This window comes from Rhinolophus sinicus, chromosome 18 (genome assembly GCF_057876585.1).
Source record: "Rhinolophus sinicus isolate RSI-liver-muscle chromosome 18, RSI-T2T, whole genome shotgun sequence".
NCBI classification, from domain to species: Eukaryota; Metazoa; Chordata; class Mammalia; order Chiroptera; family Rhinolophidae; genus Rhinolophus; species Rhinolophus sinicus.
In genome coordinates, this window is record NC_142518.1 from 250,739 (window position 1) to 321,090 (window position 70,352).

The window sequence follows — 70,352 nt, forward strand, 5'->3', positions numbered from 1 at the left end:
CCCCCTCGGCACAAAGTGAGCTCCTCCAGGGCACAGATCTGGGTCTTTTTGCTCAGGAGCCTGCTCCTGATGCCCAGAGCGGACCCTGCCGCATAGTAGGTGTTCAACAAAATGCCTATGGGGTGTCACAGTGCCTAGGGGAGCCCTCTCAAGGGGGGCTGGGGGCCAGGCCGGCCCAGCGTGAGTCACCGTGACGTAAGACAGAGTCCCCATGGCCACCCAGGGGAACGGGCACAGAACACAGCTGCACGACCCGGGGAACAACTCGGGGACACGTCTCTGCCATGGGTCGTTTCCCAAAGCTACGAAAGCCCAAATCTTAACTCTGGAGAAGGGCACGTGAGGGTCCCATGGTGACTTCCTTGTAAAAGGGACATGGATGACATTCACAGGGTCTGCCGACATCCGCTTGTGTGCATTTTGTTTGTTTGTCTCATGCAGGTGGCCATGTGGGTCCAGACTTAAGTGTCTCTGTCCCCAACCTCGAGTAGCACGAGGTTGTTTCCTGGGACCCCGGGTCACGGCTGCCATGTGTCCACTTTTACTCAGAGGGCAGGTGGCCTTTCTCGGGCATTTCCAAAGGAGACTGAAGGCAGCTCTGGGCCTAGGTCGTTGGTACAGAGCTCTTACCACTGCGTGACTCTCCTGGGCTGTCCCCACAAATGACCACAGACCACACCTCGTCTCAGTCTCCCGACCTCCAACACTGCGACACACAAATTTCTGTTGTTTAAGCCCCATGGGCAATGCTATGGGGGGGCCATTTGGGGGCTCAGGGGCAGGCAGGGAGCTGAGGACAAAGAGGGGGACCCTCTCTTTCTTTCCGGTTGCCCCATTCTCTGAGGGGAAATGTGGGGGTTCGTTTTACCCCGGGACGGCTCCTGTGTGTTCACCGTTAGTTTGGGCAACAGGATGAGAGAGGTGGGGAGGGGGTGTTAGAAGGAAGAGGACCCTTCAGTTCTCAGGAAGTGATTGGAAACGAGCTGTGTTACTATCTGCGGGGTGTTGTTTGCAGTGTCTGACGATGGACAGAGCGGCTCATACCTGTTATTGTAACAGCCGTTTGTGTTCTAGGGGGGTGGCCACGTTTTCTTTCCAGCCTCTCTCTCTTCCTTCCTTCCTTCCTTCCTTCCTTCCTTCCTTCCTTCCTTCCTTCCTTCCTTCCTTCCTTCCTTCCTTTCTTTCCATTTTCTCTCTCTCCCCCCCTTCTGAGTAGAAGCTAACGATGCAAATAAAACTGGCCTTGTAATGTTGAAATCCCCACCTGGAGGAGAAAGTCCCTTTAACCCCAGGCGGTTACCTCCACGTGTGTCCTCTGTGTCCCTTGGGAGAGGCCGTGTCCTGCGAGCAGCGAGCCGGGCGAGTCCTGTGAGACGCGTGGGTGCAGGTAACACACTGATGTCTCCTGTGCATCCAAATGGTAACAGAGGAGGGAAAGGAGGGGGCCATACTGCTGTGTCTTCGTCAACACTTGAGGACGGAAAGAAACCAGGCCTCCCTCCATCCCCACCCCCGTGTCACGGTAATTGGGACAGCATGACTTTTTAGGCTGAGAACATGTGAAAGTATGTCTGTCTTTCCCCAAAGACGCTCCCCAGCCACGCTGACGGACTGCAGCCCACATGCAGCCAGATGTGTCCGGGCCCAGCCCTCCGGCCCACACCCCACCTGGCCAGGCCCCGGCCCCGGGGGACCGCAGGCTGCCGACCCCATGAGCTCCAGTCCCACCCACCCGAGACCTTTGCACATCTCCCTCCCCCCCCTCCCTGCAGTGGGGGGACCCCGCCTGCTCCTGCAGCCCCCACCCGCTCCGTGGTCCATTCATTTGCCGCAGAATCCCCCTCTCCACGTGGGTAATTGCTGGGCACACACCTGGCCCGGCCCCCAGGACCCCTGTCTCCTGCCATTAGCGCTTCCTGGACTGAGGCGCCGGCCCTCGGGGCCTCTAATTGGGGAGGGCGCCCGCGCTGCAGAGGTGGACACTGTCCATTTAGATTTCGCTCCCACTCCCAGCTCAGGACGTGACCCTCTTCTGGGATGCAGATCTTTGCATTGTGCAGATGACTCTGCCCCAGATACAATTTTCTGTGACATTACGAATACACTGTGAACCAAATCCTTCCCCCCCACCCCCGCCGCCCCCCAAACTGTACTTAATGAGATCCATGCCTCTTAGAAGAGGGAACCGCTCTTCTGGAGACACGGAAACCGGGTAGAAAGCGGCTTTGGCTGCTGCTCGTGAGAGCACCAGGCAAACACGGGCGGGCGTTTGCGGGATGTCCCTGCCCTTCTTGGCGCCGGCGCGTATTGTAGCCTCAGTTTGGGCCCTTAGGGGGCAGATGGTGTACGAAGGACGCAACCCGGAGTGGCCGGCCCGGTCCTAGGGGTCTCCTGGGCTGAGGCGCTTTCAGGCCCCAAAGTGGGGGTCCCAGGTTACCCCAAGTGTCGGGATGGCAGCTGCCAGGTGCTTGTGCCGTGGGAAACCCTGGCCACTCCTGCATTTCCCAAAGTGGCTTGGTTTTGCTTCTGTTTGTTACAAACTTAGACTTCTCCCCTCCCCAGCAGTTTTAGATTTATGAAAACTAATAACTAGTGAGCATGAAGCACAAGCAGTGGGGTGGGGGGGGGGCCCTCGGCTCCCTGCCCAGCACCCCCGCCCTCAGCTCCCCTGCCCTCAGCTCCCCTGCCCTCAGCTCCCCTGCGTTCCCATCCTGCTCTGGGTGCCGGGCTGGTTACAAGCTGGACACATTGTTACTAAGCAAACCTGCGGTTTGCACTGCGGTTGGACATTCTGTGCATCTGGACAAATGGATGATGACATGTGTCCACCATCCCCCGTGCCACCACGCGGCTGCTCTGGCCTAAATCTCTGTGCGCCCCCTCTTCACCCCTCCCTCTGTCCTAACCTCTGGTAGCCTCGTGTCTTTTCCCCCCCCCCGTCTCCCCCAATCTTGGGTTTCTGGAAAATCACTTATTTTTAGTTTTCGTAATCGAGGTGCGATTCGCATCCCGTCAAAGCAAACACTTTACGGGGACAATTCAGGGGCATTGAGAGTCATCACAGTGTGATGCAGCCACTCGCTCTGCCACTTAGCCATGCCTTTGGCTGTTCTGTCACCTGACTCCGGACTCCACGTAGCAAAACCGTGACAGCAGAGAAGCGTCCATGGGACGGGAGGTTGTCAGCAGGAAACTCCCGATGGCTTGATGAGCGTGGAAATCCACAGAGGTCACAGGACGGGGGGCCATGTTGTGCTTCCCATGAGCTCCTCTGACGAGGAGGCCCCGTGGTGTCCTGGGAGGGTGGCTGCTCTGGCCCAGTTGTGTCCCCTCCACAAGAGCAAGATGTGTCCTCGTCCCGGCCTCAGGCACTGGTGATGCAGCCGGTTTGGAAAGGGGGTCTGTGCAGATGGGACCGAGTGAGGGGTCTGAGGTGAGGTTGTCCTGGATCAGGGGGCCCTGAACCCAATGACAGTGTCCTCGTCAGAGACAGAAGAGGAGGGACACAGACACAGAGGGGACGCCACGTGGAGACGGAGGCAGAGATGGGAGGGAGGCGGCCACCAGCCCAGGGACGCCTGGGGCCCCCAGGAGCTGGAAGAGGCAGGAGGGACTGTCCCCCGGGGTCCCCAGAGGGAGTGTGGCCCTGGCACACCTTGATGGCAGACTCCTGGTCTCCAGGGCTGGGGGGAGGATGGGTGTCTGTCGTTTTAAGGTCCCTGGAGTGTGGTCGTTTATCACAGCCACCCCAGAAAATTCTTGCAAAATGAGAGGAATGTCAGTGCCTGTCCCCAACCCAGACGGAAGCAGGACAGTGGAGCAGGACAGCTGCCTGTGTCGGAACTGGTTTTGCTGCGACGGCCCCTGTGTTTGCAGGATCGCTCCTCGTCCCGTCTTAGGAGTTCACGGTGGCTTGTTGCTGAGCTATGGGCCTTCATGGGGCCTCCAGTGACCCCGAAAAGCCACAGGTGACCGGGGTGCAAAGACAGCTGCATGCACAGAAGCACAGGGGTCTCCGTGGGGGCTGTGGAGGGGTGAGCCCCACACGCCACTGGAGTGGGGGCCGATGGAGTTTCCACTGGGAAGAGGAGGAGGAGGTGGGAAGGGGGAGAGGGTTGCTCTGTACCGACAAGCCTGGGCCCGTGTCGCCTGCACTTCCCCTGAAAGGGGTTCCTACTAAACGCACAGTCATGCCCATCAGTTTCCTTAGGGATCAACTGTCCTTGGCCATCTTTCCACCCCATGGCTCACGGGTCTTCTGCGTCCTTTTTGAGGGCAGTGTCGTATTCCGTGTTGTAAACAAGCCACAAAGATTAGCCCTCTCCCCGTCCCTTGCACGTGTATGGAGATGTGACTGGCGGGGACGCGCTTCTGTAGAAGGAACAGCAAGGGGATTGTGGGATCAAATGGCACAAACACATTAACTCTTGACAGATCTGCCTCCAGGGAGGCTGGGCCAATTCAGTCTTATCAACAACCGGCAGAGGTCACGGCCCAGACCCCGCCCGCCACTCAGCCCAAACCGTCCTTTACCGTCTGAAAAGCAAAAAGTAGTCTTTCCTTGTTGCCATTATTTTCTAAACTGCATTTCCCAGACTTTGACGATGATGGAGCATCTTTACCATGGTTTTAACAAACACTTGTTTCGTTTTCTTAAAACAATTGCTTTTCATGGTTTGTCATTTTTTTTTCCTTTGACCTGATTTTTTTTTTCTCTCTCTTAAAATGCGGGAACTCTTTGTACATTAGGAAAATTATCACTTTGTTTGCATGTCTTGTAAATGGTTTTCCCACATGACCGATGACCGTTTCATTCTGTTATGGAGGGTTTTTTTATACAGAAGTATTAGATTTTTACGTCGCTAAATGAACCAATAATTCCCTTTATGGCTTCTGGCTTTTGTGTCGTCTTTAGAAAGGCTTTCCAGCTCGAAGGTTATAAAAATGTTCCTTTGTTTTTTGTGGGCCTTCCATGGTTTCATCTCTTAATTCTTTCATGTTTAATTCTTTTTTTCATCTGGAATTATTTTAGGGCAAGAGCTAAGAGAGGGGTCCAGCCTTTTTTTCTCTTACATTTGTAGTCACAACCAGTTAATAAGTAATCCATCTTCCCATGGAGGCTAGAAATAGTCACTTCATCATGTAAAAATTACAGAATTCTTATACTCGGTTGGGTCAATTCATCTGTTTTTGCCCCCTATTGTAGTGATTTCATTAACACTGTCCTGTACCATTAAATTATAGTATAGTATGTTCCATTATATCATGTATTATATTATGTCATATTATATCTCTCTATATTTATATTATAGCTCACTATATATATCTTACCATATTTATATTACAGTTGACTATTTATATTGTATCTTACTCTGTTTATATTGTATCTTACCATATTTATATTGTAGCTTACCATCTTTTTCTTTTTGAACTTATTGGGGTGACAATTGTTAGTAAAATTACCTAGATTTCAGGTGTACAATTCTGTATTACATCATCTATAAATCCCATTGTGTGTTCATCACCCAGAGTCAGTTCTCCTTCCATCACCATATATTCGATCCCCCTTACCCTCATCTCCCACTGTAGCTAACCATCTTTATATTGTATCTTATTATACATGATATTTTGGTATATTGATATTGTATCTTATCATATTCAAGTTGTATCTTATATTTATATTGCATCTTATTATATTTATATGGTATCTTACTGTATTTTTATGTTATTTTACTATATTTATATGGTATCTTAGTATATTATATTGTATCTTACTATATTTATATCGTATATAAATATATATACATGTTTGTATGGTAAGATACAATATATATAAGGTATCTTACCTTATATATGTTGTATCTTACCTTATATATATTGTATCTTACCGTATTTATATTGTATCTTACCATATTTATATCGTATCTTACCGTACATATAGTATCTTACCACATTTATATTGCATCTTACTGCACTTATATTCATCTGCCTACATTGATATTCATCTTACTATTCAGTGGGCTGAGCAGTTTATGACTCTTCTTTTGTCTGGAGTAGCATGGCTGTGCACACAAGCTTCATGTTCCCAGGGAGGTCAAAAATGAATTTCACCTGAGACCTCACTGTGTTTATAAATTATTTGAGTGAAACAAGGTAGTGAGTTTATCTGGGATAAGGCATGTCTTTCCCCCTATCATTGCATCTTCTTTATGCGGGGCCGTCTGCACACTTTGGAAGCGTGGGCCGGCCTGGAGCCTGCAGGGGAAGGTGGTTGGGGGGTGGGCACAGGTGTGTCTGTTTGGAAAAGCCCCCAGGGGCCAGTGATACACGCCGGTTCCTGCCTCCCCTCGTCCGCCCAGGCTGAGAGCGGCAGGTCACACCACAGAAACCCCAACGCAAAACAGCTGCCTTGGCCGGGGCGCTCCAGACTTGAATTCTGAGTATGGGTCGCAATGTGCTTTGAACACACCCATCCCTTGAAATCCCATTCTCGTTACATTTACAGCCGACAGGTACGTGCCTCAGCCACCACGGGGACAGGTCCTCAAAGTGTAAAACCATGTGAAACCACGTACGTATGATGCACGTGCGACGGGATGAAAATAAAGGGAAAAGTGGGCTGGCCTCTCTTCAGGGATCTTGCTGGGATAAAACCATAAAGTGTCCCCAATCCACCCCGGTTTTTCAGGCCTCACGGCCACGTCCCACAAAGGCCCGAGTTCCACAGGTGTTGAAACTTGGGAGGAACTGGCTTCTCTAGCGATTATTCGCATGGGCTGCGTCCTTCTCATGACGACCACTGTTTGTGTGTGAGCCTCCATTGCCCAGGACGTCTGTTTGAAATGCTCCTCGGACGTTGCAGTCAGTGCTTTTCTGTGCCGTGCAAGCCCGGTCCAGCCGGGAACTCTTTGTTCTATGAAGAACATTTTAATTACACCTGTGGCTTCTTTGTTCTCACGATACCACAGACAACCTCCGTGGGAACGAGGGAAAACCAGCACCCACGCAAGTGCTTCCTCTGAAACTCGAATCCAAGTGCTAATGTCCGTTGTTTGGTTACATTGTTTCCAGGAGGGAAGAGCCTAAGACGAATTCTTTTTGGTTTTGTTTCCTAACCGTGTAGCCACAGCCCTTGACAGAATAACCCACCGTCTCCTGCAGATGGGACGTGCTAATTATATCTTATAAGCATTCCTAGATTCTCCCACAGACTGGGCCCCGGCTTGCAGGCAGGGAGAGAGTTAAACAGATTACAAGAAATGTTGCAATATTTTCCGACGCTGCAACAAAATGTGCAACAATGTATGTAACCGATACAATGTAACAGATGGGGCTGCTGCTAAATAGGGGTGACTCCGTTCAAATGTCGCTTGTACATGGGTCAAAGCAGAGATGCTCGGACACCCCAGGTGGCCCCGGGACTGTCAGCATCCCTGTCTCCCCCTCCGGGGGTCACTGACCTCTCATCACGCGCCCCCCTCCCGCCCCTCCCACCCTTTGGCAGCCACTAAGGACCTGATTATCTATAAATTTATGGGGATCCACAACGGCTGGCGTTCCCCTCCTGATAATGTTTTCTGACACATTTCAGGAGACGCGGCTGATATGCGAGGCGTTATGTACGCGGGCCTGGCTGTACACACGCAGTGACGGTCCATCGGAGACCTCTGGCTGGAGAGAAGCACGCCAGGAAAAGCGGTTTCCATGGCAACGTGCCCCACAGCTGTAGTTAGACTAGGAAAAATAGTTTTATGATTATCTCAATGAGGTTTTTTTTTTTTCCTTTTTGGGGTGGGGGGGAACCTTTTTATTTTTCAGTTCCCTCGTGTTGGGCTTTTCATGGGCTCGCCCCTCAATGAAATCTGCTGAGTGGGAAACCAGGACTGGGGTTGTGTCTCTTTAATCGACGAATCCAAAAAAGGTGACGGATGGGGAAGGATAGAAGGGGAGGATGGGTCTGCACCCTCCGTCTTCCTGGGCATGTCCCACTTCCTTCTCATTCCTCGTGGGATTTACCGGTGTGTGCAGGTGCCTGCTGCTGAGGGGTCCTCAGCCCTCCGTCCCCTCCCTGCCCTTCCTCGATGCCACGAAATAGGACAAAAGCTTGTCTGGGTCTGGGTTAGGGAACCAGGAATAGCCCGTTCGATCATTCGTTGCCTTTCTCTTTCCTGAAGAGTTTGCTTGCTGGGGGGAAAAAAAATCCTAGCTGACACGAGTGTGGAATTCATTAGCAATCCTGCTCACCTGTAACAGAGACAGTGGTGACAGGTAACTCTGAGCCTTGATTTTTTTTTTCCCCTCCCAACCCCTCCTACTCGGGTCCCGGATGCCTCTCAACATTTGTGCCAGACTGCAGATTTTTGGAAAAGGATCACTGCTCCATAAACAGCCACGTGTCATTGGAAGGGGGTCCAGAGGGAGACGGCTCCCAAACCCAATGGACTCCCACGGTTTGGGGGCTGGGAGGGCCGTTACAAGCAGGTCCCCAGACACGGCACCCGCACTCTGGGTTCTCGCTTTGGGGTGCATGGATCCATGACACAGAGACTGATTTTCTTCAGCCTGAAGGAATAACGTGGCCGACACACCCCACCCCCTCCCATCACCATGGCTGTGCTTGCAGAACCGGCTATTGCATATTTGCAGAAAAGTTAAGCAGCTCTGCTGAGAGGTGATAGAAAGGGGACATGGCTGAACCACCTTTGAGGGAGAGAAAGTGAATTTGTACGAAGTTGGGGGAAGTGTTTCAGCAGTGTCCATGGGCAATCTAAAAACCTGTCGCTGTGATACCAAGATTTCCTATGTATGACTGGCCTCAGGAAAACTCTCATGTGTGGAACAGATCATTTGGGGGAAAGGCCCGTTTGGAAATCTAGTCTCTGCTTAGCAAGCGTGGCTTTGCTGAGATGGGGATGGACTGGCCCAGAAATGGTCCTGCCTCCATGGTTCAGTTATTTCTGGGGCGTGGGAGGGTGGGGGGGCATGGGAGCAAGTTAAGTGAGGTGACTAGTTCAAATCACACACAAAAACCCCAAATGGGATACAAACCCAAATGACGACAGACTCCCATAACTGCTAGAAAAGCACGCCGGAGACTGTCCTTCTAAGTTTAGAGTGGAAAATCCTTTTCTTATCGGCCAAGAAGTATGGCCGATTTGACCGTGTAAATGGTTAAAGATATCGCAACAAACTGTAGGATAAAGGCAGTGAAAAGGGAAGCACCCCACAGAGAACACGCAGGATCGGTGCGTAAAAGCCCATGGCCACCCTGTGGAACCACCCTGTAGAAAGAGCTTCTGTGAAGCACAAGAAAAAAGGCCAAACAACTCCGTGAAAACCGGGAAAGCGTAGTGTTCACTTCCTTCTCCGATATCTCTCTGGAGGAAACCCAGACGTCCACCCTTCAGGAGACCCTAAATTCTCTCAAGACTTTTGCCTGCCCATCTCACCTGCGGGCAGCTCCCCTGGGTCACAGTGACCTCGTTTCCTTCTTTTGCTATGTGCTTTTGTAGCAAGAATCCATACGGCAGCTCCTGTCATATCTGTGTCATGAGAGGCAGACATTACAACTGTGGCCCAGAAGGTGAAATGCACTTTGTAGTTTTTGGTTTTCGGCAGAGAAGCCTCCGTGCACGTGTTCTGGGGGAGGAAAGCCTGTCAGCATCACGCGTGTGGTCGTGTGCACAAGTCTGCACCTGGGGTCCCTGTAAATGTGGTCTCCATCCCTGGACAGGACAAGTCTGCACTGTACTAACAGCCCCCCGCCCGACGTTAGCACCCGGGGCCCTGGGAGACGTCCACACGGAGAGATCCAAGGCGCCCTCACCGCCTGTGGGAATGTGCTTGCAAGCGAGGCTCAAAACCTCCGAGGCGTCTGGGATGCCGTCTGCACAGCTTAGTGCCCAGGACGGTGTGTGTTTCTCTGTGGTTCCATTCGGCTCTCAAACTGCTCCTGCATCTCACGGTGGAAAGAGGCCTTTTGCAAAAACCAGACTGGCAAACGCAGACCACGGTGGAACGAATTCTACAAAACGGAAGTACTACAAAACATGTTTCTGCCAGTTTGCGTGGGCACCAGGCGTGCGTCCTGAAGACGGGTATTTTAGGTAGAGATGTGAATAATGGCTAAACCTGCATGCAAAGCCATTTTGTTTCTAAAATAAATAATACAATAATACAATGTAATGTAATGTAAAATAATACAAAGTAATAGATAATATAATATAAAGCAATTACAATATAATATAATATAATACAAAACAATAATATAATATAATATAATATAATATAATATAATATAATATAATATAATATAATATAACATAATATAAAACAATAATATAATACAATACAAAACTATAATATAATATAATAATATAAAATATAATATAATAAAATATATAAAAAATAAAACAAAATAAAACAAAGATACTGGGATTACACAGAAAGGTAAGAGTTCTTGGGACGTAAAGAGATTCTTGGCGGTGACTTGGGGACTGGCCGTTTTCCCTCCGGACGTACCTTGGTTGAAGGCTTTTCTGGGAAGACTTTGGCCCTTCCATGATTGGGTCTGGGGCCCTTCCTTCTTTAAATTTCTGCTTGTATTTTGGATCTTCCTAGTTCCAGTTCGTTTTCAGGGCAGATAAACCGCGAATGTGGGAAGACATCTCTCCTGTTTCCCTCAGAAAAGCCGCCCCCCCCCCCCATCGTGATTTTCTGTAGACGCAGAAACCAGGGGAGTGTTTCTGGGAGACGCGTTTTGTGGCGGATGGAGCGATAACGATGGTTTTCCTGCGAGAGGCCATCAGTGTTCGGTGTCCTCTCAGGTCCCACGAGGCACAGATTAAGACGCTTCATTTTCTCCCAGAAAACTAACCGAACGCTCCTACGTGAGTCTGAAATGCACAAACTTTTGGGGGCCGGTGGGGGAAGGGAGATGGCACCCAATCAAATAGTTTTCTCTGCCTGACCGCCCCCACCCTTGAAACCCATTTTAAGTTTCTCCAGGGACCCACACTCATTCGTCGCCCTCGGTGGCCTCGATATTCCCCGGGAATTGTGGCTCGTTGAGATTTTGTCGGAATTGTAAACTTATGTCGCCAGCCGGATCGGCAAGTCCCAGGAGAAGGCAGGTCAAGGGAAACACGAATTACAGAAAAACTCTGTTGTCATTCTCCCTCGGACAAGCATTGCACGGTGGGTTTCCGGGGTTTCCAGGCGTTAAGTGGGCCCTCGGAGGGAGGAGGCTGTGTGATTCTGTAAAGCGCGCCCTGGAAAATACTCAGAAAGAGTTAAGTAATGAACTAAAAAGGAGACCAGGCGTACAGAGGACAGCCATTAAAAACTGAAACGCTGGAGGCAGTGGGTGCCCCCATCCTGGACTTTTGGAAATCTTCTCCGGATCTGACAGAGAACCACTTCAATTCCCTCCAGGGCACACAGTTCGTCACATTTCTGCAATTCTCCGTTTTTAATTGATAGGTAGAGCTTTGTTGGATATGATAGAATAAGGGCACACGTTATTCACCAAGGAGCTTAATGGCTGGGATTTCTCTATGTTCTCAACTAAAAGGGGGAGTGAGGCCACATGTCCTAGGATGCCATTCGTGGGGAGCACCCGGGATGTGCAAATCTGTGCAGACAGCAAGTGGATTCGTGGCTGATTAGAACTGGGGGTGGGTGGGCGGGACGTGGGGGGATGAGAGGTGACGGCTGAGGGCGCAGAGTGTCTTTGTGGGGTGCAGATAAATGCTCGGGAGCCGGCTGCGATGACGGCCGGCACAGCTCTGGGAATGCAGTCAGAGCCGCAGAGCTGCACCCTCGAAACGGGTGAGTTGTATGCCACGGGGACGACACCCCAGTGGCGCTGTTATAAGGACAGAGGCAGAGACTCTGAAGTGTAAATAGTGAATGTGAGTAGGTTACAGACTCTTTCAAGGGACGGTTAACATGGCGAGGACAAAGGTGGGAAAGAATGAGCAGGACGTCTCCACCCGCTGTCACTTGTAACGTGTCATCAGCGTGCCCTGTTTCCTGAGGGACGTCCCACGGGCACCATGGCCACTTCGTGGGGTCCTGCTCCTTTCCAAAACCCCTCGATTGTTGTGGTGGATGTGTGCTGCCACAATGTCCCCAAATTGTGCCTGTCCCAGCCCCACACCGTCCAATGGCATATCCTTATGAACACGGCATGAATGTTACTGTGGGGATGGAGGGTATGTCCACATTTTGTAATTGTCGGCTTCTTTTTAATCCTGAGTATAAACGTTTAGCCACCGTCCAACCCCCGTGGACACCAAGCGTGAGCAGGTGGACTTGTGCATGTGTGGCTGACACGTTCTCTGAGATCTGGTTTTAATGCTCCAGTCCAGGGCACCTGTTGTCATGGACTGAACTGTGTCCCCCTCCCCAAAATTCATGTGTTGGAGCCCTGACCCCCAGGACCTCAGAATAGGGCTGTATTAGGAGACGAGTCTGTAAAGAGGGGACTAAGGTGACATGAGGTCACTAGGGTGGGCCCTGATCCAACAGGACTGTGTCCTTATAAGGAGAGGAGATGAGGACACAGATACACACAGAGGGACGACCATGTGAGGACACAGGGAACAGACGGTTGTCCACACACCCAGGAGAGAGGCATCGGGGGGAAGGTGGTGACGTGACCATGCAGAAGGCTGAACAAGTCTGGAAGAGGCTACGATGCTGGGAGAGGCTACGATGCTGGCCCGTGAGGCATAGAGCTGGCATTTCACCATGATGATCCCCCTGGGTAGCTTTAGCTCTTTGAGAAGCGTCTTGATTTGATTGGAGAGCATGTGGGTTTGTTCAGTGCCGTGGAGGTGACAGCAGCCTCCTGGAGATGAAACTGTTCTTTGCGTCTCCAGCAGCAGGTTTACGTGTGCTGCTCCCAAGGACGTCCAAGCCCCAAGCACAGGGCCGGGCAGGTGGACAAAGCGGAGAGCCACAGTAGTGTTTCCCGACACATCCATCCACGTGGTCTTATGAAGGTCAGCCAATGGCTGCTGCCATGAGCGCCAGGTGGAGCTGCCGTCAGACCTGGCTCCCAGCGGGTATCGTCTGAGCTGGTGGGGTCTGAGCTGGGCCCTCATGGCATGGCGCCCTTTAGGAACGGTGTCTCCTGGTGTCGTCCGTCTTGTGTGATCCCATTTCCTTGAGGATGGGCTGGGCCCAGCATCTTACTTCTAACCAAGTGGATGTGGCAAAGTGATGGGTTGTCACTTCTGAGATGAGGTTATAAGGATAGGCCTCTGCGTCTCACTCATTCATTCATTCATTCATTCATTCATTCTCTGTATGTCTCTATCTCCAAGTCTATCCTTATCTCTATCTCCATCTCTATGTCTGTCTGTGTCTCTATTTCTGTCTCTGTTTCCACCATCTCCGTCTCCTCCTCCGTCTCCATCACCGTCATCTCCACCATCTCCGTCTCCTCCTCCTCCTTCTCCATCACCGTCATCTCCACCATCACCGTCTCCTCCTCCGTCTCCATCACCGTCATCTCCACCATCACTGTCTCCTCCTCCTCCTTCTCCATCACCGTCATCTCCACCATCACCGTCTCCTCCTCCTTCTCCATCACCGTCATCTCCACCATCACCGTCTCCTCCTCCTTCTCCATCACCGTCATCTCCACCATCACCGTCTCCTCCTCCGTCTCCATCACCGTCATCTCCACCATCACTGTCTCCTCCTCCTCCTTCTCCATCACCGTCATCTCCACCATCACCGTCTCCTCCTCCTTCTCCATCACCGTCATCTCCACCATCTCCGTCTCCTCCTACTTCTCCATCACCGTCATCTCCACCATCACCGTCTCCTCCTCCGTCTCCATCACCGTCATCTCCACCATCACCATCTCCTCCTCCTTCTCCATCACCATCATCTCCACCATCACCGTCTCCTCCTCCTTCTCCATCACCATCATCTCCACCATCACTGTCTCCTCCTCCTCCTTCTCCATCACCGTCATCTCCACCATCTCCGTCTCCTCCTCCGTCTCCATCACCGTCATCTCCATCATCTCCGTCTCCTCCTCCTTCTCCATCACCGTCACCTCCACCATCACTGTCTCCTCCTCCTTCTCCATCACCGTCATCTCCACCATCTCCGTCTCCTCCTCCGTCTCCATCACCGTCATCTCCATCATCACCGTCTCCTCCTCCTCCTTCTCCATCACCGTCATCTCCATCATCACCGTCTCCTCCTCCTTCTCCATCACCATCATCTCCACCATCACCGTCTCCTCCTCCTTCTCCATCACCGTCATCTCCACCATCTCCGTCTCCTCCTCCGTCTCCATCACCGTCATCTCCACCATCACCGTCTCCTCCTCCTCCTCCATCTCCATCATCTCCATCATCACCGTCTCCTCCTCCGTCTCCATCACCGTCATCTCCACCATCTCCGTCTCCTCCTCCTTCTCCATCACCGTCATCTCCATCATCACCGTCTCCTCCTCCGTCTCCATCACCGTCATCTCCACCATCTCCGTCTCCTCCTCTTCTCCATCACCATCATCTCCACCATCTCCGTCTCCTCCTCCGTCTCCATCACCGTCATCTCCATCATCACCGTCTCCTCCTCCTCCTTCTCCATCACCGTCATCTCCATCATCACCGTCTCCTCCTCCTTCTCCATCACCATCATCTCCATCATCACCGTCTCCTCCTCCTTCTCCATCACCATCATCTCCATCATCACCGTCTCCTCCTCCGTCTCCATCACCGTCATCTCCACCATCACCGTCTCCTCCTCCTTCTCCATCACCGTCATCTCCACCATCACCGTCTCCTCCTCCTCCTCCATCACCATCATCTCCACCATCACCATCTCCTCCTCCTTCTCCATCACCGTCATCTCCATCATCTCCGTCTCCTCCTCCTTCTCCATCACCGTCACCTCCACCATCACTGTCTCCTCCTCCTTCTCCATCACCGTCATCTCCACCATCTCCGTCTCCTCCTCCGTCTCCATCACCGTCATCTCCATCATCACCGTCTCCTCCTCCTCCTTCTCCATCACCGTCATCTCCATCATCACCGTCTCCTCCTCCTTCTCCATCACCATCATCTCCACCATCACCGTCTCCTCCTCCTTCTCCATCACCGTCATCTCCACCATCACTGTCTCCTCCTCCTTCTCCATCTCCATCATCTCCACCATCACCGTCTCCTCCTCCTTCTCCATCACCGTCATCTCCACCATCACCGTCTCCTCCTCCTTCTCCATCACCGTCATCTCCACCATCTCCGTCTCCTCCTCCTTCTCCATCACCGTCATCTCCATCATCACCATCTCCTCCTCCTTCTCCATCACCATCATCTCCACCATCACCGTCTCCTCCTCCTTCTCCGTCTCCATCACCGTCATCTCCATCATCACCATCTCCTCCTCCTTCTCCATCACCATCATCTCCACCATCACCGTCTCCTCCTCCTTCTCCGTCTCCATCACCGTCATCTCCATCATCACCGTCTCCTCCTCCTTCTCCATCACCATCATCTCCACCATCACCGTCTCCTCCTCCTTCTCCGTCTCCATCACCGTCATCTCCACCATCTCCGTCTCCTCCTCCTTCTCCATCACCGTCATCTCCATCATCACCATCTCCTCCTCCTTCTCCATCACCGTCATCTCCACCATCACTGTCTCCTCCTCCTTCTCCATCTCCATCACCATCATCTCCACCATCACCGTCTCCTCCTCCTTCTCCATCTCCATCACCATCATCTCCACCATCACCGTCTCCTCCTCCTTCTCCATCTCCATCACCATCATCTCCACCATCTCCATCTCCTCCTCCTTCTCCATCTCCATCATCACCGTCTCCTCCTCCTTCTCCATCTCCATCATCTCCATCATCACCGTCTCCTCCTCCTTCTCCATCACCATCATCTCCACCATCTCCACCTCCATCTCTGCTGTTGATATGAGGAAAACAAGTTGCCATGTTGTAACGTGTCCCATGGAGAAGCCGACATGGCCAGGAGCTGGAATCTCTGGCTGACGCCACGTGAATGACCTTGGGAGGGCACCCGTCCCCACATGAGCCTACACATGAGACCATGGGCCCTGCTGATACCTTGATGGCAGCCTGTGAGAGAGCCAGCCACGCCACGCCCCAGTTCCTGCCCCGCAGACACTGGGAGGCCTTAAGTGTGTGTTGTTTCCTTGTGGTCAATTGTGGGGCTTCTGCTTCCACAGGCGTCGGTGGACTCTGGTGTCCACGTCCATCAGCCCCGTCATTGCAGAAATCATTCTTGGAGCGCTGCGGGCATGTGTAGGGTGTAAGGGAACCAAAGCTCATGCCCATTCTTAGACGCTGCACGGCCAGCAGCCCCGAGTGTTCGGGACGGCTCCCCTGGGGCCCCCCTTCTTTCCTGAAAACGCCTGTCTGACACACTTGTCCGTAAGCTGCCCTTTTCAGTCCAGTCCTTTGTCCTGGCTCAGTCATTTGGAAGGAAGCCCAGCCTTTTGCCTCGCTGGCAAACACTTTCCAGTGTCCTAATAAGAACCCCAAGAACTCCTGAGAAGGAGAGGGGAACCCACGTGGGGCCTGTCCCTCACTCAGCAAGCCGCTGTCCCCAGGTTCCGTGTCTCCAGAAGACATCACAGGTGAGTTTCCAGACTCTGAGCCCCTTCTGTCACCTGCAGCCTCTGATTTCTTATTTCCTTTAATTTGGGTAAATGGGTATTGGCTGAGGGTCAGCATAGATTTTTCCGGTTATTTAAATAATGCTTCACATTATTTCCCCGGGATCATTAGTTAAATTCTTCAACTGTCAGGGAGAATGGTTCAAAAAACCCGAGACAACACGGGAAGTCGGCACTCGGCTTGATGCTCTGTCTCTTTCCTTTCCATCCATCACCCCTGAAATGTTTGGGGTGTCACCCGAGGGAGCCTAGGAACTCGGCTTCGCACAAATGGGTTTTCAATGTTACAGATCTTTCCGGCGCCGAAAGGAGCCAGGACGTGTAACCGAGAAAGAAAAAAAAAAAAAAGACAAATTAAGGATCCACTCTATTTTTGTCTCATTTACAATATTTTCCCCAAGAGGTTGTAGGCTGGTGAAATTTAAATAGTGGAAAGGCAGCGTGTCTGCAGGCAGCGAGCTCTTGTGAGTGCCTGCTTCCAAGGGTTTCCAGAACCGCCAGCTGGGTGGACGCGGTGTCTTCTGTGGGTGCTTTGTATGTTTTCAGGGGACCGTTGCCCGACACGCTGGGACCTGCTCTGCAAACAGCTGGTTGTCTGGTCCTGCCCCAAAGGGCAGCTGCAGCGCCGTCAGGCCGGCCTGGACATAGGCCTCGGTCTATGGCCTTGGCCCTGCTTAATGGATAAAATCACCTTGTCCATAACGCCCCCAAATTTCCTCCAGGGCCCACCCACCGAGGGAGCTGATAATCACCCAATTAACAGCATGCATTACGAGAGCCTTGTGTCCAAGGTCCAAGAAAGGATTCACACCGGGGAGGGGACGTGTGCACAGCTGTGCCAGGAGACGCCACAGAAACCCACGTGTAGACAAACCCATGCATTGCTTATGTGTGGGCACATTTTGCAAATTCATAACGGAAGGCAGGTCTGTATATCCACACCCATTTTTACCCACCCATGTTGAGAAGTCAGGTGTGTGAGCGTTTTGAAAAATGGGCTCGTGTCCATGAAAATGTGTTTTGCTCGAGTCCAAAGGGACTTTTCACAAGAGCCTCCGCCCGATACCAGCTCGCTGTCCTTTTTCTGGTGCCATCCTTGGTTTTTCCCGGGAGGCATGGCAAATGCTCTGGGGCTGTCCACGCTCCCCGGGGACACCAGACTGTCCCTGGACAAAGGATTGTCAAATTCGCACTTGAAGCGTCGTGATCCTTCTTCAGTCCCCGGAGTAGGAGTTTCCATTTTTTCTTTCTAAAGGCCACGTGTACAGGGTCGTGGGGTGTGTTGCTCTCTACACTCGCAGACTCGCAGACATGGGACGTGAAGGGCAGGTCTATAATGGCAGGCATGCGACTTCCTGCACAGACGTACGTTAACACGTTGTGTGTTGCACGGACGAAGGTGGCACGTTCTCCTTTGACTTGGCGGCTTTGATCTCAGGGGCCGACCCCATTTCAGGCGTCTGCAGAAGAGAACACGTGGGATATGTGGACATTGCATTGATGGCCAGGGGCAGCCGTGGGCACCCTGCCCCTGGGGGAGCCCCTTCCTGCCAGCATGCAGGAGGGCCGACAACACGGGGGACACGTGTGTCACGAAGGAACTGTCACGTCGGGTGTCACCGAGGGGCCGGGGAGTGACGTCGGAGCCCCAGCCCGGCTGCCAAAGCGTCCCGGAATGAAGCAAAGAAAGTTGGAGCAATTATCCGGCTTAACGAGAGCGCCTGCCTGGTGTTGTCACGCAGGGCGGAGTGTGCAGCCTGACTCTCTGCCTGTGGCACTTTTCCCGCAGCATCTCATGTGCAAACAAAAATAGATTCCTCTTCAAGGGATTGTTTTGGGAGCTTTCAGGGCGGCAGGCAGGAGAAGGCAGGTTTTCGGGCCGGGAGGAGGCAGGCAGGTGCCGACCCTGCTCCTGAGTCTCCTCCCCTCCCAGGGCCACGGTATCTGCGGGAGGCCGTGTGTCTGTCCGCAGATGGCCCAGTGTGGTTCCCAGGCTGGTCCGAGAGTGTTTGGGGACCTTGGGGCTGTTTACCAGGGGTACAAGGTGGCGCTTGGACGGGCAGGCGGGCGTCCTGACGCTCTTCCCCCACCACCCGTCCCACATGGGCGTCCTAATGTGTTTCTCTTCCGTGTACACCCCTGTCCCACCCCCGCTGTCCCATGTAAGGTGGCAGGACAGCCTCCTGGAAGCAGGGCAGAGACCAGGGGGACGTGCTTTCTAGGTCCTGCCACCTCTCCTGGGGGCGTGTCTCTTGCTCAATCTCCATCGTTGGTTTCGGCAAAGTGGGAAAAAAGCTCTGGGTCCCCTGGGGGGGTTCTCAGGTGCTGAGGGGACACCGGGACAGCTCCCAGGAGCGCTCGCCCGAGACACAGGGGTGCCTGGCCCCACAGACGGACGCTGTCATTTCTGAGGACAGTAGTGAGCTCGGGTAGTGGGCAGGCATGAGTCTCCCTCTGCGTGGCATGTGTCAGCCCTCCCCAGGGACGTTTGGTGACGTCTGCAGACCTTGTTTGTGGTCACCTGGGGCACGGCTGCTCCTGGCATGGGGGGTGGAGACGAGGGACAGCACTCAGTGTCCTGCAGGGCCCACGACGCCCGACAGCAAAGGGTCACCCAGCCCCAGACGGCAGCGGTGCTTTTTCATACGACACTATCCATCGAATCTACAGCTCTCAATCTATCTATCATCTATTATGTCTACTGATCAATGGTATTTGTCATCTATAATATCTGTCATCTCTCTGTTATCTATTTATGTCTATTGGTCAATTACATTTATCATGTATAGTATCTATCATCTATAATCTCTGTTATCATCTATATCCATCCATCCATCCATCCATCCATCATCCATCTATCCATCAGTCTGTCTGTTTATCACGTATCTGTCTGTCCATCATGTGTCTGTCTGTCCATCATCTGTCCGTCTGTCTGTCACCTGTCATCTCTGGCAGGGGTTCAAACCCAGGCGTGACACTGAGGTCCCCCCGGGGACAGTTGGCGATGGGGACAGTCTGGAGATGTTTGTGGTTGTCGGAACTGGAGGGGAGGGGACGGGAACTCCCGGCATCGAGTGGGTGGGGACCGGGAATGACACAGGGGACAGCCCCCCGTGGAGGATGGTGTGGCCCTGAGTGTCACAGGTCAGGAACCTCCGCCTCGCCTGGTGACGACTTCCCAGGAGCCTGACGCAGGAACGGTAGCACGAGTGGGTCTTCGTCATCTTCGGGGAAATGTGTGTAGACGGGAAGGAGGCAAGAAGGCGTCACGGCCGATACAGCAGGAGGGACTCGAGGTGGCCTTCCGCTCGGTACACACAGCGTGCTTGCTGGCGTTGCCCAGGGGGACCTCGTGTCCCTGTGACCAGCCTAACCCTGACCTGGTTCAGCTGGAAACACAAGCGGTTGGGAGGGGTCTGCAAACGGTTACGGAAAAACACACGATTCTCCGTCTTCACACCGTGGCAGCGTGTGCTCTGTGGGGAGGCTTCTGTGAACACAGTCGATGCAAAGCATTTAAAACTCCGACGTCCTCATGGCTGCGGGCACCGCGCCCAACCTGAAAAGGCTCCCGGTCGTCCCTCAGCCGTTCTGCTGACCACACGCTGCAGGGGACGCTCGGTTCTTTCAAATCCTCCAGGATTGGCACACAGGAAAACGCCCAGGGCCGAGCCCATGTGCCCAGGACACCTGTCGCCTGGAGCCGAGTCTCTTGGGGCTCAATGACGTCGGCGTCAAGGGGCAAACGCGTGAGAAGGCTGGGTGGGGGCAACATTCAGAAGCCACGAGGGTTATGACTGTGAACATGTGTTTGTGAGGTCGCTTTTCCGGTGGGTGTGGATGGCTGCCTCCCGCACCTTCTCTGTCTCCCCGAACCCCAAGGCTGCATCCATTTCCGTGTGTTGTAACCCAAAATGCCGAGGCCCAGAGTGGGTCCCACCAGCGTTCCCGACACGGCCCTCCCGTGTCTGCACATGGGGGGTGTCTGCTCACCTCCAGCTTCCGTCAGCACATGGCCCCGTCAAGGTCACCTTGGGCACCACTATCAAGTCTTCCCTCCTCCTCCGAATGAGAAAGAAACCGCTCCTAGCTGTCCGCTCTGAAATGCAGGCCATCAGCACGCTTTCGCTCCTGCGATATCTGGGGTCTGATTTGCATGGAAGCCAGGGGACTCCCACACGCCTCAGGGGGCAGGCGTCTGCAGAAGGTGTGAGGAGAGGGTTTGCAAAATGGTCTGCGGGTGTTGGGGACACAGGAAAAAGATGGTCTGCGATGGGGGCAAGGCCTTCGAAACATTGGCAATGGGAGAGGACGAAAGGGATGGGAAAGCATGGCGCTGAGACGTGTCTCACCCATCGTCTGACACACTCTTCTCTGCAGGTCCCAGAAGGAGCCCCGGGCGGGCGTGTCATGAGCCTTTGATTCAGGGGACCCCCCCGTACCCCCCATTTTCCTGTACCTGTTCAGGGGCTCATGCAGTTTTCCTCTTTCGTTCCGGGAATGCATGGGTGGCCTGGCTGACTTTCCCTCGTCGAGCCAACCTTGCACTTCTGGAAGAAACCCATCTCGGTCACGGCGGGTTGTTTCTGTGCTGTAGGTACGATGGAATCCAGTTTGTTACTATTTCGTTTGTTAAGGATTTGCAGGTCTGTGCTCACGGCACATCCTGTCTTGTGATTGTCTTCTCGTGTCTTTGGCTGGTGTTGGAGTCAGAGTAAAAGGGGGTTTTGTAGAACCCGTTTTTGCTGAAAGGGTGTGTGAAGGCCGGGTCTCTCGTCCTCAGACGTAGAATTTCCCGAGAAAGCAGAATTCACAAGGTCGGCTGGGCCGGGAGATTTCTCTGCGGTCAGGCTATTCATGACCACCCCGTTTCTTCATCACATCTGGGGGGATATTGGTGTTTTCTAGTTCTTTCCTCGGGTAACTTTGGTCCGTTATGTGTCATCATTTGCGTTGGGTTCATTGGTTCATTGATAATTCTCCCCGCTTTTCCTTTCAATATTGGTGTGGAACGTTCCTCCTTCCTAAACTCTGTCTTCCGGAACCTTCCGCACTTGGTTTCTTTTCCGTTGCGTCTTATACCCTGACCCTCCCGTGGCTTGAGTGGCTCACGAAGGTCACCTGATGTACCTGTCCTGTTCTCTAGCCACATCTGTGCCTCTGTGAACGTTACACGGTCAGCCCGATGCCTCCCTCCCGCTGATTCCGGAAGGAATAGAATCTCTCTAGCCGTGCCCTCATGCTAAGCCCCGACTCACCCACCCAGCAGCACACTCAGCATCTCACAGGTCCCCTGGGCACCCTCCACTAAACAAACCCCAAATGGGCAGCAGCAGGCTCACCCCCAAAACCGTCCCCTGCATGTTCTTTGTCATTTGGGTGAATGGCGCACCGAGCATTGGCGTGTCCGTGCCACTCTGACGCTTGGCCGTTCAGTGTGCGTCTTTCCACGTGAAATTCTGGCCGATGTTGTATTTTATGTGTCTGGGTATCGTCCGTATCTCCCCATGAACTGTGAGCATCACGGGATACAAATGGTCCCAATGTCATGGTTTCAAATACCAGCCATTTCTTGTCTCACAGTGGTCTTCGGTCAGAGGTCTGGGCGCCCTGGGGGTGGCTCAGCTGTGTCCTCTGCTCAGGGTCCCCACAGCCAACACACAGGAGTCCACCACGGTGACCCCTTCTCAGGGGCTGAGGAATATTTTCTTGCAAGCTCGCTCAGGTTGGTGGTCCCGTCCGGTTCCTTGGGGTGCAGGACTGAAGTGTTTTCCTTGCTGGTCGTTGGCGAGGGCCGGCCTTGCTCCTGGGGGGCCCCCTACATTCCGTGCCATGCTTTCCCCGAGGCCCCTCCAGCAAGGGTGGGTCGAGTCTTTGCCATGAGAGCAATCTCTGCCTTTTCTGCTTCTGCCTCACCTCTGTGACATCAGCCAAAGAAAGTTCTCTGCCTCGTGAGGGCCTGTGTGATGAGATTGGACCCACCCGCAACTCCAGGACGGGTTCCCCATCTCAGGGTCCCCCAGATAATGACACCTGCAAAGTTCCTCTTGCCACGGAAAGAAACATAGCCACACAGGGGCCAGGGGCGAGGGTGTGGACATCTCTGGGGGTGGGGGCCACAGCTCTGCCTGCTACAGGGGTCAAGAAGTGCTTGGAGACAACTCTGTAAATCCTTCTGGGTCCCTCCCCTGGGCAGCCCAGAAGGCACACTGGCTCTGACCCCATGAACCTCGGTGCAGAAGGTCTTAGTGGTGCCATAGGAAGTGCGGAGTGAAGGCTCAAGGATTGTCCAGATATCGGTTTCTCCCTCCAGACCCCACGTTGCCTGCTGCAAAGGGAGCTGAGGTGCCAGTGGCCCAATATGGGCAACCTTGGACTTCCCCACGGGAGGGAGGGGGGAGGCTGCCCTGGCCTCTGAGCCCTCCTCTGTCTCTCACTAGCTGTTCCTGTGGCCTTGGGGTGTCCTAACCCCCCAACACCTGTACACTCGGGGCAACCTCTCCCATGCCAGGAAGACAGACTCTAGAACCACATCAGTGGGAGGGACCTTAGGTGACCCAATCCAGCCAGACGGTTTCATTCCTGAAACCGCTGAGACCCTCACAAACATGCCCCAATTACCCCCCCCCCACCGCCCACCTCAGAGTCCCACCTCACTTCCAAAAGCTGCCCTTTTAATCCGTGCACAAACCCCAGACCTCCGGGGAAGTGCAGAGCATTTCAGAATTGAAGTGTGTGTGTTGGGGGCGAGGGGGTTTCCTGCCCAGATTCCTCCAGCCCCTCGGAAATTTCCTCCCTCCCACTGTCAGAGCAAAGGCTAAAGTGGAAACAGGCCCTCAGGAGATGTGGATGGGTGTTGGCTGGGCAGGGGTCTGCCTTTGGGGGGTCAGGTGAGTGAGTGAATGAATGAATGAATGAATGAATGAATGAAGTGAGTCCAGGGTATGCCCCTGGCTGCCAGGAAGGGACGGCCAGCTCCCCATATACCTTCCTGGCTGGGAGGAGCCATGGGCAGGTTATGGGTGCATGTGCCCCTTCCCTCGGCCCCCAGGACCCCCCCCCACCCCCATGGGATGCAGCAGGACTCGGCCCTGTGGGGAAGTGGCCTGGTGGCTTCTTCTGTCCAAGAGGTTTCGTCCAGGACAGGACAGCCAGCAAACATTGCTCCTGGTGGAGAGGGCAGGAGGAGGGGTCTCTCCCCCCCACCCCGCCCTGGTGCTCGCCTCACCCCTGCGCAGTCAGCGTTAGAGGGGGGGCTGAGCAGAGCGCCGAGGTGGGCTCCTGGCGGGTGTCCAGCGGCTCGAGCTCAGCCCTCTCGCCCCAAGCTTTGCCTCAGGCCAGGAGGCTGAGCTGCGGGTGGAAAGGCCAGCGCTGTGAGCGTCCCTCCCCCTTTGCCCCGGGGCCCCTCCCCTGCAGTCTGTCCTGGGACTGCGCCTTCATTCCCCAATTAGCCAGGCTGCGCCCCGATGCTCAAGCCCCCCAAATCTGTGCCCTTCCCGCTCCTGACTTTGCCCGCCCCCGGCCTTCAGACACCCCGTTTTATGCCATCCCCCGGCTTCCAGACCACAGTCATGGAAGTGACCCAGTGTGAGCAGGGCAGGGGGCACACCCGGGCCCCCCACAAGCAACCCTGGGCAATCATCGCTCCTCATTAGTGGGGTGGGGTGAATGAGCCCCTGGAGAGAGTCCGTCTGAGCCCCCTCCCACCAAGGCCCCAATGAGTGGTAAGCCCACCGGCAGGTCCAGGGGTGTTCCAGTGAACTGGGGGGTCAAACTGACCCCCCCATAGGTTCCAATCCCGCTGTGCCCAGGGAAGCTTCTCAGGGACCCCTCGGGCCCTGGGGCTTCCGGGATGGGTGGGTTGGGCCCCAAGCATTCTTGGGGGTCCGTCCCAGCTCCCCGAGGAGCTCTTTCCTCAATGTGCCCTTGGGCCCGCTTCCCACGGGGAACTGGGGTTCCAGGGCAGCGCCCGGAATAGGAGGATTGGGGGGTGGGGTGACCGTTTCTTGTGCAGAAATTGGCCCGTTAATTAATGCCTGCCTCCTGGAGGGTGGACAGACTTCCGTCTGTAGACATCGCGCATCTGGAAGTCGATGGCTTAAGGGGAAAAATCAGCCGGATTGCAGAGTTTGCCCGGCGTCCCGCTTTCTCCCGCGTAACCATTAGCCTTCCTTGGGCTGGGGTGGGGGGTGGGGCGATCGCAGTTTGTGGAGCCCCCCCACCCGACCCCGCAAACTTTGGGCAGGTGGACGAGGTGCGGGAGCTGCCGGTGGCCTTATGTGCGGGGCTGACCACTCTGATACGTGCGTTCCGTTCCCAGCAGCCGGGGAGGAAGGCAGCGCCCCGCGCGGGTCCAGCACGGCCCGCGGGGACAGCGCCCCGGAAGCCTGGGACGCACGGTCCGCTGGGAGCCACCGGGGTGTGAGCCGCTGTCTGGGCCGAAGCTCCGGGCCCAGGGGCCGCCGTCTTCCCGGGGAAACTGGCTGCCTCGCTGGCTGTGGGCTGGCTGTATGCGTCCCTTTCATTTGCATTTTGAAATTGGAGAGATTTTGAGCCGGTTTGGGGATGGAGGTGACCTGTGCGTTAAAAAGTGGGGGGGAGGCTAGTCGGGGTGGGGGGCACGGGCAGGAAGAAGGCAGGACTCGCTGTTTCCGCTCTCTCTGCGTCCTCTCTGAGGCCCGGTGCCAGAAATGAGAGTACAATCAAAGTACACCCTTTAGATTTATTCCCCGGAACGTTAATTACCCAGAAACTGCGCGCTGCCAGTGCCGGGAGAGCCGCCCCACTGTTTGTTTAGCGGTGGTCTCCAGAAGACGACCCTGCTTGGCAAACTGCTTTGCTCCCTGAAAAAATAATGTTTTTCTTTAATAAAACATAAAGTAAGGGGCCTGTGATTCAACCTGAAAGGAGAGAGTTTTAATGTCCACCATATGTTGCAAAGTACTGGGTGAGGGGAAAAGAGAGAGAGAGAATTCCACAGAAAGCAAACAACGTTCCTTCCTACAAAATATAGTTTAAAATGCATTTTATTATTATTATTATTTTTGCACCGATGGCTGTTTTAGAAACACCCCGCACCCCAACACACACACACATAAATCCTGGGATTTGTAGCAAAAATGAGAAGAAATGAAACAAACATCAACGTACATTTTCTGGGCGTGCTTTTGGCAGCCCACCCTGGGACCACCTGCCCCACCATGCCCTGAACTCATGTCGTACGTGTCACAATTGTCTGCAGAATCAATCTCATCCATTCACGAGTGGATTAACAGAGCCCACTCTAATGAAAATCCATTAGCCTCCCATTTGAAACCCGTATGTTTGCGTAAATCAATAAACAGCCTGGGTGGGGGGGGTGGGGAGAGACGACAAACGCAGGTTTCTAAATTTAAAAGGTGGAGGACGGAAAGGGAGCCCGTCCACGAAATGTGTTAAGACGTCTGTAAAACCCTGACCCTCTGATCGATACCGATAAATATTTCATGGGCAGGGCAGGGTTGCAGTTAAAAAGGCTCGCTCATCAGCGAAAACCCGTTAACAACACGGCCTCTTTTCTTCTTATTAATAGAAATTGTCTGTAGGATTACAGGCTGAGAGAGGGGGCCAGACGGAAAGGACATTCCTTGAAATTTCCTTCCTCCGTTTCCGGAGAACCAGAGATGACCCATGCAGGGTGGGCGTGGGGGGCTGGTCTGAGTCGATGGCTTGTGGGGACAGGGCCTGGGGGGCTGACTCCTGCCCTCCCCGAGGGGTGAAGGCCCAGAGCTCAGGCCATGAAATTTGATTCAAAGTGAGTACATTCAGCTCAGGAACAGCGTGATTTTACAGGGCTCAGAGTGAAATATCCCAAACCCAGCCATACCTTTTAGGAATTAAAGAAACCAGATATTAAATATGTGAGTATTCACTGTTGTCAGAGAGAGAGAGAGAGAGAGAGAGAACTAGCAGTAGGTCCCATTCACTAAAATGCAGCTAATCCACATACAGAAAGTCAGGTTATTTTATAAAATCGAAAACGCCAGTGTCCACTTCCTTGCGGCGTCCTAATTCCTGGGGTCAGTCTCCCATGTGGTTGGCACATGGGACCATGGTTGCCAGGGTCAGTGGTGTCTGCAGCTTCTGGTACTAGGTTTCCGGGGAGTCTGGGCTGCACTGGACGAGAGCCTGGATGGCCAGGGTTAGCCAGCGTGCCTTTCCGGCACAGGTCCTGGGCAGATACAAAAGCCGAGATGCCCTGGCCCCTTCCTTCTGTGCAGATGGGAAAGGACAGCGGAGCAGAGCAAAGCTGGCACCCCAGCATCACTGGCCCTGTCTGCTGGAACCGCCGGCCGGCAGGACCGGGCAGTGCAGACCGGTTTAGCCGTTGCCAGCCGCTCCAAACCAGCGAGTGTGCCCGAGCTGCCTGGCTCTGCCTGGGTCCCGAGGGGCCGCTGGGAGCCTGCTGGCCTAGCCCTAAGGATTGTAGATGTGTGAACTCGGGCTGGGGGCTGGTGGGGCACATTTCCAGCTGGGGACACTGCCCGCCTGACCTCCATGCTCCACGGTCTTGCCCGTGGGGGTCCCAGGGACACAGGGAAGGTGTGCCTGAGCCAAGAGGGGACGTCCCTGGTTTGTGTGATTCTGGGACCTTTCTTCGTCCCCAGGATGAGGTCGCCTGTATTTGTATTTCTTTTTATTCCATTTGGTCTCTGCAACTTCCCAGTTAGACTATCAACTAGACCCCAAGGGTGGGAGCGGCCAGGGCTCCAGGACTTGGGAAATCGGTGGCCTCAGGACACCCAGATGGATGTGAACCCAGGACCCGTGGGAGCTCAAGGGAATGTGACACTGACATGGTAACGTCCCCTTTCTTCCAGAAACCAGACCCCCTGCTTTTGCTCTCCGCCCCAGCCCCCTCCGCACCCACAGCTGCTTTCTTTTTTGGTACCGGTGTCCTGAGCAAGCAGATTTGCTTTCGTTTCTATCCACAAACTAACTTCCCCGATACCCGTGCCCTCCTGCAGGCTTGGCAAAATGCAGTGGCGACATCGTAACACCCTCATGCTCCCCAGATCTGATGAGACTTTAATACACTGTCCTGCTCTATTCTCCTCTCTCGGGGGTAGACATCCCTATGTGACCGCTGGGTCAGCCTAGGGGGGTGGTGTCTGTGCCCTCCCCCCCCACCTGGGGTCCCCCAGCAGCAATGTAAATGTAACATTTCATACTGTACCTACCCTGCGGCCTCAGGCAGCGTGACTTAGCAAAAATATGTGATCCATAGCCTTTGCTTAGGCAAAAATATAAACACAAATACTAGGCATTCAGAGTGAGTGAGGGAGCCCTGAGTACTCCTGGCCAGGGAGGGGCGGGGTTCGGGGGCTGCAGGCTCCTGGGTCCCCAAAACTTGGAGAGGGAGGTCGCCGACGGCTTTCCTCACTGTCCAGAGAAAGTTTGATTTTGGGAAAGGGTGATCTCACGAGGCCTTTGGGACTGAGGACGGGTGCTAGCCCTGGACCCCATGTTTTTTACGATGGGTTCTTTCAAAGCCGTTGGTCAACTCTGGGGATTAAAATGGGGGCCGCAGTGGAAGGGGACCTTAAGGGTCTTGAATGTCCAGGATCCCATCTGGTGCCCGTTGGGGAGATTCCGGGAGGCAGGCCGCCAGCCCCGCTTCTGAGCCAGGTTCCCTGTCGCGTGGGGGTGGGGTCTGAGGTCTGAGGTTTGGGGGCAGCCCTGCCTGGGGGTCTGGGCTGGATGCCTGGGGGTTTCCCAGTGGGGTGTCCTGTGAAAGCACCTCAGGCCTCACAGCCTGGGGGGGGGGGAGTCGTTGTCCCTGGGCCTTGTCCCTGGGGTTATATGGGAGGGCCAGGGGGCTTTGCAGTAGGGGGTGGTTGGCAGCAGCTTGGGGGTTCAACACCGGGTCCCTAGAGACGTGGCCTCCCCACCGAGGCTGGAGGAGTAGAGAGATGGGGGGGTGAGGAGAGGAAAACTTAAGCTGCCTCTGAGGAGCTCAGAAGGTCACTCTGGCCCAGAGCCTGCTCTCTCTCTCCCCCCTCCCTCCCCTCCCTCCCCCTCTCCCCTCCCCCCTCCCCCGTTCTCCGCTTTCCCTCCCTCACTCGGATGCTACTCTTGCAAGCGGAGAGTTCACTTGCCAGCCGGGGTCCCCAGACCCCGTTGGGGAGGAATTTGCTCCGTGTGCCGGCAAGGGCAGGGGGGGTACTGAGCGAGGCTGGGACTGTCAGCTCCGGGGCTGCCAGGCGCCTGCACCCCGCGCCCCTGTGCACCCCCACTTGGGGCGTGCGCCCTCGGCTCCCCGCCTCCCCCGGCGGCGGCGGTCGCATACATAATGCATGAGGGGCTATTTGTAATTCTGTGTGATATCCACGCGTCTCCCGCTTTGATTAGCGGCCGCGGTGACAAAGCCCTGTTTGTTAAGTGGTCGGGGCTTCTTCGCCGTTCGCTTTTCAAGTCCAAGCGAGTCGCCGGCTCCCAAATCCCCCAGCTCCGTCCGGCGCACGCGAGGCAGACAGCCCCGAACCGCGCGGGGAGGCGCCGGCGCTGCGCTCCGCTCCCGGAGGAAGGACAGAGGGTGGAGAGGCGAGAAGAAACCGGGAGAGAGCCGGAGCGAGAGAAGGAGACAGAAACGGAGGGAGAGATGAGGGAGAGCGGGAGGGAGAGCGGGAGGGAGAGCGGGAAAGCGCTGGTCTGTCTCTCGAACTCAGGTCTCCGCCTCTTCCCCCGCCTCTCGGGCATGACACCCCCTCCCCCAGATCGAGGAACCCCCTCGTGATGCCGACCCCCCAGGACCCCGGATTCCGGAGGAAGCGTTCGCTTTCCTTTGCGCTGAAGGACACGACTGACCGGCCCCCGCGTTGGACAGAACGCTGGGTACCGGCCAGTGTGGCCGGGTCCTGGGGTCTGAGCAACAAACGCTTCGACGAGAGAAAATGCAACACCCAGCTCTCCAAAAACCACACCACCGCCACCCACCTTCCCAAAAGCCTCGTCCCAACTCCAGCGTGGGGTGGGGATGGGGGCGCGGGGAGAGGAGGGATAGTGCAGAAGACAGAGGGACAAGGAGAAAAGTCAACTTTATTCGCAGAGGGAGTTTTGCGGAGAGGATGGCCAGTTCGGCTTCCGAGATTGTGAAATGAATTTCGTATTGCAATTCAGAAAAGCAGCTTCTCCGAAGCACATCGGAGAGGGGAGAGTGGGAAACGGCTAGTCAGGGAAACCGTGACACAGCCAAAAAGTACCTAGATAGCTGTATTTCTCCCAATACATATCCTAGACACCACGCTGACAGCGGGCTCTAAAGAAGCGGCATCGGTCGGGCCGAGCGGGATCTGACGCGTGCCCAACACACCGCTGTTTACAAACCAGTTCTTCCAGGTACCCGCGGGCATCTCCGCGACTGGACCTGCGCGCTCCGGTCACCCGTGGCCCAGCCGCGCCCCTGTCCCCGGCCTCCGCGGCCTCGGCCCCAGCGAGGTCTGCGAGCCGCTTCTCACCACCGCCGCTGCCGAGGCTCCGGCGTCCATGTTCGGGTACACCCGCGCCCCTTCGTCTCACTTTCGGGGTCCTGGAGCTGTTCCCCAATCACACCGCGCGCACAGCCGCTTCAGCCGTTAGCTCCGCCGCAATCCACCCGCATCTCCAACTTGGAGTCAGTTCTTGTCGGTGATGGCGCGTCCCCGCCTCGCGGGCGCCCTCGGTCTGTCCGCACGGCCGCGCACGGACTCATCCCGCCCCGATCCATTCCGGGCGAGGCGCTGTGGTCCGACCCGTGCGGGCCGGCGAGGACCCCCTCGCCGTCCCTTAAACGCCTCCTCGACTTTCGTTTCCGCCAGCCATTGATGGAATGCGGATACCTGTTTGGGTCGCTGGCGTCTGCGCCCGCCCGCGCGCGCCCCCGCGCGCGCGCGCGCCCACTCTCTCCCTCTGCCTTCAAAAATTCGATCGTTACCTCTCCACACCAAGGTGCACAGACGCCAAAAGTGATGAAATGAAAAGAAAGCCAATTGCCGGACTGGAGGTGGGGGAGAGATAGCGTCTCTGCGTGCGCCCGCCGCCGCCGCCGAGCAGGGAGCCGTAATTGCTGCAGACAGCGAGCGCGGGGGGTTGGGCGGAGGTAGCAGCGTATAAATAGTGAGATCTCAAATTGAAAGGCATAAATAACGGCGGCAGGGACCTACCCTCACACGGACCGTCCTCTCCGCGCGGGGAGGCGTGCGGACCACAGCCCGGCTCCCAGCCAGCGCCGCCAAGCCCCGCGGACCCCCGCGGACCCCCGCAGCCCCGGGCAGCCATGGAGGAGCTCACTGCTTTTGTATCCAAATCTTTTGACCAGAAAAGCAAGGAGAGCAGCGGCGGCGGCGGCGGTGGCGGCAAGAAGGAATCGATCACGTACAGGGAAGTTTTGGAGAGCGGACTGGCGCGCTCCCGAGAGCTGGGGAGCTCGGAATCCAGCCTTCAGGACATTACGGAAGGCAGCGGCCACTGTCCCGTGCATTTATTTAAGGAACATCTGGAAAACGAGAAGGACAAACTGAAGGAATTCGGCACCGGGAGGGCTGCGGAAGGTAAGCCCACGCGGCCCCGGCTCGGTCCCCTCCCGGACCCGGGGACTGCTCGCCACCGAGCCTGGCCGGACTGCCCCTCGCTCTGTGCGCGCGGAGGCCCGGGGCGCCGCGGTTCGCTCTCGGTTCGACCCGAAACTCTGAATGTACAGCCATGGCTGGGATGAGAAGGCCGCGGCACTCCATCGCCAGCCTTTTTGTCAGAAAGAAAGGGAATGGGGAGAGAATCCTGAGGTCAGGCGGGAAGGAGGCAGGCGGGGGAGCCGGGACGGGCCGGGGCCGGGGCCGCGCGCTGCCCCGCGGACTCGCTTCTCCTCGTGTTGGCACCGGACGCCGCAGCACGAACTTTCCCGGGGTGGGGTGGGGTGGATTGGGGGATGTGCCTGAGGTGGGCTGCGGCGCTTCTGGCTGCGCGTCTGCCTGCCTACCTGCCTTTCTTATCTGCCTCCCACGCGCACAGAGCAGAGATGCACACACATCGCTCCCAGCGCCCACTGCCTGCCTCCTCCCGGGTTAGAAGCGGGCAGCGCGGAGGACGCGCTGGCCCTCGGTCCGGGATGGACCGCGCAGTCGCTTCTTCCGCCTTCCGCACCTCTCCGCAGTTTTTTCTTAGGGGAAAACTTTCCCCTTGAACCTTGAGATTTTATCTCGGCTGACGCCGGCCTGTAAATTAAAATCACTCCTGCGCCCGCACGTGGCAGGATCCGGACGTGGCGTGAAGGGCCCGGGGACACTCGTGGCCACGCGCACGCCGCGGTCCTCCTCCGGGCTGCCACCCTGCAGCCCACGCGTGGCAGGCAGGCAGGCGCGTCCGGGGCCTCCTTCCCATCGCTCCTCCACAAATCTCCCCAGCGGTTCGTCCTGTTGTTGAGTGTGTGTGTGTGTGTGTGTGTGTGTGTGTGTGTGTGTGTGTTAGGAGGGCTCTCTCAGCTGGGCAGGGGTGGTCCCAACGTTAGGGGGACTTCTATCCAAACGGGGCAACGGGCAGCGATAAATCAGAGAAATAAAACTGGCTAGGTTGTTTTCCTGGACGCACCGTTTGAAACTGCCACGAGTGTCTATTTTTCGTTAGAAAGGAAATACCAAGGCTTGCCCGTTGGTCCGGGGTCCTGTTTCTCTCCTTGCAGTGTTGAGAGAGGTCGGGATGATTTCCCCAAGAGGTGCTCACCCCCCAGAAAGCCCATGCCTCCTGCTGTTCCGGACCCTCCACTTTGGTGGCTGAGGTCTGACACACGGGCCTTGAAGCTGTGTGTGGAGACGACCCAGGCATCCTGAGGCCTTGACCTTGTGAGAGTAGAAAGCTGGCAGAGGCGGCCATCAGCCGCTGACCGCTGGCTGGCCTGTCGGCCGGCCGGCCTTGCCTCCGGGTGGGTCTCACACACCTGGCTCTGTAATTCATACAGAGTGTTTGCTTTGATGCTGCAGGCCCACGACTCTCCGCTGACATTTCATTTTGGAGGTTTACAGAGCCTGGTGGTTGACACCCCGGGCTCCTGACGGGTCCCCCGTCCTTCCTACAGACCCAGCCCTCTCTTCCTGCCTGCGTCCTCTCAGCTGGGGCAGCCAAGCCAGTGGAACCCTGGACAAGGGCCTTTGGGAAGAGAGAGGAAAGTACAACCATGGAGGCCTTTGGGAAGAGAGAGGAAAATGAGACAGCGTTACAGGAGGCAGAAGGGACAGACACATACCCCCACTGCGCCTTCCCCCTTGGCTGGGCATACGGACCCCTGGGAGGGCTGAGGCCGGGCGGGCATTTGCAGAGTGGGAGCAACGCGGAGGATGGGACACCCGTGGGCCAGGGCTCCCAGCAGCGCGGCCACTGAGCCCGGCTGGGGGCTGTGGGTTTTGCAAAGCCTGCCACGGGTTCCCAAGGACTTTGAAAGCCAGCGTCTCAGCTGGGATCAGTCTCTGACTTGAGACTTGAGGGCCACAACTCCGGGAGCTTCCAGCCGCCTGTACAACGGGACTTAGAGTCGGGAAGAATTATGGTGCTTTCGGAAAGGCATTCCTTGGAGGCGGGGGCGGGAAGGTGATTTAAAACACAAGTTCGGGTGAAGTGTCCAGCACCCCGGAGTCTTGAGGGGAGACTGTCAGGCAGAGTCAGGATTTGGCTTCTGCTGCCCCCCCTCAGGGACCCCAGCCGGCCCCAGGGCAAGGTGCCCCCCGGGTTCTCCCTCTCCCCACTGAGGCTTTGGGTGTTCCCCTTTCAAAGTTTCTGGGCTCACTACTAAGGCCTTCTGTGCTGCTTCCAGACTGTTTTCAGCTGGTGGAACCCCAGGCCTGCGTCCTTCACATCTAGGGGACAGCTAATTAGGGCGCAGAGGTGCACTGTCCTCGTGCCCAGCTGCCCTGTGGTGGGGAGACAGAGCAGCGGGAAACGGGGGACATGGAGGGGCACTTCCCACCAGCCTCGGGGTGACGGGACGCCTTTTATTGTAAATCCCTGAGCTTGGCAAGGGGCTGTATTTCCAAGAATCGAGGAGAGGTTTCTGGGTCGGAATCCCCTACGTGCTGGCCTGATTGCCTGATACGGGCCCCCCTCTCACGTCCCCAGCAAATACAGCCGCTCTCCTAATGTTTGGATGTAAGAAAGTGCCACTCTTGTCGCCCTGCTGGGGCGTGTGCCCCACCGCGTGTGGACTTGTGTGAAAGAGAGCGCAGCAAACCAGGAAGCGGAGGGGCTGGTGCGCGTTGAGACCGAGGCCAGGGTGGGGGCCGCGCGTCCAGCTCCCGGCGCCAGGACTGAGGCTCTGGCCGGCTCGCGCTGCAGCAGGGGCCGCGGCTCTGCGGGGCCTGGACCCCAGCGCAGTCTGGGCCCACCCCGCGCCTTTCGCGGGCGCCCCGCCGGCACCGACGCTTGGGGGATTCTGCCTAAGGTTCGGTGAGGCTATGTCAATATGTCAACAGATACGAAGGGAACTATTCGGAGAGCAGTAGGCCAAGAAACAAGGCGCCGCTGGTGCCCGAGTGTCACAAAAAGCGTGCCTTCTCCTGCAGTTTGTTTTATCGACTTGACGCAGCCCTGGCGTCAGGGCGCCCTGGGTGCCGAGACCCCTGACACCGCGTGCACACGCTTAGGTTTTCAGCAGGTCGCGCAAAGGCGTCCACGGCGGGCCAGCTCTCCCGGGCGCAGGGCGCGCGGGCCGGGGCGGGCGGGAGCGGGCGGAGGGCGTCCGGGCCTCAGCGCTGCGCCCTCGGCCCGCCCCGCAGGTATCTACGACTGCAAGGAGAAGCGCGACGACGTGAAGTCGGAGGACGAGGACGGGCAGACGAAGCTGAAGCAGCGGCGCAGCCGCACCAACTTCACGCTGGAGCAGCTGAACGAGCTGGAGCGCCTGTTCGACGAGACGCACTATCCTGACGCCTTCATGCGAGAGGAGCTAAGCCAGCGCCTGGGGCTCTCGGAGGCGCGCGTGCAGGTAGGACCGCAGGCCGGGGCCGCCGTGCCCTTCCGGGAGCGCGCGGACGGGGACGCTGGGAGCGGGCCGGAACCAGGCCTTTCCGAGCCGCCCCAGGGCCTGTGCGTGGGGCCGCACGGTTCGCACGAAGGGCGTGTGTGTGGTGCAGCTGCCTGACCGGCTCGCCCTTCGCCTCCATGCTGTCAGGATTTGGCCCCCTTTTCCCCCCTCGTGTCCACGGCTCCGGGGACCTCTGCTCCTCTCGCCCTTCCTCTCCAGCCTCCTCCCTCCACTGCAGGGAGTGGGGAGGTGGGGAGGGCAGGCGAGGGGCGAGGGTGGGGGGAATCTCGCGCACCTCGCATCTCGCTGAGGGCGGCTGCAGCCCGCACCGGCCGGATTAGCCCGGGCGCGCGCGGGGCTGGGGGTGGGGGCGCGGGCGCATGAATTCCTGATGCCCCATCTGGCAAGCCACTGTCTGCGGGCGCCCTGGGCGTGCGTAGCACGTGCGCGGAGGGGCGCTCAGGCAGGCCTTTCTCGGGCGCGGTCACCGTGATGTTCCACGTATTAACGGATTGCGGGGGGAGGGTACCACAGATCCGCTGGCAAGTCGCTTCCTCCAGGTACCGCAGCCCCGCCTGGGAGGTCGGGCCTGGAACCTGGGCCTTCCCGTGCGTTCTCACGGTTCTGAGCAAGACAGCAGGGCCATGGAAAGCAGGACGAAAGGTCAGGATGCCGCGCTGTGGGGACTGGTTTTAAAATAAGTGAAACGAAAGATGGCCAGCCGGGGAGGGGGCCGTGAAAAGCGAAGGGTTCCGAAGCCACGAGTGTCTCCTCGGTTGTCGGGTCCACACCTCCTCCCAACGGGCCTTTCCCGGGATTTCATTTTGGAAAAGAAAACACACATGTGTTTTCTAGATCGTGTTTTTACGAACCTGTCCATTCGAAGAAAATGTCTGTCTATTTTTTGCTTCCAAGCCTGTTCCATTTTCCCGCGTCGCTGCCTTTACGATGCAATGCAACGCCTCCCGGGTAGGTTCAGACCTTCTCGTAGTGGCGGCGGTTCCCAGGACCTTCCCGCGTGGTGGTGGTGGTGGCGGGGGAGAGGCACAGTAGCTCTGCGGACCCTTATTGCAGACGAGCCCGTTTGGGCAGCTGTGGCTGCAGCCAGGGGAGCCGGCTGGCGGAAGGAGGCTTTCTCACTGGTCACCCTTCTCCGGAAGATGGATTAGGCCGCACCATATAAATTAATGAAAAGATTAAACTTTTGCTGGAGGGGACATCAACTTTGATGTCATGTCCCAGTGTCTTTCTGCCCGGGATCGGTAATATCTCCCAGGTCTTGATGTACTGTTTCTATAAAAATAAATTACTTGTAATTGAATTGTGCACTCCCTCGTTCAGCAGTCTATTACTGAATCACACCTTAGCAGGACCCACCGAGGGCCTGGAAAATTGGTTCTTGGGTGGCCGCAGATCGTAAGAAAGCCCTAAAACGAAGGGGGGGTCACCGGAGGGGGGGGCGAACCTGAGTGGTTATCGATCCAGAGGCGAATTAAAAATGTAACGGCTGCAAATAATAATAAAAATAAACATGGCATCCAAGAAATGATTTTGGCCACAGGAAAAAAAAAAAAAAAAGCGGAGTGAATATGGGGACAGGGCAGAAAGTGCTCGTAAAAATCAATTAGTGAAAACATGTAGGTCGTGTGTGTGCAGAAGTCGGGGTGTGGGGGGACGGGGGAGAAATAAATAAAAAAAGAGGGGGGTGGGCATGAGCTGTCTTTTCATGCTGTCTCCGAAACATCGCGTGAGCCTTTTCGGTACAGCCTGTCCCGTGTTGTTAAAGGGTAGGGTTTCAATTTCGTGTGGAAATTTGCTGTAAATAAATTGAGGCGCCTATGAAACTGGGCCTTATTAACCTTTTATTTTTAGTGTGGTGCTGCCGCCTCCCATCACCCAGCTGTCAGGGTTATAATCGAAAGTTATGAGACCAGTGTGAGGAGCAGGCGGTAATTTAATTACAACAAATATCTTTGGGTTTATAGCGCAGAGCTAAATTAAATGTCATTATTCACTGTCTGTAATGGAAATCAAAAGGAAATGAGATTACGGGGGCATTTGTGAAAGAAATCAGTGACTGGTCCTTAATGAAGAAATAACTGTCTAAAGCAGTGTACGGCGCTTTACTTAGCATATTCAGGACTAATTGGAATTGATCGCGCATCACCCCAAGACTGATTTATTAGCAGAGGCTAATCCATCACTTTTATGCTTCATAATTCCCCCCCCCCCCTTCCACCGCGGAAGGGGAAGTGAGCTGGGCTTTCCAGATTTAAATAGGATTCTGTTTTTGAAAAACGCGTTTCCAGGCTGGGTGGCAGGGGCTCTGGCGCGTCTGGCTGGGCTCTCCCGAGAACGGGGTACTGGACCCCAAGGAGAGGGAGGCGCCCAGGATCCAAGCCACCCGGCTGGGGGCGGGATGAACAGCAGCACACGTTTTGGAAAAGGCGTCAAGATGTGTGGATTTCAGCTTGTCGGTTGCCGGTGTGTGTGTGTGTGTGTGTGTGTGTGTGATTTTTTGGGGGGGAATTACTTTTCACCGGAACACAGAAAAAGTTTTCGTGCCTCCCCGCCGCGCCTGGCGGGATGAGCTCTCGAATGTTCTGGAAAGCTCATTCTGACCGGCAGGCGGGCGGATGGCTCAGCCCTGGACGGAAAACTGTTTTTCTTAAGAGTCTGGGACGGAAAAGTTCAGGTGTCTCAGACACCCGGGTGCTTCCAACCTCCCGAGTTCACAGAGGTTTCCCCCGCGTGGGGTGGGGGTGGGGTTAGAGTGGGCGCAGGGAAAGGTGTTTTGGTGCCAAGTATGCAGCGTGGTTAGTGACCGCCATTGCGGCAACAGGGTGAGCGAGGAAGCCAGTGAGTCATAAGTTAGGAATATTGGGGGGTCGGGGGGTTCCTCTAGATTTCCTCAGCGACGCCTAAGGCTCACGGTGTCCAAAGACCAGACTTGTCTGCACAGGATGGCAACTGTGAGAGTGAACGGTGGGGACAGGGCCTAGGGGACCAGGTGCCTTTCCATCCTATTCCACATCAGGCTTGTGAATTCCGCAGGGCTGGGCCAGGGTCCCACCGCCCTTTCCCGCCCAAACCCTTGATTCCGAGCCCCAAGATTTAGATATCCTTAGGCAGAGCACCCGCACTGCAAAGCCTGCGTCGTGGGGGCGCGCTTGGGGTCTCCATGGGTCAAGGACGTTCATGATTCTGCCATATTAACTGGGACCCGCCAAGCTTCCAAGGAGGATGGGGAACTTTCTGGGCCCAGGGCGTTCCCAGCTCGATTGGGGAGGAGGCTGGATTCTGAGCTGGTTATCCACCTGTGCGCCTCTGTCCCACGGTGGGGGGTCAGGTTCTGTGTGTGTGTGGGGGGGACTGGCAGGGTGGATGGCCGATGCCCACCAGAACCGTGAAAAGTTCTCGAGTCCACCTGCCATCCCCGCGCCAGCTATTTCCTCTTTAAGTGTTTGTCTGTCGAGCTCCTGCCTGCTTTAGGGGATGGGGAGAGCCCAGAAATGAGCTTGTCAATTCCCAGCCTTCAGTAGCTAGTTACGCGGGGTTGGGATGGGGTGAGAAGCGATGAAGGTCGGGGCGGGGGTCCTGGTGGGGCAGCGCCCTAGGCGTCCTGACGCCCGAGCGCGCCGTCTAACTTTGCGGGGGGGAAGAAGTCCTGCCTCCCGAGGCCCCGCCAGGCTCAGCGGGCTGCGCGTGTCTCTGCTTCCATCCCAGGTTTGGTTCCAGAACCGGAGAGCCAAGTGCCGCAAACAAGAGAACCAGATGCATAAAGGTGGGTGCGGGGCGGCGAGGGCGGACGGGGACCGCCGGGTGGAGGCAGGAGCAGGCCGGCGCTCATGCTTCTTGTTTTTCCGTGCAGGCGTCATCCTGGGCACGGCCAGCCACCTGGACGCCTGCAGGGTGGCTCCCTACGTGAACATGGGCGCCCTGCGGATGCCTTTCCAACAGGTAGCTCGTTTTTCTTCCTGCTGAACCGCGCGTGGGGCCCCGCCTCCCCGGCTCCTGGGCTCCCCGGCTCCCAGCTCCTCCTGTCTCCGAGGAAGAAAGGGGGCCGCTTTTACAAGAGAACATTTATAGACCCGTTGGCACGCGTTAAAGTCACGCCGTAAAACTCCAAGAGTCACCTTCAGGAGGCCCAGGTCATAAACCTAAACACAGTTTTACAAAAATCGGAGGGAAAAAAAAAAATCCCACCTACCCAGGAACCACCCACCTGCTTGCCACCTGGGGTCTGGGGGGCGGGGATGCCCGCCCTCGAGTATGAGAGGGCGGTGTCCACAGCCAAACCCCCTGCCCCTAGCGCGCTGAGGGCCTGGCGTGGGGTTCTGAGCCCCTCCTGGATCTGGCCTTGCCCCACACCTCGGAGCTGGGGGCGTCTGGCCCAGCTCTGAACACAGTTCCGAGTGCCCTGTGTGGACATGGGGCGGCCACGAGGTCGAAAGACAGCCTCGGAGTCTCAGTGTCCCAAAGGCCGAGCCCTGCTCCGGACCAGCAGAGGCTGGATGGTGGGAGGTGCCGGGTCCCCAGTGCGAAAGCGCAGGGCCCACCTGCGTCCTACGTCGTTTCATTTCAGGACCCCGTGACGCCCCCTGTTGGGGCCCCCACATCGGGGGTAGGAGTGGGCGCCCTGGCGGAGCAGGGGTGCCCTGAGCAGGGCAGAGGAGGGGCCACCACACGCAGCTGTTTTGCTCCCAAGGCCAGGCCCGGGTTTATATTTGGACTGGTGTTTGCGGAGGGGCGAGAGGTGGGGGGGGGGTCTGGTCTGGGCCTCGGCCTCCGCTGGTCAGCTGGGGTGTGTGTCCTGGTTTCCAGGTCCGCTGGTGCGCGGGGAGGGGTGGGGGCAGTGGTCCTTCCGGGCTCAACCCTCCACCCCCTTAGCTGGGCCCCTCGCAGCTCCCCTTCTCCGGGGTGGGGGCCCCTCAGGAGCAGCTGTCCCCACACGTGATCAGCCATCAGGCCCTGAGGAAATTAGCCCCAAGAGTCCGAAGACGGCTGTACCCCTTGCGCATCCGGGACGTCCCTGGGAGGGGGTCCCAAGGGAGGCCTCCACCAAAGTCCGGACTCTGAGTCTGGGTCGTGTCAAAGGTCAGAGAACCTGAGGCTCTGGTGAGGAGGGGTGCCTGCTGTGGACACCCCAACGCTGGAGACGACGTGAGGGTGGCCGTCGCAGGGGGTGGCAAAGGCAAGGGGATCTGTTGGGACGCCCCAGCTCTGGCCCTGTCCCCCGCGGCCAGTGACCCGGTCCGGACACGGTGTCCAAAGCACAGCTCCGACTCTCCGTCCGAGCAGGAGGAGGAGAGTGGGCGGTGGTCCCGGGTGGGGGATGGCTCCACCCACGGGACAGAAGACGCCCTTGGGGTGTGTCGGGGTGGGAGAGCGCCCTGAATGCTGCGTCCTAACGGTACCGTGTCTCCCTCGAAGGTCCAGGCGCAGCTACAGCTGGAAGGCGTGGCGCATGCGCACCCCCATCTCCACCCGCACCTGGCGGCGCACGCGCCCTACCTGATGTTCCCGCCGCCGCCCTTTGGGTTGCCCATCGCGTCGCTGGCCGAGTCGGCCTCGGCCGCTGCCGTCGTGGCCGCCGCCGCCAAGAGCAACAGTAAGAACTCCAGCATCGCCGACCTGCGGCTGAAGGCGCGCAAGCACGCCGAGGCCTTGGGGCTCTGACCCGCCGCCCGGCCCCGCGCCCGGCCCCGCCCCGCGCCCCTGCCCGCGCTGCATCCTGCACTCGGCCCCTCCGCGCCCCCCGACAGCCGCTCGGACGCCCCGGAGCGACGGCGCTGGCCTCCTCACCCCAGCCACCCCGGGGCACGGCTGGCCTAAGCAGGGCGCCTCCGGGAACGCACGAGCCCGCCAGCCCCTCGCAGAGACCGTGCGCAAGAGCGAGCAGGGGACGGTGACGCCGCCCAGGCCAGCCCTCGACCACGCTGACTGCTCGTCCTGGGGCCCCGGGCGCCGCTTCGTCCTCTGCTGCCGGCGTCCCTACCCCATGCATGTGGCCTCCCACACACCCTCCACAAAAGACCTGGGGCTGGTCTCCGCTGAAGACGCCAATTCTTGGTCTCCAACGATTTTATTCACTGCCATGAACTTGCTTTCATCCGAGGAACTGCACGCACGACCCGTGTGGATTTCAGTGTGGAAGGTCGCATCGGGGCAGGGACCAGGCGCTTCACCCGTCCCCGCCCCCAACCCCCAAAGGCAGCAATAAACGCACCTGACCACCTCGCCAAGGTGGGGGGATGGGACCTGCATTTCCCAAGTCGTGACCCTTCCGGGGTCTGAAATGTGAGCACAGGCTCAGGTTTGGCCCCACAGCGCTGACGCTAGGGTTTCTTGTGCCATGGAACACGCGACTTTATAACTTTTCCAGTCTTGGATTCCCGAATGGACTTTTTTTTTTTTTTTTTTTGCTGTTTTCCCGAATTCAGACGTCAGTGACTTGCAGAGACACACAGGGGCGCGTGGCTGTAAGGCAAACAGCGGAGGCAGCATTAACTGTAGTGAAACGCAGTCACATGCAGTCAAGTGCAATACTGTAAATATTATAGATTTTAAAAGAAAAAAAAAGCCGTGCACTCTTGACCTGTCAGCTTTGGACTTTGGGGGCGTTGTCTTCTCCTGCATGCTGAGGGTCTGATGGGCCGGGGGGCCCCGCTGCCCAAATGGCACAGTGCTGGGTGTGATGGAGCAAGTGAGGTGTGTGGCATGGGCCGCGGTGCCAGGATGTGACGCCGATGGCTGAGCTGTTTCTGGGAAGGGAAGAGCGTGGCGAGGTCCTCCAGGCAGTGAGTCTCAAGATAACGTTTTGTAGACGTATGTAGGCAGTTCCAGCTTTTCCTTCTTCCTTCCTGTTTTTCTTTCGCTCCTTTGCTTCCTGTCATCAGCTAATAGCAGCTGGCGTGGAAAGGGATACACACTTGGAAACATGTAACCAAAGGGTCATAGGCCCCAGCTATGCCCCTGAGTTTGGGGTGACATGCGTGCACTTTGCATGAGCCCTGGGGGGTCTGTGGGGAGCAGTGCAGGGCTGGGCGTGTCCACCTGGGAGGTACGCCTGTGTGTTTTCACCTTAGTCACCCAGGCCTGCCCAGAGGGAGGCAGGCGTGACCTCTGTCCTTGTGTTGTCGCCAACTGGCCGTGCGTGCGTGCGTTTACTGAAGCTCAGTGGTTCACTCTATTTCCAAAAGAGATTACGATCTTTCTACATTTCCCATCGGCCGTTTTCTCCCGTTACCCCCGATACTGGTACATTTCTCCAAGAAAAAAAAAATTCCTTCTGTGAAAGGGAACGTTTTCTACCTTTCTGTGAGCTGAAACGTAGATGCGTTTGGACGTTTCTCATTTGTATCATCTGAAACTCTTTATACAAATCAAAAGGCCCCTTCAATGTTTTGTTTTTTTTTTTTTTGGGGGGGGGAGGTTGAAATTCTAGTAAAGCTCTAAAGTGACAGAGAGATGAAAAAAGTAGGGTCCGTGTGCTTCAGTCACATGCAACTTTTTTGTCAGACATTAATGGCTTTAGAGAATTGCCTCGTATGTGCAGTTTTGCTTTTAAACAGCTGTGAATAAAAAAAAAAGGTCCTCTATATAAGCTGGAACTCTCCTTTAATGCAAAAAAAAAAAACAAAAAAAAACGAAAAACATTTTGAATCCTTTCGACTAGCTGCATTCATGCTAAAATTCAACACTCAGCTGAAGTGGCAGGTAAAATGTGGATATCCCAATTTTTTCTTTCCCCAAAGGTTTATGATAGTCTCTGTGTAAACATAGCCCCCTGTCACCAGCCCCTCCCCAGAAGAAAACCCACCTATTCCAAGTGACCACAGATGCCCCAGGCCTGGTCCGGGCAGAAGCAGTTCTTCCGAGAAAGCTACCTGCTGTCAGCTGGAGGCTGGTGCCCCCCCCACCCCCCCGGCCTGCTGGATAGGGGGGTCGCCTGGTCCTTGCTATTTTGTTTTATTTCACATGGAAAGTGAGCCACGTGTAGCTAGACCCCCCCAAAATGGAACAAACGCACTGAACGGGTGTAAGTGGCGGGGCTGGCTTTGGTTCTGTTCCCGGAAGCCCGTGAGTGAGCACCTGGGCCGTTCTAACCATCCAGCTCTGTTCATTTTCAGGCTGTGTGTGTGTGTGTTTGTATGTGTGTGCGGGGCTTTGGATATGCTGTGTGTGGGTCTCGGTTCCCCAGGAGGATCTCTGCAGTCAGGGCTGCATGCTCCCCTTGGTGGCCCATTGCCGTGGGAAGGGCACGTCCCTCATCCCAAGACCAGGAGAAATGAACTCCATGGGGAGGACAGATGTGTTTTGCCTGTTGGAACCGGTCGGTCATCTCCAGAGAGCATTTTGGCCAGCGTGCTGGCTACGTGGGGGGAGACACCTGGAATGCCCATTGGGGAGGGCTTCACAGGACGCCGTTGCAGGCAGGGCGTTTGGTGGTGGACACTGCGTGACAGCTGTCCTGTGTGGCCGGTCACACACGCGGGCTGGGTTGCCGGCTGCGTGTCTCGCAGGTTTTCATGCCCACGGAGCTTGGGGCTCTAGTCACCAGTTGGTTGTGCCATGGCCACTGTTTCTTTCCTGAAACCTCGGCCGAAGGGAACCTTTAGGACAGGAATCATGCAGTTTAGCCAAACTCGGTTCTTTCTCTGTTTCGTTGTTGCTGTTCGATCTTTTCCTCACACACTCAGTTCCTCCTGGCTTCTGTCACGTGGCTCCCGAACACCCACAGACATTGTCACTGGGGAGGCCTTGGGAACACACCGGCTCTTACAGTTGGATGTGTTTTACAAAGTGTCTGTTTCACGCGTCCTTGCAGAAGCTCTGCCACTCAGAATTGCTAAGGTTGAGAAAGCCAGGCCTTGTGCAGGGGACAGGGGTGTCCTTTTATTGTCACTGTCGGTAGGGCCTCGCCCTGTGTTTTTCTTCACTAGAATTCAGTTTCGGCCGTGGGCTGGCTGGTGTCGTCAGCCACGAATGTGTGTGGCCTGTGCAGGGTGGGGACGAATGCCCGTTTGAACAGGAAGGGGTCAGTGTCTCTTCAAGGTCGGTGTCTGAGCACACGGCCACCCCCAACCCCCCAGTGAAGATACGAGGAAGACCCCAGCTTTCTCTGCTCCCACCCTGAGCTGCCATCCTGACCTTCCCCAAGGACAAGGCCCCCCCACCCCTCCTGCTCACTGGGACACAGGGCAGATGCTAGGCTGACAATGACAAACTGGTTTGAGACACTTTTTTTCTGGGAATGTGAGAGGCTGGGGCTGGAGACCGCTGATTCTCAGTTGACGAGTTTCAACATTTAACAAGAAAGAAAAACGAAAAAACAAAAAACAAAAACAAAAAAAACAAACTGGTGCCTAATTTATTAAAAATTAGCTTAGGATTCTGCTGGTTTCTTTTTTCAATACACGTGTGAAGTTGATGCAGTTCATAAATGTTTTACGGGAATTTGATATTTAATGAGAAACCGGTTCAGGAATGTCACGAGTGTCCCGTGTCAAAGCTTACTAAACGCGCTATTTATTGAAAGGAGATGGTTTCGTAAAACTGGCCTCGCTGCGTGTCACGGTCCCATCGGACGGGGGGCGAGGGTCCCCGATTCTTGCTATTGGATGCACGTGGGTGTGTTATTTATTTTTGTTGTTTTTTTTTTTTTTGGGTTGAAAGTTCATAATATGTGCTATTTTAATTATGTTGAGTGTAAATTTGACACTGCCTTGCATTTATTTTTATATTTTTTAAGACTGTTTCTTTTCTACCCCCCCCTTTCCTGCCCCGATTTATGACCAGCCGGGATGATTTACGGCACACGACAGCGTTTGGGTTTCGCACACAAGGTGTGTCTGGACCTTCAGACGTTTTCAGGGATTGCCCAAATGAAAAGAAATCACACCACCTTTCCCCAAACCCAGGGTCTTACAATTCGTGTCCCTCTGCTGTTGTGGGGGCGAAGCCAGCCCAAGGTGTTTCTGGCCACACTGGCTGGTACCTAACACGACAGGCCTTCCCGTTTCGTTCTAGTTACAAAGTGTATTTTGTCAAACCATATAGTATGAATGTACACCTTGTAAAACGGAGATATAAATAAACTTATAAATATTTGTATTCAAGTGTTAAAAAAAATTCTCACCTCTCCCCTGGGGAGGCCGATTGGAAAAAATCATGAGTCTGCCTCAGCTGGAAATAGAGTTTTGTGCGGGAGGCCACAGCACAGTGTGTGGGCGCGTTTCCCGTGGGCGTCAGGCACCCCCCCCTCGGGTGTCCAGGCCCCCCCCCCCGCGCTGCTCCTGTAACTGTCCTCTTACTGAAGTGTCCCCTCCTGCATTTCACCCGTGGGTCCATGTTCTCCCAGAAGGGGGTGTGACAGGGACACAAACATCCCCCTTTTGAATCAAGTCAGAGTTTTGGGGGGGGGAACGTGTGACAAGCCCAAATGCTTTGATTTCTAGTTTTTAATTTTCATTTTGTTTCATTTCCTTTTCTGTTTTTTTTTTTTTTCTTGGGTTTTTTTTTTTTTTTTTTGGTTTTTTTTTTTTGACAGTGTATGGAGTCTCCACAATGGCATTACAATGATGGTTGAGTCATTTTTGGAAAAAAAAAAAAAAAAGAATAAATGGAAAAAAGTCAACTTTTAAAAACGAGAACGTTTCTGGCATGTGCTTTGTATCTCCTCGTGTAAGGCGGACTTAATGACCTGGTGTAGCTGCTCGGAGGGCCGCTCGGCTTCGATCAAAACCACATGTGGGCCAACAGGGCCTGGGGGTGGCCCTGGGACAGATGACGGCACCAGAGGGACGCTGTCACTGCAGTGGGGGGCTGGGGGGTGAGCCCATAACCGATGGCACGGTCCCTGTGTGCCAGGTACAAGCTGCGCTCACCTGTGGGTCTGCCTCCCTATTGGTGGTCACTCCTCAGACCTTCTCAGCCAGGACTGAGGACAATCTCTGCAGCGAGGGTCCAGCTTGCGATGTGCTTTCCTTGCCACAAACTGGGTGCACGCCGGGCGCCCCATTCCCCAAGCCCGTTTGCTTCCTGCAGGTTGGAAGGAAGGGGTGTGCGTCCGTCAGGTGCAGGATAGGGGAGCGGGCTCCCTGAATGGACACAACCCTGCCAGGCCTGAGTGACCGGCTCGTGGGCGGCCCCAGAGGGCGGCCTCGGAGGGGTTTCTGGCGGCCGTCAGCGGCATGGCACCCCCTGCCCTCCTGAGAACACTGTACTTTGGGGACAAATGGAGGCAACTTTGTTACTTGTGGGTTCCCTGTGTGGTCGCCATGAAAGTGTAACCCGTTACAATTGTGTTAAGGTAACTAAGTGTGTAGCTTTCTTCCGCAAGTCCATTCAAATCGTTCAACCGTGTGTAAGCCCCTCCGCCTCGAAACAGTTACTTTGTTGCCAGTTGTGGGCAATCCCTTTCACACCAGCCCCGGCCACCCTGCAGGACGTCGTGGGTTGACTGGGACCCGAAAAGTAGGTCTGACTGCCCCGAATTCCTTTCTGATTATCCCTCGGCCGAGAACACCCTTTTTCTGTTCTTTTTCAGTGACGTTTAACTTGCACACAGGGACGCACCTCTGGGAAGAACGGAGGTGGGGGTTTTCCGAGAAGCGCCTCTCAGGACCGGCTCTCCAATCCCTGGGTCGACCGGATGTGTGTCCATCTCCTGCCCACACGTATGTCCCAAGACTGCAGGTCTCTGAGGCTTCTGGGGTGGCTGCCTTTCAGGTCCAGGAGTCAGAAGCACAAGGACCCAAGGGCCAGCACAGGAAAGCGAAACCCCAGGACGGCGGAGGCTGGCGTCACGCGCACCCAGTTTTTAGTTTGCATGTTCGCACGCAGGGATTTTTAGTTTTCCCTTCAGCTGCTGGAAGTTGGGAGGCTCTCTGTCTCTGTGCCTCTCTGCATGTACCTCACTTCGTAGAGAAGTAGCTTCAGTGTACAAAGCCGTCCAACGTCACCCACAACGTGCCTCTGTAGGGACCTGGTGCTGCGGGGGGCAGTCCCGCCCTCCGAGACCAGGAGGGCCACACGTCGTCCGCCATAGGTGCGGATCTTTCCGGAAGGCCTGTGCGTCTTCTATAGTGACCCCCACGCGTAGCTGTGGTGCGTTTTGTGCTAACGGCTGATGGCGTATGAACAGCGCACACATCCCACAGTGAGATACTGATGAGCCAAAGGGCTGCCAATGTGCTCTTTCCCGGACGAGCTGGAATCCGTCTGCAAAAACGTGAGAGGGTGTCACGACGGTTGGAGAAAGTACAGTATTCGTACACACACACAGCCACCCACCCCCCCACACACGCAGAGCAGGAGCTTTTACCCCATTCTAATTACGTTGTGTATTCAGGAAGTGCAATGGCGTATGACCGCACGCTCTGGCTGATTTATTTGACTAGTAAAGTTGGTAGATGGAAATTCCTCTGGACGGCCGTCCCCGGGTACCGACCACAGCAATTACCCGGGAAGTTTCCGCTTGCCCAGGTGGTCTGCTTAGCAGGTATCAGCGTGGAACCCCAAAGTCTGAAGGCGGAGACCACACGGAGAGATCAAAACACACTCACCGAACAAAAACGAGGGGAAGCCAGCCTCGGGTGTGTGGTAAGCCTGCTCCACGCTGTAAGGAATTGTGTCTTGTCACGGAGGTCGCGGTCACGAGCGCCGTGTCCTGTAGCTCTGGTCACATGTAGTTTTTCTCTTCTTTGTTAAACATTACACGTCTGAGTGTGAGTGAGTGTGTGTGGGTGTGTGGCTGACATACGAGCCGTGTTGCTGGATGCCATGTACACGGTTATTATCACCTCCACCGGCTCGGCCCATGGCCACCCTCCCACCGCGGGAGCGAGAACGGGGAGAAGCATTTTACCTCCCTTGGACGCCCACTCCCGACCTCCCACGCCTGCAGCCCCCCAAGTGTGAGGCGAGAGGCCTGAGAGGAAAACTCACGATGGTAATTTCTCACCTGCCCCCGGCGGGCGTCTGCAATGACTGGAATTTTCCCCGCACAGCGAGAAATTCAGAAGTCCCGAAGCATGCTGCCGGTTGGGCACATTCGTGCATTCTTCTGCGAATGTTTCAGCGAATATTTGACCGTTTCGGTCATTTCCTAGGGAACCGGAACGTGTGTCGTCCCTGCTCCCCGATGAGGTAGAACAAGTATTTTAGGGAGACGTCCAGTGCACAGATTTCAGGGTGTGGCAGGGGAACCCCCTCCTTCCTCCCCTCCCTCCCTCGCTGCTGTGAGTGAGGGACAAAGGAGGGGTGTCTCATGAGCCTGTCCCCTGACCCCCGGCATTTCCACGTGGGATCCCAGGGTGCGTGCTGACTTTTCTGCAGCTCGCGGCAGCTCCCGAGGGCAGGTTTGCGCGGCGGCACACAGACGGTCCCAGTAATTGTTGGTGCACATAGAATGTAGGTCGCCAAGCGTTTCCAGACACTGTTGATAAGCCCCGTCCGAGCCTGAACAGCAAACCAGCCACCATGTAGATATCTACCGCTGAAATCTCAGAAAGCCACAAGGAGCAAGGCCGCTGCCCTCGGAGTTGACACGTCGCCTTGGCTGAGCCTGTGCAAACGGCACCAGCTGCAGCTTCGTGCAGGCCCAGCACGGCCTTCCAAGTCCCCTCTCTTCCGACACAGAAACGGGGGAAAGGCCTCTGGAAGGCTGTGGGGCTGACGTGCAGCAAAAGTAGGCCTGCGTCCCCTGCGATGCTATGTGGGTTTCCTGGGGCAGGGGTGGGGGCACAATTAATTACCAAAGGCTCAGGGGCTTAGAACAACAGGGATCCATCCTCTCCCAGCTCAAGAGGCCAGGAGTCGGCCATGCAGGTGTCCCAGGGCCACGCTCCCTCCGGGGGCCCCAGGGGACGGTCCCTCCTGCCCCTTCCAGCTCCTGGGGGCTCCAGGCATCCCTAGGCTGGTGGCCGCCTCCTTCCCATCTCTGCCTCCGTCTCCACGTGGCGTCTCCTCTGTATCTGTGTCCCTCCTCTTCTGTCTCTGATGAGGACACTGTCATTGGGTTCAGGGCCCCCCGATCCAGGACGACATCACCTCAGACGCCTCACTCAGTCCTGTCCGCAGAGACCCTGTTTGCAAACAAGGTCCCACATAAAAGGTGCCCGTCGTTAGGACCCAGGCGTGTTTGAGGATTGTCATTCAGGTTTTGTCAGCGACCTCGCTTCTTGGGGTTGCCTTCCCGGGCAGACGTGTGTAGATGACCCTTGGTCACAGAGCCTGTGGCTGTCCCTCTGGGTCTTGCCATTCTGACCTGGGCTGAGTGTCACAAAGGTTAGAGGGGGAGAGGTGACAAGTCACATATTGCAGAGATTTTCTCTACTGGCTCTAAGAAACATGGGGAATCAGGCTGGGAGATGTGACTGACATGAAAGGGTTTGGATGGCGGGGAAATGTGCCCAACTTTGACGAGGAAACTTGCAGTGACTACTATCTGCTCGCTAAGGAGCAGGGCCCAGCAGGCTTACCAGGCGGTGATGTGACAGTCACCACATCTCGGCTTACAATGCACGTGGTCAGTTCAGCTTCGTGAACATTTCAGAGAAAGCCACAGAGACACGACCTGTGCCCCACATACAGTATTTCCTTGGAGAGCAATTTCCAAAAAAAAAAAACACCCGAAGTTCGGTTTCTCCGTCGGGGGCCAGGGCACTTTTCGCGTGTGTGGCTGCGACGTACAGATTTCCAAAGGCGTGAGATGCCACAGATTGCGTATCTCTTTTCAACGCCCCGTCCCACGCTGGCAGCCCCTTGTTTTCAACTCCTCCTGACACTGTGCTGACACAAGGATTGGGTCTGTCTGGGCGGCCATGTACAGTCCATCTGTCCTAAGACGTCAACGCACGGCTTTTGCCGCCGGCTGTATCCCATTTCTGGATATGGATGGAGAAACGTGAGAGGCATTTCCTGCGATACTTGAGTTGTGTGGGCGCTAATGCGTGTTAATGAACCCCAATTAATTCCACGGTTGGGCAGAAAGACCCCCCCCCATCATCTTTGAAAACCTTCTTCGACTGATTTTTTTTGTTTGTTTCTTGATGGCACCCTAATTCCCATCCCCTAAAATTTGCCCTTTTACAGTGTACGACTCTGGTTTTTAAGAAAGTCACACTGTGTGCAACCGTCACTGTTGTTAAATTCCGGAATGTTTTCAACGCTGTAAAAAGAAACCCGTACCCATGAAGGGCTCACTCGCAAAGCCCCCACCCCGACCCCCGTTAGTGCCAGGAACCACTAATCTACTATAGACGTCTTGTCCTGCATAGTTAGCAGGAATGGAATCGTATGTTACGAGGCCGTCTTTCCTTGTTCTTTCCTGGCTGGTTTCACTTAGCACGATGGTGTCAACCTCCCGCTGCCTTGCCCCACCTGTCAGGGTGCCCCTCCTTTTCACGGCTGAGTAATCTAACTCTGTCGTGATGCGAGAGCCATGAATTGTTGGTGAAAAGTTCAGGTCGTCTAACGTTTCCACGCAGCCCTTTCTGCACTTCCAAATAGTAAACGTGGTTCGCTGTGTGTCCCGTTGGTACAAATTCATAATGAGCAATCCCACTCGTATAAAAAAAAAAAGGTTAGCAACATCGTTGCAACGAGTTCGCGAACGTCATTGTCAGACCTTGCACAGCTCTGAGCAGAATTGCTGGATCATATGTGAACTGGACGTTGACCGTTTCGAGGAACGGCCAGGCAGCTTCCCACAGAGACTGCAGCCTTTGACCTTTTCTGGAAGCCGGGGTCTCTGCAATACCTTCAACCTTGAGCAATATTTGCTGGTCTGTACCTGTTTGATTACGTCTGTCCTGGGGGCGTGAAGTCGCACAGGGGGTTTTGATGAGCCGTTTCTCTGTTGGCTTAGGGGCCCGTGTTTTCATGGGCTTATCGGCAATTTGTACGTCTCCTGTGGAGAAATGTCTGTTCCAGTCCTTTTCCCGATGTTCAGTTGGGTTCTTTGCCTTTTTATTGTCGAGCTGTAATTGTCCTTTACACGTGAGGGATACGGGCCCCCCCACAGATACATGACTTGCAAATATGTCCCGCTCTGTGGCATCTCTTTTCACGCTCTTGATTGTGACCTCTGCAAACACAAAGGTTTTGGATTTCATCCAAACTGAGCGATATATATTTTTCCTGTGACTGTGTATGTTTTTGGTGCCATCACTATAAAACCTTGTCAAATCCAACGTCATGTAGACGTATCCCTGTGTTTCCTTCTATGAGTTTTATCAATTAGCTCTTGTTCGTCGGTTGGTCTTTCACACTTTAGTGGTGGGATTTTTGTAGAGGCCCTTATCCGTTTCCTCCCATTCCTCATTTATTGAGTATGTTTATCACAAAAGAGTGTTGGATTTTTGTCAGATGGTGTTTCCGAGGCTATTGAGACGATCACGTGACTTTTGCCGTGTTCTCTGACTATGCTTTTTGTATGTTAAACCAACCTTGCATTCCTGGAATGAATCCCCCTTGGTCATGGAGGATGATGGTTTCTATGTGTTGCTTGATTCATGTGTTTGCATCTTTATTCCTCTGAGACATTGGTGTGCGGTTTGCTTTTCTCATGGGATGTTTGGTTCTGGGACAAAAGTAATTCTAACTTCATAGCATGAGTAGAGAAGTGTTCTTTCTTCTGCTTTTTTTGATTTATATTAAGAAACAGGCTGCCCGATGGACACACCACCCGTGCAAACCGACACCAACACTCGTCTTTAACAAGCAAACTTTACCAGGCAAAAAACGAAGTGCGTTTCAAAAGACGCCTTAATGTGAGTGGGAAACCAAGTTCAGGGGGCGTCTCCAAGCCCCCGGCACGGGGTGATGGCATGTCCTGGTGTGGACTCTGGAAGCACGGGAACAACTAGTTATTATTTCCTTTTTTCACTGATGAACAACTGTGGACAGGTGCCCGGTTACGATAAGGCTGGACAGAGACAGTTGTCACCAGATGAAAGGGCGTTTGCTGGTGCCATCTGCCTGGAGTGGCACGGACGGCACTTTTGCTGCTTGTGACCATGAAGGGCGGGGTCTGTTGTCCTAAGTGGCTTCCAGTCTTGTGGTTGTAGCCAATGGCAGAGGGGCCCTTATCTGGAAACAGGGTCCCTGCAGATGGGACTGAGTGAGGGGTCTGAGGTGAGGTCGTCCTGGATCAGGGGGCCCTGAACCCAATGACAGTGTCCTCATCAGAGACAGAAGAGGAGGGACACAGACACAGAGGAGACGCCACGTGGAGACGAAGGCAGAGATGGGAGGGAGGCGGCCACCAGCCCAAGGACGCCTGGGGCCCCCAAGAGCTGGAAGGGGCAGGAGGGACCGTCCCCTGGGGCCCTCAGAGGGAGTGTGGCCCTGGGACAGCTTGAGGGCAGACTCCTGGTCTCCAGGCCGGGGGAGGATGGGTGTCTGTGGTTTTAAGCCCCAAGTTTGTGGCAGTTTTTGGGGCAGTCCCACCCCAGACACTCCTGCACCGACCTCCAGGGCTCAGAAAGTGAGAACAACCGTGGCTTTTCAAGTGGGGGGTCTTGTTGGTGTTGGGCCTTCTCTGTGGCTGTTGCTCTGGGGAAGGAAATAGCACAGAACTTGCCCGAGACCTGGCAGAAGTGCAGCTCAAACGGGCGCAGCCCTGCTGCTCATGCGATTTCATTCCAAAGACAATCGGAGTGGAGAGCAGAGCAGTTGAAAGGCTTCACGTGTGGAGCGGGTGGCATGACGGGCCGCCCCCATTCTGGGCACGTCTCGGGCCTCTGACAGTTTGCAGACGCTTTGGTAGACAGGAGCTCCAAGCTCCTTTGTTTTGCACCCGAGCACTCTTTCTTCTCGACTTTTGAAATCGCATGACTTGAAGACAGAGTCATAATCCTCCCTGGGCTGATGGTGCCCTGCTGCCACCGTGCAAACAGCAGGGGACACGAGACGTGAGCTGGTCCCCAAATCAGGGGAGCCCTTGACCACAGCCCTTGGCCAGGACGCCAACGGAGCCTGGGCCCCTGGAGGGCGTTTCAGGTTCAAGGTCAGGCCCTTTCAGGTTCAAGGTCAGGCCCTTTCAGGTTCAAGGTCAGGCCCTTTCAGGTTCAAGGTCAGGCCTGCCTTCCTCAGTGGGTGTGTGAGCTGGGCCACCACACGTGGTCTGGGCTTTGCTTGCTTTCCTGAGAAACAGGGAATCTGACTGTGCAGAGTGAATGGAACTGAAAACCAAAACGTTTGATTGAAGTTCATAACTCAAAAACACTGATGCGTGTGTGTGTGATTGTGTGTGTGTGTGTGTGTGCACGCGTGTGAGTGAATTCTGCAGGTTGCTGTGTGCCCTTTCCCCTCCTTGGGCAGCAAGGAGTTTGCATCCCAGAGAACACACTTGACTCCCGGGGCTGCCTCACTTCCAGGTCAAATCCCGCATTTCAAAGAGCACATTCTCACTGTTTCTTTTCTTTTTCTCTCTTTTTTAACTTTTAAAAAATCTATTTTAAGTGTGTTTTTCCAGGACCCATCAGCTCCAAGTCAGGTAGTTGTTTCAATCTAGTTGTGGAGGGCGCAGCTCACAGTGGCCCGTGTGGGGATCGAACCGGTGACCTTGCTGTTAAGAGCTCGACTCGAGCTCTAACCAACTGAGCCATCCGGCTGCCCCCTCACTGTTTCTTTAATTCACCTGCAAACAGAGTTTAGGTGACACTGGCGGTGGGACTTGTGCTGCATAAGGTGAGGGGAGGAACAGAAATCACGTGAGGCCGGCCGTGCGGACCTCAGGTGGGTGGGCGTTGCGTGTGCGACTCAGACAGTCGCCTTTGTCCAGCCTGGAACCTGCTTTCCTGAGAGTTGCCTGGTTGCCGATGTCGCCCTCCCCTCCCCCACAATCCCTTCAAACCAGCCCCTGGATAAGAGTTTGGTGGCAGCCCTGGGCATTTGTCTAGTCCCATGGACCCTAACCGACCATGAGTGAGGTGGAGTGCAGGTGGGTGGTGTGTCTGAGACACAGGGTCCGTGTGGGGGGCGGGAGGGACGCCCACAGGTGGGCGGGTGCCGTGAGCCCTGCTGTGGGACTTGGGCCAGCCCTGGGTGACAGTGGCATCCTGTGCTCCGCGAGTCTTACCTTTGCCGCCTCAGTAAGGACGTGCGTGGCCCGTGTCAGGGTCCTGGGGTTGTAGAAATTCAGGAAATGGAGTTTGAAAGAGACGAAAGGCATGTCAACACGGTGAAGGGGACCAGATTGTCCTTGGAGCTTGGCGGCCAAATTTGGGCCAGGCCAACGAGTCTGCGTGTGTCTACACCTGCAGCTCCCAGGTAAACGGTGGGCATCGGTTCTGCTGAGATGCTCGTAACGCGTCTGTCTGTCCATCTGGGTTGCTCCAGGACGTGAAGGTGCCTGGATGCCAGGACCGTACATCGTAGGGAGGGAACGGCCCCCATGGGTCACCTAATTCCTCATGCTGCACCTTTGGGCAGGACGTGAAGTGTGTCGCGATTCTGCAGGTAGGAGAGTAGACCAGGGCAGACAGAGCCAGCCTCAGGCCTCTGTAACGTGCCTCCCGGCACGGAAGGCTCACCTGAGTCCCAGGGGGACCGCTCTGTGGATGGTCTGGCTGCAGACGACCCAGGTGGGGATCTGAGCTCACCTGCTCCAGGTGTGGCCTCAGCCAGGGCTCAGAGCTTCTCTCCAGGGACCCGGGAGATGTAGCTAAGTGTGCCCAGGGGACTGGCAGCAGGATTTAGTCGGGGGCGGCTGGGGAGGTGCAGAGTGGCCAATCCAGCCCCCGGTAGAACTGGCCGTGGGTGTTTTGTCGGCAGCTGTGGATCCGTGGCCCGTGCAAGGCGCTCAGGCGTACGGGGCAGGTGGCACTTGGTGGCAGGGGCATGTCTTTCCTGGTGTCCGGGTCCAGAGTCTCCCTGGAATCCCTGGGCTGTAGAGAGTGGGTCTAGTTCACCCCCTGGACGGGGGAGGACATCCGTCACTGGCTGCAGTGACAGACCGCGGGCCGTGCCGGGCACAGCAGCCCAGGGGTCAGGGTTATCTGAGTGGCGTCCTCCTAATTGTCCCTCATGCTGTCCCTGTGTCCCGTGGGGGCAGCTGAGCCACACGGGGGTCAGAAGCCTGGCTTTGTCTTACAGCCTTGGGTGGAGGCGCCTGGATCCACACAGGCCACTCGCGTGACAGTCATTCAACAAACGTCCACGGCGCAGGACTGTGCTGGGATTGGGTACAAGTGGGTCTCCCACTCAGGAGGGATGTCACTCCACGGGCCACGGCGCCCACACACAAGGAAGCTTCTTGGGGTCTGGCAATCAGAGCCTCAGCCCGGGCGGCATGTCCCCTTCTGGGAAGAGAAGCAGGACAGGCCCAACGTGGGCAGATTCCAGGGTTAGGTTCCTCATTCAGCTGGGAAGCCTGGAGCCCCTGTGCCCCACCTGGGGGCTCCCCTGTGCCCCACCTGGGGGCTCCCCTGTGCCCCACCTGGGGGCTCCCCTCTGCCCCACCTGAGGGCTCCCCTGTGCCCCACCTGGGGGCTCCTCTCTGCCCCACCTGGGGGCTCCCCTGTGCCCCACCTGGGGGCACCTCTGTGCCCCACCTGGGGGCTCCCCTCTGCCCCACCTGGGGGCTCCTCTCTGCCCCACCTGGGGGCTCCCCTGTGCCCTACCTGGGGGCTCCCCTCTGCCCCACCTGGGGGCTCCCCTCTGCCCCACCTGGGGGCTGCCCTCTGCCCCACCTGGGGGCTCCCCTCTGCCCCACCTGGGGGCTCCCCTGTGCCCCACCTGGGGGCTCCCCTCTGCCCCCCCTGCAGGGGCTCGGCGAGGGTGCCCAGGTCACTCGCTCCCTGAACTTGCCTGGTTTCTTTGTCTCCCAGGAGCTTTGCAGCCTGTGGTTCCCGGCTCTTTGCCTCCTGACCCCCCTGCAGGAAAGCGTCAGGCAGCCTGTGAGCAATTTCGTTCTGGGACAAGGGCAGATGTGCTCATGCAAAGCCTGGGCTGGGCTCTCACTCCCGCTGCTCACCTTCCCCAGACGCAGGAGGTCCTGGTGTGGGAGGCGGGGACGGCGTGGGGGTCGTGGGGGTGTGTGGGGGTTTGTCAGGGTGTTTGGGGGTTCGGGATGGTGTGGAGTGGGGTGGGGGGGCGTGGCGGCTTCCTGCCCTCACTTCAAAGGGGGCTCCTTCCTCCACCATGATTTCCTTTCCTGTTCCGTCCTTTGGTTGGCGTTGGATTCCAGACCGAGCCTGAGTGCAGCCTTGATATTAAAAAAGCACAGACCCTAATGCCAGGAAAACACACTCCCCTCCTGGTTTCAGAGGCAAAAGGAAAAACAAAAAACAAAAAACCCCCAGCCTCATAAGCATTGCCATGCTTTTCTAATAAAAATTCATTAAGTATTGGTTATAAGGGATGAAGGGCGGGAGGAAACAAAAGCACGCAATTAAAGGGGGTTTCTTTGAACTTTTCCCTCTAAATACAAAGCAAACATCGGCTGTGCCTGGAGCTGTCCCCCAGCCTGATGACAGAGGCGTGGGGTCCCCCGTTTCTACAAGCAGGTAATGAGGAATCAAATGCATTCCTGGGGCTGCCCCCCAATTGTTTCTGTCTGACTTCCCCACCCCCGCTCCACGCGTGCAGGTCGGAAGTAGAGATGGCAGAGGCCGCGGCTTCCACTTTCGCTGAACAGAGCTGGCTCTGTAGACCGAGGCCACGGGCTTTAATCCTTTTATGGAAAGTGGAAACAAATGGCGCCCTTTGCCCACCTTACACCGTGCTGCAGAGGGGAAGGGGTACGCATTTCAAATTTAAAGGGACCTCTTTATGCTTTATAATAAATAACCCGGGGTTTGAATAACTGCAGAGCTGCATGATGGAAGATCAAAGTCCTGTGTGGGTTTTACGGAACATCTGCACAAACCTCTCCGGGGACGGGTAAATCTTCAGAGCCAGCGTCTAGGAGGGAAATCCTCCAATGGCTCAATGCTTCAAGAGGGGCTGCTTCAGACGGCAATCCCAGGTGCCTTCTAGGAGGAGGCAGCAGTGGCAGGAGACACGGATACACAGCTGGGGTACGGCGCTCTCCAGGAATCGAGGCCGGCATGTTTTGGGGGCACATGTGATGTGTCCCTACACACACGTTTTAAAAGATTTTTATTGAGGTAGAGCCCTCCCAACTGAACGGTCACTGTTTTAAAGGGAAACCTTGAGAGATGCAAATACCCTGTGCTTTCACTCGGGTGTGGACTCTAGAATGGAAATGGATAAGCAGAACACAATGGAAACAGACCCACAGCTGTGGTGACGCTGCCTAAGGGGAGGGGTGGGGTGGGCATGCAAAGGAGAAAGGACTCAGACAGGTGGGAAAATCACCTTCCGCAGACGCCCTAGAAAAAGCGCTACACACCTCACTGCTGAATATCACTGTGGTCACCTTGGAAGGACTCCCCTTGGGAAGCTGTGCACTGACGTCAGTGCCTAGTCCACCCTTCAAAGCCATTTTGGAACTCTTTTTCTGGAATGGCCATCAGAGCTGTCGTCGTATTACCCTCGATGTCCTGAGTGTCATCAACATGTCTTCCTTTCAATATTTCCTTTATCTTTGGGTAAAGAAAGAAGTCATTGGAGGCCAGATCAGGTGAGCAGGGAGGGTGTTCCAATACAGTTATGTGTTTACTGGCTAAAAACTCCCTCACAGACAGTGCCCTGTGAGCTGGTGCATTGTCGTGATGCAAGAGCCATGAATTGTTGGCAAAAAGCTCAGGTCGTCTAACTTTTTCACGCAGCCTTTTCAGCACTTGCAAGTAGTAAACTTGGTTACCTGTTTGTCCAGTTGGTACAAATTCACAATGAATAATCCCTCTGATATCAAAAAAGGTCAGCAACATCGCTGCAACAAGTTCGCGAACTTAATTGTCAGACTTCGTAAGTGAATTCAGTACAAGTTACAGGATCCAGAATCGACATACAGACACCAGCTGCGTGTCTATACACCAATAACAAACGGTCACAAGGCGAGAGTAACAAAACGACCCCATTTACAACCGCGTCAAAAAGATCCAGGGGTAAATCTAACCGGCGGGTGAAAGACCTGTGCTCTGAAAACCATGGGATGCAAACATACGGAAGGGTCTGTGTGCTCGTGGGTAGGAAGGGTCAAGCCTGTTAAAATGTTCTCACGAAAAACAAAAAGTGAAAACACAGAGGCATTTAGTGCCGTCACACTGTTGGGCGGCCGCCACCTCCATCCAGCTGGTCCCCACGACGCTTTCGTCGCCCCGAAAGGAAGCCCTGCACACATTGGAGGCTCCCCATCACCCATCATTTATTTGTCTAGAATAGAGAAGGCAAGGTAGCACTTAGGGCTCCTTGTATCTATGGGACTGAAAACAAAACATACAAACAACAGGAAAAAGACCACCAGGGTACAGAAAGCAGGTAACCACGGTGATGAAGGCTGGACATGGGGGACAGACAGGTGTGGGCAGGTGGCCTGTGGCATCTGTGCCGGGGGAGAAGGTGTGACCCGTGGTGGCAGGTTGGGGCGGGGCTTTGCGTGCGACCCCGTTCACACGTGTGTGTCGGCTCGTCCGTCCCGCAGCGGGCTGAGCTCAGGACGTGTTGCGGTCAGTAGTTGTGTGGAGCCCAGGGACCCCCCGTGGGGACCGAGGCCACAGCTCCTCCTGGGGAGGGGTCTTCATTGGGGTGTGGTTGCTGTAGGTCAGAGGTGCCAAGGACCGTGGGGCTCCCAGAGGGAGAGAGACCGTGTGGGAATCCCCAAGGCCCCGCCGCGTTGTCTCTTCTCCAAGACTTGAACACAGAGGACACGTGATGGAAGCATGTGGGCTTCACGTGGCCCGAGCCTCCTGGTCAGGGGTTCCCTGGACTTCCAACATCTGTGACCACGGCCACAACCTCTGTGCAATGCTGACGCCACAGACCCGCTGTCTGTGAGGACACACGGGCCGGGCACGGGTGACCCCACGTACGAGCGTCCCCCCACCGCCCCCACAGGCACAGCACACACTGAGCCATGTCTGCTGTCCTGCTCACACCTGCGACATGTGTGCATGGACACGAGGGCCCGTGACCGCTGAAAATCATAGCCCAGCAATGTCACAGGCTGCCCTCTTTTTCTTCCTTCCCTCGATGGCCGATTACGAACCATTTACAGGCTCTGACACCTCGTGGCGAAACGAATTGTGTTCATCGTATTGCTGTCTCGAGCGCCCGTCTGTCTTGGGGGGTCTCCCCCAGAACCGAGGTCCGGTGGCTGAGGCATCGTCACTCCTCCAGGCGCAGGCGAATGGTAGGTGGGCCACTGTCACATTCACAGCCGATCAGAAGGGACGCCTCCCAGGGACGAGCACAGGGGCCTTCGTGACAAGGCACCTGGGGTCCCCACGGCCGAGCCAGCCTCGCAAGGGCCAGCGGCTGAGAGACGTGACCAGGGGCCGTTGGCAGTGCCTGCTCCGTAAAACGCTGTGCACACATGTATATATCTGTACATTCTCCACTCGTGTGTGTGGGTGCGTAAAGGGGACACTTGGAAGCAGACGAGCTGGGGACACACCTGGTGACACGGCTTATTTGGGGGACAATGCGATGGGCCGAGAAACAGAAGCCCCACACCCCTCGGGATGGTGTGGACGGGTGGGGTCCCTGGAGGGGAGCCTGGTGCCGTGGTGAAGGGTGCAAAGCAGACCCCAGTGGAGGGACTCGAGCTCCACAGAGAGATGAAAGGGGAATGGAGCCGGATCTGGGTGCAGACGTGAGAAAGCCAAGAGAAGCCAGAGCTGAGAGGTTGTGCAGCTCCGAGCAGGTGCCCACGGCTGGTTCCAGTTGCTTAAGATGAATTCATGCATTTCATCCTCACGGCCCTCCCGATAGGGGGGTGTCACGCCCAGTTTGGGGGTGAAATAACTGAGGCGGGAGCAGAGCTGGGAGTGAGGTCCAGGTGCAGTCACGCTGCCGGGAAAGGTGCTTCTGAGCCGGGACATGTCGTCCGTCCCTGCCGCTCTTTGGTAGAGGTTCGTAGTGGCAGGAGGTGACAGGCATCGGGACGGACATCAGACACACGTGACGTGATACAGGGGCACACGTGACGGAGTCAGGTCCCTGGGGAGATGGGTGATGCATTTGTGCAGAAGGAGACGGGTCGTCTCTGGGCGTCTGTCGGGGCCGACAGGAGGGAGTGAAAAGCCTGGCCGTGTCACGGCAAAGGCTACGCTGGCCCCCGATGCCGTGAGGGCGGCCGTAGTCGTCAGGGCTTCTCCAGAGAAGCAGGGTCAGTGGGAGAGGTAGCCGTGTCCTCGATGGCTGCGTCTACCTTTCGTCTGCGTGTAGAGTGATGCTGGGTCGGCTCCTGCAATCGCAGAGGCCGAGAGGTCGGGTCCAGGGTCCGCTGTCTACAGGGCGGAGACCCAGGGAGGTGGCTGGTGGGTTCCCTCTGAGGTAGAAGCCCGGGGAGCCAGGGGCGCGGATGGCGTATGTGTCAGTCCAAGGACAGCAGAAGACTCACGTCCCAGCTCGACAGTGACACAGGGAACAAAGGGGGCACATTCCTTCTTCCTCCAGCTTTTCTTGTGTTCGGGCCGTCGACTGATTAGATACGGCCCACCACACTGGGGCGGGCCGTCTGCTTTACTGAAAAGTAGAAACCCCAGAGCTGACAACCCAGGGTCAAAGGGACGTCCCAACGGGGGAGATCTGAGTGCCCAGGTGACAAAGAAGAACAGGGCTTGTTTTTTATCCAGAAATGAGCCCTGTATTTTGGGTATAATCTTTAATTTCACCTACATGTAGGAAACACCTCCGGGAAGGGGTCTGTGTGCCTGGAATGGCCCCAATGTGTCCGGCTGCTTGTCATTATCATGTGACCCCCCTAGGGGAGGGTCCGCCCTTCTGGGGCGTCCTTGCTGTACACGGAATCGATGTGTCCCCTGTAGTCACACTCCGATTCACGTGTCCAATGACGTCCCCAGAAGAGATGGAATCTTCACGGAAGGTTCTGCTCTCATAGGATTCGTGTCCCCACAAGACGGGGCGACAGACCACAGCTGTGTGTGTCCCCAAAGGAGAGGGCAGGCGGACACCCAGAGAGAAGACACCTGCGAGCCAGGAGAAGACGCCTCTGAGTGACAGCTACCGTGCAAGAGTCCAGCCTGCAGAACTGACCAGCGGACGTCTGCGGTGTGAGCTGCCCCGTCTATGTTCCCTTACGACGCCGTCCTCTGGTGTCAGGGGCCTGAACGTGCTCCTTGGCTGGTCACGCATGACCTTTCTCTGCTTTCGTCTCCATAAGGCGTCTTCCCTGTGTGTCACTGGGTCCAAATGGCCCTCTTCTTACGAGGACACCCCTCATTGGATCCTGGGCCACCGTGACTCACTGTGACCTCATCGTAACTAGTAACGTCTGCAAACACCCTCCTTCCAAATGAGGTCCCAGTCACAGATTCGGGGGCTTAGGGATTTCACCAATCGTATGGTTTTGGGGAGACACGCTTCAATCCACTGAAGTCTTGCAATGCACCAGCAGGAGAATGTGTGTCTCCCCCAAAACGCACACGCTGCCTCTGTCTGCTCACCGGCTGGGCCATGTCTTTCCCTTTTCTCCGTGGCCGCCAGGAAACCAAGACACACATTTACCGGCTGAGGCAGGTCATTCCCTGAATGTGTGGACCTCACTCAGCCTGGACCTGCGTCCTTATTTAATAGCGTGATTTGAGCTGTTTTTGTGCTGAGCCGGCTCACGTCTGTGGGAAGACACCTTAGCAACGTATGAAAAAAGATAGAAGGAAAAAGGAAGTGCTGAGATCCCAGGCAGGGAGAGGGTGGTGGGTGCTGGGGGAAGTGGCCCCAGGCAGGGGACCCGGTGAGGTGGCCTCTGGAGGGTGTGTCGTCTGCATAAATTCTGTCACGGGCAAGGTGACCCCCTGTTGCTCCAGGTTCAGCTGCCTCTGTGACGAGCTTACGATTTCTCTCCTGCCGCTGGGTGTGGATGACCCAGGACACGGCCGTCCCCGGCTGGCGAGGTGACGTTGTGTGGGGCAGCAGCCGGCCTCTTTGCCGAGGGACCCCTGTGTCCCAGGGACCCACGGGGCGTGCAGAGAGCTGGTCTGCACCATGAAAGGGAATCTCTGTTCCACGGAGCTGCCGTTGGCTGCGTAACTGCGAAAGGCCATTTGTCTGTCAACGCGGCTCAAACAGTCAGATGATACCTTTCGAGGGCAGGTTTGCAAGGAACAGGGGGCCACGGCGAGTGTTCTCACAGGGGTGCTTTGTTCGGGGTTGGGGGGACGTGGGCAGCCCCTCCCTTGCACGGGGCTCCTGTTTGGGTCTTTCAGAAGGTGTGGCCGCCCCCGGGGGCTGGTCCGGCTGTCGTGCATGAGGTCCCCACACAGAAGCGGGGGCCTGGGGAGTTGGATCCGGTGACGCCTGAGGCCCCAGCTATGGGACGGCAGCCCATTCGGGGCCAGTGTCCTGTTCTCGGCTGGGGGGTCAGGAAGAGAAGCTGGACAAGATGCAGTGTCTCACGGCAGGACGTCAGGGCGGAATGCATGGCGGCTTGACAGGTGCCACCACCAGCAGGAGACACTGACTTGGGCCGGACTCGTCACCCTCGGGGAGTCGTGCGGGGCCCACCCTGGAGGTACGAGACATGGCCTCGGGGTCAGGGCAGCGAGTGGCACGTTCCAGGCAGAGAAAGCTGGACGGCGGCTCAGGTGGACGGAGAATAAGCAAGGATTTCCTGGGAATGAGGGTCCCCAGGGGACCTGACGGAACGCTGTGGGACAGCTCAGGACACATGGGGCCTCAGAGCTTGGTTGGCGGGACCGAGAAGCTCTGGGCTTCCCAGAACCACACGCCCTCCTGGGGTGACCCTGCTGCCAGCAGCCTTGCCGCGGGCCCAGCCACGTCCTCTGGCCACCTGTCCCCGGCGGGAACCTCCTCACGTCTGGACCACGATGTCCTGGAAGGAAGGATTGTGTGCGGGAAGCTCTGCTCCATCTCTGGGACCTCTGGGCGGCCGTGGCGTGTCCGGGGAGAAGAGGCAAGTCAGCCAGACAGGGGTCCGATGGCCACGTCATTTGCCAGCTCAGGACACGTCCCCAGGGCCCCTCCCTGTCCCTGCTACACTTCTGCTGCTCTCGAAAGTTCTTTGTGCCCCGACAAGAAACTCAAGTACAGCTCGGCTGTGAAGAAGACGTTTCCAGGCTTCAGCCAGCAAGGAAAGGGGGACCTCTGTCCTGTGACCAAAGGGACTGAGTTCTGCCAGCAACCGGAGTGAGCGTGGCAGCGTCCCGGGGACAGACCTCAGAGGTCCCAGCCGAGACCCGCTCTGCTCTGTGCTGGTTTGTCACAGCAGCACGCAGCCAAGACAGATGTGTCCCGTCACCCCACACCGGCCGCCTCTGGGACGCGGAGGGTCCATGGCAGGACGGTCCCGAAGCCATCAGCGTGGCCGGCAGGGACCGTCCCTGTTGCCGACTGCAGCTGGGAGCCCCAGTCCTGCAAAGGTGGGCTCAGCCTGCACATGGAGGGGGCCGGAGAGGGGACGGCAGCAGGACAGCATGGGACAAGGCACGTGCACATGGCCCTCAGCTCTGGGGGCGTCCTGGGGAGTCTCACAGGACGTCTCTGCAGGCCGAGGGTGCAGGGGCTGCCTGGGAGTCGGCTGGGCTTCAGGGGTGCGTCAGGTGGGCCTGCAAAGAGGCCAGGACGAGTGACATCTGGGAAGGATGACGCTGAGCGCAGCTGACACCACAGGGCACCCCCACGCCCGGTCGTGCTTGGTTCCGACCCACACGTTGACCATGGGTCACAGCCCCCCGGTTCTAGGACCCGCACTGTTCCCCTCTGCCGACTCTGGGACGCTTCCAAGGGAAACAAGGGCGGTTTCGGCGGGAGCTTGGGTGATGTGTGCCAGCATTTATACGGCGACTCCGAGAGACTATCAGATTCACGCTCGCCGGCCGGGGGCTGCCCGAAAGTAGGGGGAACGCGCACACTCCCATTTGCAAAGGTGAAAGGCCAGTGCATTAGCCCGGGCCGAGCGCGGTACAATCGTAAACCCAGCGTCTGGCTGCACCACCAGCCGTCAAACATGATAAACAGTCCTCGCGACGGTTTTAAACAGCTGTAGGCCTTCTCCTTGGGTGGACAATGGAAGGGGCAAAATACACAGCTGTCAGTCTGCATTAGACGGCGGACGGCTTTGCCGCCCGGTTTCTAGCGCCAATTACCGCTTAACAGGGGTGTCATTGTTTGCAGTTAATATTTCCTGCTTCCTCTGAAAGCATGTGTGTGTGTGTGTGTGTGTGTGTGTGTGTGTGTGTGTAACCCCGGGTTCTGCGTTGCTGCTGGCCCTGCACCGTGCCTGCTTTGCAAGGTAAGAGGTGCCGGCCACCCCCGAAGGCGCCAGGGAAACCGAGGCAGCCACATGCGTGTGCTGTTGGTGGCCTGGGGATGGATACAGGCAGACACGTGTGTGATGTGCCACCCGCTTCCTGCAAGTGTCACCGCATTGACGGCACACCCTCCAAGCTGGTGCTGGGGGGGGGGGGGCGTGCTGGTCTCAGACACACAGATAATAGACAGATGACAGACAGAAAAAAGACAGAAGAAGAGAGATGGAGCTAGAGAGAGACGGACAATGCGCTCTCTGGGGCATCTTCTCACAGGGGCGTGGGGACGGCCACGGAGCCTCCAGGACGTGGTGGTGAGGGCTGCCCTCGAGGTTTGTAGAAGGGACTGGGCTCCTGAGCGCCCGGCCCCCGTCCGTTTGGGGAGAAAAGCAAAAATGCAAGTTGTCGTGGAAACCTATCCTTCCTAAAAGAGTGGGGACAGATGGCCAGGTGCGGCTGGCTGGCGTGAGACTCTTGTTTTCCAGCGCCTGACGTGATTCAGACTAATCTTATTCTTCTCGGCCACCTAGTACATGCTCAGGAAAGTTTGGGGACAGATGCAATGGCAGGGTGTATGGCGTCCTTGCAGGACATGGGTGCCCCTTAGTTCAGGGTCCCCTCAGTCCCCCTTGGGAACTACGGCCACTGCAGGCTTATGTTGTTGGGAACAAAGCCGACCTGCAGCTGGAACAGGGGGGGTGGACAACAAGCCAATCCCAGAGGGCCTCCTGGGGGAAGTGTGTGGACAGACGTGGAGCCACAGGACACTCTGAGAAAGGGCAGCGGCGGGGGGGGGGGGCGACAGGCGCGTGATGGGGGGGTGGGCACACTGGGGGTGGACTTTGCCCTGGGCCACAGGATGGGTGGGGGTGCGGTGCAAGGCAGGGCTCTGGGCAGTGGCTGGACAGTCACATTTTTGTTTTGGACACTCGCTCAGGATCAGTGTAGAGATTGGCTTGGAGGGGAGGTGAGTTTAGGGGGAAGGAGAGGCCATCTATGCAGGAGAGGGTGGCAATGGAACAGGGACGGGGAGGGTGGCAGCTGGACGGGGGTGGGGGGGTGACAGGGGAAGGTGGCAGCTAGACCAGGGGGTGACAGGGGAAGGTGGCAGCTGGACGGGGGTGGGGGGTGACAGGGGAGGGTGGCAGTGGGACTCGGGCTGCCTGTGCCATGTGGGCAGTGGCTGAGCTGCTGCACCTACGGGACTGAGTGGGCACTGCTGAGGCCTGGCACCTGTGGGTTCACGGCTGTGGGCTACGGGACAAAACCCCTGGGCTATTCAGAACCCATCTTCCTCCAGGCCCCTGGTGGGTGTGGGGGCAAAGGGCTGGCTTCATGCTCCTTTTTTGGGCTTCCAGGGCTCCATTGAGGGTTATAGCGAAACACACACACTCACACTCACAAACACACACACACTCACACACACGCACGTGCCCCAAGCAGCTGTGTGGTGCCCTTCCCATGACAGCCCCACAGAAGGGACGTTTGGTCTGGGGACCAGAGCACAGGCCACCCCAGTTATCTCTGGCGACCCCCACCCCGGTGCAACACGGCCCATGGGGGCATGACGCTTGCTGGTACCATTGCAACGTGGTGGCCTCCCCTCAGCACCCCCAGACTTTGGGGCTGAGAGACCGTGGGGACATTTTTTTCCTTTTTCTAACATAGGTTGTAAATTTTTTTCTTCCTCCGGTTCTGTTCCACTCTGGATTTCCTTCATTACCAAGGTGTTTGGGAAAGCGTTCCACGGCAGGCAGCAGGCAATTGATTTACAAAGTGTGTACATGCTATTTCCTTCAACAATTGTAAATTCACACCACGGGGACTCGTTTGGACAAGAGCACTGGGTCCTTCCGGCCTGAGGACAGGGTGGGAGCAGAAGCCCTCGTGCTCTGGGCACAGCCAGTTGTCGACAAGCAAAGCTGCCCCAATCAACCTCCCCACGTCCTTGGTGGATGTCCCACCCCCCTCGTTGCAAGACAGGGCACTTTAGTGTCCTCTGGACATGATGGCCTGTAGGTGCCGACAGGGGTGGGTGAGAAGATTGCGCTGAGCTTTGGAGGAATGCAAACCACACCTTGCAGGTCACGTTACAGGTGAGAGCACTTGGCTCCATGCAGACCCGGGGGCCCGGACGGCCGGTGCCACTGCTGTGCGTTGGCAGGTGTGTTTCTTACACTTTCGCCAGCCGTGTCCCCCGGGCGGCCCTTGGATGCGCCCTGGCCCACGGGAACCTGTCACAGCTCCGAGTGAGTGGGGGTGTCAGCCAAGGATGGATCGTCCCTGCATAACAAGCTGCCCTAATGAAATGAGTTTTATTCAGTCTCAGCCTCCTCACGCATCAGGAAAGCAAGATGAATGGGACAATTCTTTCCGCGAACGCGTCGCACAGGACCGCGGTGTATTGCTTATGAAGTTTAATTCCGTAACGGTCCCCGAGGGCTCAGACACCGGCTGCCTCTGGGGGGGCGACGGACGGACGGAGAGGCCCCTGAGACGGTGTAGTGGGGAATGGTAGCTGCAAGCCCATGCCATCTGCGTGGGGCCTCAGCCCTGTGGACTCAGCCCCATTCCCTTTTAACTTAAAAAACAGATATACCGGGGGTGCCAAAAAAATGGAGACAAGGGGACACTTTGGTCAACGTTGCTCAAGCAGGAGTTCGCCGTCATCAGAAGGGTCTAGACGCTGATGGGAACCACTTTGAGCACCTCTTGTCATTGCAGAAATCAAATGTGACTTGGATTCATCTTTTGTTATTAGTATATATTGAGTATTACAATTTAAATACTGTTTTTTTCGTTTCTTAAAACGTGTGTCCATTTTGGGGGCACCCTCTGGATATAGGGTAGCACGGCCACCAACGAGCGCCCAAGCACAGCCCTTGCATAACTGGCCTTTTAGCCAACCAGGATTTTGTGCCCAGGCGGCCCGAGCAAACATGGGGCTGTCCGGGCCCGTGAACTTGGGCAACATGACAGTTTGCAGCCACCCAAAGTGTTCGGCCATGGAGACTCGTCTTCTCAAAATGTCAGTAACGTGAAACTGCCGCGTGGGGCCTTTCCGTTCGTAGGGAAGGCTGGTCAGTTACGAGAAAACAAATTCAAGGCTTTCTCTGAACCTTCCCTTTTTAAACGAACACGTGTTTGTACTTCCCCTATCCCGTCACGAACTACAGAGAAGGCGCCATGGCGATAAGGGGAAGGATGGTGGAGGGGGAACTGTAAACGTTTAAAAAATGTTGAAATGTTTTAAACGTGCTCTGGAGAGACCCGGGGTTTCTGGAGGCCTTTGAAGACTGGGCCTGGTAACGTTACCTGTTTCCCACCTCGTCCCAGTGAACCATTAGCCGAACCATCAGGGAGGGCGCCTGCCGTGGGGAGGAACGGAGTCTGCTTTTGGCCTGTAACGCGGTGCACGCGGCCACCTGGCCCGATTGTTGGCGGAGAAACAGAGCCCTGGGTCTTGTAAAATGTCTAATAAGTGGGGTGCTGGGGAACGGTAAATCCTGCTCCTTCAGTTAACAAACATTTATTGGGGATTTATTCTACTTAGCGCACCTTTTATAAATAAGTGCAACACTTTCACAGTTGGAATTTTTCCCCCTTTTAAACAAATTAAGAGGCTTTGCTTTTTTGAGCAGTTTGAGGTTCACGGGGGAAAATGAGGGGAAAGTACCAAGTCTCCAGGCAGGGTCTCTCCTCCCAGCCCCAGGTTTTCCTGTTGTGGAGCTCGGTGTGAGTGTGATTCATTCGTTACAGACACTGAGCTGGTATGGATACAGCACAAAAGCCTCGCTACATTGTTACGAAAGCCTCGCTACATTGTTACAAAAGCCTCGCTACATTGTTACAAAAACCTTGCTACGTTGTTACTGACGAAAGCCCCTGTTTCCTACGGTTCTCTCTTGGGGTCCTGCATTCCACGTGCATCCGCAAATCAGTAATGACATGTGCCCACTGTGACGATGTCGTATCGTCTGTTCTCCACCTGTCCATCACAGCTGAAACTTTGAGACTTTGAATCAGAACTTACTGGGTCTGTCAGGGGACTCTCTTCCGTGGCGCATTTGAATTATTCCATTGATTGGGAAAAAAAAAAAAAAATCAACCCGCCTTATTTACAAACAGAAACAAGCGTTGTCGGTGGGTTTTTCTCCATCTGTCTTTATTCATATGAGCATTGCCCATTCTGTGCGTACTTAGAACACGGAACCTGACAACCTGCCGCGACCAGGGGCCAGGAAACCGAACCCTCCACGGACAGAGGGCCTCACTGCATGGTGTGAATCCATCATTTTGCATACACGCCCCCGATTTTTCTTCTTCAGCACCAATTAGCACTTAATGAAATAAGAGAAAGTCTGATTAACATGGACTCTGGGGGGGGGGGTCTCCCGCATTTGCCTCTGGATAGAATGGAAGAGGGTATCTAATTTTCTCACACGACGTGTCTTCTCTCTTTCTTCCCAGACACCATTTATTTTGCCGAGCGATGGGTTTGTGGGCTAACTGGCTTCCGGCACTCTGACTGCCTTCAGGGCCGGTCCTGGTGTGTGTGTGTGGGGGCATTTGGAGACGGCAGTTTAGTTTATGGACGTGCCGTGCCACCATCTTTGACCATGACCTTTCATTCCCCTAAAATAGATGATTTGATTCTGGAATTGTGGGGCCTGGGGGGTGCAGAGAAGGGAGTTTCAGGGCCTGTCCTGGGCTGTAAGATAAAGGTGTACGTTCAGTGTGTTTGTACCGGCTTCCAGGAGCACAGAGGTCACCATTTCCCATGGCGGTGTCTTTCACCTCTGCCTGTTTCTCTTGGTGAGTTTGCGCTCAGCCCTGCCCACGGGAATGGAGCTTTCCCTGGAGTCGTGCTGTGTGTGGAGACGAGAGGCAGACCCCGTTCACTAGTGAAGGCCTGGGACCCATTTTCCGGAGGGGAACTTCTCCCTGTCCTCTTCCCTCCCAGGACGGACCCTCGCAAACCTCGCCTGTGTAGCTGCCCCTGTGGACACCAGTGTGTGTTGAGCTCCCTGTTTGTCACCGGGGTGAGGGGGTAGGGGATGGGGAACATTGTTGGACGTGCGACTGGCTGTCTTTGGGTGAAGGGAAGAGACAAAGCTGGACTCCGGTTTTGGGGTGCACAGGATTTGGGGTGCAGGCTGGCTCCAGGTCTCCTAAGGGTGGGGTAAGAAGAGATCTGAGGGTCTCTTTGTATCCGTCAACATTTCTGTGGAAGGGGCTGGACAATACTGGAGGTGACGATATGAGAGCCCTCTGGCCTGGTGGGAGGCTGGCTTCTCAGTCTGTGACTCGCTTGACATGGCGCTGCCATCTCCTTGTTGTAAGAACCTGAACATTCTCCACGCTTGGCAAGACGGGGGTACACATTCCACAGCATGACGTGCGTGACAGCTTTGCTGGGAGTGGGCTCAGTGGTTCTTTCTCCTCCTTCCACTGAGAAACTGCAAAGTGTTGTGGGAGAAGGCGGTGGAAGGGGGCTGAACCCCTCCTCCATCGGGGGGACCCCAAACCATCGTCAGGACACCCTATTAGTCTCATAGCTCTTGGCGAAAATCACCCCAGAGTTCGCCACAATTGGGCTTTGTGAGACCTTCGGGGCCTCCTGTTCTCTAGGTTTTCATGGATTTCACCGAACCTTTCCTCTCCACGGCGTCCGCCTCGTGCCTTTGAACGTGGAGGCAGCTGTTTACAACGACGCTGGGCGTCCGAAGAGTCACAGGTGAGCAGTGTGATGTGAGAGCCTGAATCGGTTGATTTCTGGGTCCGCCCTGCGGCACTTGGGGTGAGAACATGAAATAGCAGTGACCCTGAGGTCGTAAATGTCCGTGTGGTGATGTGTAGCGTCCCCAGGTGGCTTGGGGGGCAGCAGGGGAGAAGCAGGAGAGGGCCCCAGGTGTGGGCGTGCTCAGCAGAGGGTCTCAGAGTCAGGCCGGGGCTCACGGTGGGTCAGGTTTGGATGTGAGCCCCTGGCCCCACGCCCAGATCAGGACACTGCATCCATGTCCCCTCTGGTTGTCCCACCGTTGTCCCCAGTCTGTCATCATTATTCTGACTCAGACGCAAGATCCGTTTTCCTCACGCTCACATCATTTTCACGCACGTTTGGACGTGGCCCCACCCCTTCCCGCGGACATCTGTTTTTCCCTGGTGTTTTTAGGTGTGAGGTGCAGCTGCTAATAAGCCCCACTCTCTGAGCTCGGCCTCCGTTTGCAGGAATCACGCAGCCTCTGCTGTAACAGGACAGACAAGTCCTCAGTGATGGCCTGACCGAT

The 70,352-nt window shown here is 56.0% G+C and overlaps 1 protein-coding gene across 1 annotated transcript; it reads left to right on the top strand.

The window, feature by feature from the left end:
- Positions 1-30,603: 30,603 nt before the first annotated feature.
- SHOX (SHOX homeobox) lies at positions 30,604-45,158 on the top strand. The gene is made up of 5 exons (XM_074323783.2): positions 30,604-31,241; positions 34,449-34,657; positions 38,423-38,480; positions 38,568-38,656; positions 40,130-45,158. The coding sequence occupies exons 1-5, from the start codon at positions 30,968-30,970 to the stop codon at positions 40,373-40,375; spliced, it is 876 nt and encodes a 291-aa protein (XP_074179884.1). The 5' UTR covers positions 30,604-30,967; the 3' UTR covers positions 40,376-45,158.
- Positions 45,159-70,352: the final 25,194 nt, after the last annotated feature.

What these genes read in the sequence shown, in the direction of transcription:
- SHOX (XM_074323783.2), top strand. Translation starts at nt 30,968, where the DNA reads ATGGAGGAGCTCACTGCTTTTGTATCCAAATCTTTTGACCAGAAAAGC. An exon ending in AGAGAACCAGATGCATAAAG is followed by an intron (nt 38,481 to 38,567) that starts GTGGGTGCGGGG and finishes TTTTCCGTGCAG; the next exon opens with GCGTCATCCTGGGCACGGCC. An exon ending in TGCGGATGCCTTTCCAACAG is followed by an intron (nt 38,657 to 40,129) that starts GTAGCTCGTTTT and finishes TCTCCCTCGAAG; the next exon opens with GTCCAGGCGCAGCTACAGCT.